This window comes from Chelonia mydas, chromosome 4 (assembly GCF_015237465.2).
Source record: "Chelonia mydas isolate rCheMyd1 chromosome 4, rCheMyd1.pri.v2, whole genome shotgun sequence".
Taxonomy (NCBI): Eukaryota; Metazoa; Chordata; order Testudines; family Cheloniidae; genus Chelonia; species Chelonia mydas.
Window position 1 is genome coordinate 49,372,833 of NC_057852.1, and position 72,089 is coordinate 49,444,921.

Genomic DNA, 72,089 nt, shown 5'->3' on the forward strand with positions numbered 1-72,089 from the left:
AATCCTCCAATAAGCGCAAGACCCACCAAGGTAGAGCAGGAACTTTTTCACAGTAGGTAAAGAACAGTTCGTGTATGTACAGTGTGTGGCTAGAGCATGCTGTACAGGGATTGGTTCTCACAGAGTAACCGCACCAATTCAGAAACATGTGATGCAATGTATAATTAAGAATGTGTGTGTATATATTATATATATAAAAATGTGAAAAGTTTTGCTGTATAACTTTGGATGTGTGGTATACCCACCTCCTATGCCTGATCATTCGATCATGTGATTTAAACAAGGCCAGTATCCATTCATCCATCCATATATCGCTGTTCAATACTCCCCTCCAAATCCCCATCGAGAAAGGTGTGAAACAAGGAGGTATAGTTTCACCAAAATTATTCACAGCCCGTCTTTGAATTGTTTTTTCAATGAGCAGACCCAGCTTGAGAGAATGCTTAAAGAACTGAACGCAAAAAGTAGTCAAGTCAGATTAAAAATGAACCAGTTGAAAACGAAATACATGAGATCAGATGTTCTGCCAAGAACCCAAACAACTCTTGGAGGAGAACAGATCCAAGAGGTTGATAAATACTTTTATTTGGGCCAGGAAGTCAATATGTGCCATGATCAGAAAGGTGAACTGTCACGCAGAGAAAAAGCTGGATGGTGCACATTCAATGACATCAAGGACATCCTCCAAGGAAAGATCAGCAAAACAACTTGTGCAGATCTTTTTAACTCACCTGTGCTTTCAGCAATGTTATATGGCAGCGAAACATGGTCGCTGACAAAGATTGAAGAACACCAACTGTCTGTCACACAGAGGGCGATGGAATGAACATTTCTGGGCATTTCGCTCCGCAATCACATCCCCATTGAAATAATTAGGCAGCAGTCTGGAGTGTGAGACGTTGTTGTTGAAAGCAGGCTCAGCAAAATGTGGTGGGTGGGACATGTGGCCCCTACTCAGTGACATCAGATGGACCGCAGCTATATCCGAGTGGTATCTGTGAGAACAAAAACGGCCACGCGGTCTGCCTCCAAAGAGGTGGGATGATTTCCTAACAAGGAGATATGGACAAACATGGCGAAGGATGGCCAGAGCGAGAGAAGACTGGAGGTAGTGTTGTGATAGGCTCAGTCTCAACTGATGAAGGACCGACAGTCTATGCAGTATCCACGCCCTAGATATAAAATTGATCAGAAAAATATCCAGCTAGTAAGCAAGAAAAAATACTGCAGTGTAATTTTTACAGCATGTGTTCTTTGGGACAATGACCGTTTGCTGTTTTTTCCTTTAGTGTAAGTAGGACATTTCATGGAGCACCTTGACAGAAAACATCTACAGAATACTGAAATAGTCAGAACAGCATAGCTTATCCATGGATATCTGCTTTATATCTGCAGACCATTTTTGCAGATCTCTGATCAGATAAGATACAAAATGTATATCCGTGCAGGACTGTTAATTACATGGCGGTAAAATAAGTAGAGTATTCTTTCTTATGTTGACCTATTATCTCAGTCATATTTTTTAATATAACTGTTACAAACAACATGAGGTGGTCAAGAGACTTTCAAAAGTATAATCAGAGGATGGGAGTTTTGGGTGCTCTCAACCAGTTGGTAACTTTCTTTGTCACAATTTAAGTGGTTCATGAAACTGTTAAAGCAATTAAACTACATATCACAAAATATTTTTGTGATTTGTAAGGTAGTCTGTATAGCCACTTATGTAACTTCGGGGACTGGTAGCTTTTTCAGATTGAAAAAAAAACTACTTATTGGTTGCCATTTAAATAGTTATTTTTCAAGAGTAGAGCTAATCAAAATTTTTCCAATGGAATTGCTCCCCCCCCGAAAATGTTTATTTGATAGAAACAAAACATTCCATAGGAACATATCAGTTCTGTTGAAAATTTCAATGAAAACCAGACAGGCTGGCCTCTCTGCCCGACTGTTTTCCTGCTAGTCGGATTGCCAGCTATCTGGGTACGTTGCCTGCTGGCTATTCAGCCAGCTGCCCAGTGGGTGAACCCTAAAATGGATTTTTCGATTTTGCTCCAAGTTTCATAAAGATGGCAGTTTTGTTCTGATGCTGAACGAAACACAATGTTGATAAATTTCAGAGTGGCAGCTGTGTTAGTCTGTATTCGCAAAAAGAAAAGGAGTACTTGTGGCACCTAGAGACTAACAAATTTATTTGAGCAAAAGCTTTCGTGAGCTACAGCTCACTTCATCGGATGCATTCAGTGGAAAATACAATGCAGAGATGAAATCAAATAAATTGGTTAGTCTCTAAGAAAAGGAGTAATTGTGGCATCTTAATGTTGATAAAGGATTTTGAAATGAAAATTCCCTTCTCTGACAATTTGTAGTCAAGAGTTACAATATCTGAAATGTTTTCCTATAATTAGAATAGTAAATAACTGTTGTATATCAGATATTGTGGTATAACTAACTGTGGGTAAATGTTGACATTTAATGGTAGCCATTATAGTGTGCATATGTAAATTTGTGCCAAATTGTCCACCTCAATCTTGATTATAAATCCAAATCTAAAACATAATATTGGTCCCTAAGCACTGGGCTATTGAGTAGTGGAGGCACTCCTCCTCTCTGGTTTTGTGAATGACATCTAAGTTAAATTTGGAATCTACCCTAAAAATTAAAGTTTCGTTTCAGAAATATTGAAGTGATATTTCAATACTTCCGTTTTTTTCCCTTCCTGACTGAACAATTTGCTAAAATGTTTCAATTGATCCAAACCCACACTTTTCAGTGAAAACACTTTGACCAAAAAAAACTTTGCCCAACTCTGATATGGAGTTTGTTGAATGGATTTTTGCTACTATTGTGTTTCTTTCTAGCCCTTTTGATTACAGTATGAATTCTGTCTTTGCAAACAGGAGAACTGGTTTTGTACTGACTGTGCAGAGATGCTGTATAAAAGGCCCTCACCAACACTGGTAATTTTACCTTGAGATATAATATATGTTAAGGATATAATCCCTCAAGTGGCTGGATCTACCTTCATTCTGACAAAGATGTAATTAAAGCTCAGTTAATTCAATTAAAAATATTGACCTGCTACACTTTTATTTCAATTAGATGGCTACTGTGGGATTTCTTCAATTTCAGTAATGTTTCTTGTCATGCAAGCAAGCCAATGTTAGAGGTGACAGACTAGCTATGTGAAACAAGCCATGAGCAATGATTGGAATCTTCAGATAGTAACCAGAGGCAGAGACTAAGGATATGTCTTCACTAACTGCCGGATCAGCAGGTAGCGATCCATCCAGCAGGGATAGATTTATTGTGTCTAGTCTAGATGTGATAAAATCGACACCTGAGCGCTTGCCCGTCGACTCATGTACTCCAGCGCTGCTCACGGCACAGGCAGAGTCAAAGGGGGAGCGGCAGCAGTTGACTCATCGCGGTGAAGACACCACGGTAAGTTGATCTGAGTACGTAGAGTTCAGCTACGTTATTTATGTAGCTGAAGTTGCGTAACTTAGATCAACCCCCCCCCCCCCAGGGTAGACCAGGGCTAATTAATGTTTTCCTCTATTAATGTCATCAGAGCTAGTCCTCAGTATTCTGCTATCCCTCTTCTGAAGGAAGTTTTGCAGAGAGAGAGAAAGAAGACAAAGATGTGGGAAGAGAGACCACCACAAGAAAGGCTATTATGTTTATATTGGTTAGTACTTGCTAGTAAATATTAACCCTTTTTTCCTGATGTTAAATTCATTTGTACATTAACTATTCTCCCAGAATCTTTTACCATATTAGCAAAGAGTGTGTCTTAATTCTGAGGCCCATATTATTGGCTCTTAACCAGTGAGTGACCTGTATTCAGAACTTCATGTGTTCAAATATTGGGCTGTACTTCATTGCTCTTGGTGCCTTCAAGTATATGGGAATATAAATGTCTAGGGAAAAACCTCTAACTGTTAAAGAAGCTACAAGACTAGGTGATTGATAAGGAGGGCCTATGATTTAATTATGCTCTGTGTACTTTTTAGATATTTTCAGTAATGGATGAAGTAAGGATCTACTGAAAGATATTGAGTCAGTAAGAACTGCTGATTGTCACAGCTTTCAGTAATAATGACTGTATTAGAATTCCCTTTAGCTTATCGATCATGTAATCTAAAGTACCATAAAATTCCTAAGCAATTAGGTAAAATGAAAAAAATAAAAAACAGAACAGTGTGAAATTGTGGGAAAGCAATTTTCTGTCCAATTCTTTTTTAAATCTCATACAGTATGGAAGTTAGGTCAGGGAATACAAACTGCCTGCATCCCATCAGTTATAGGAGAGACACACAGAAGCCAGCTGTTTTTGCCTTCTACCAAAGGTGGTGGTCTATTCTTTCTATAATAGGGATGTCCTCACATCGAATTGTTAATCTTTATTAAATAATAGGCTCAAATAGAATTATTTAATCCATCTTGAATCATTAACTTCAGCATGCAAAAATATACATGAGAGGTAACAGATATGGAAATCTTTGAGTCTGTTTTGAGATTTACAACCCAATTCTGGAGATTATCCTAAACAAACTTCAGACAACCATGCAAATATCTGGATGCTTACCTGAACCAGACTCTAACTGCAAACTTTCTAAGGTTAAGCCATCACTAGTCTACATACTTCCTTAGTATCTGTTATTGCCTGTTAGTTATTTAACAATTGAATGAAAACCTCTTAGGACAAAGAATGAGAGTAGAGAACTATTAATTCTTGTAAACTCTCTCAGCAGTTTTCAAAACAATCTGAAACCAAAGTCTTAAAAGGTCTGGCAGAGTTAGAGGAGTAGATTTCCCCTACCGCTTCCCCCTCACTGTCACCTATGGGATCACATCATGTTTCCAAATAATTTTACACATTTTTGACCAGATGGCTATACCTCAACTATTCAAAAGCATAAACGGAGGACTAGGGGTTGCAAAACTCATCCTTTCTCTCCCATGATCCTTCTGCTCCTGTTTGCTCTTGTCTGAGGGATTGTCTAATTTATAGCTATTAATGGTGTTGAAACTGGTGATCAGTCTGGCCTGGGCTTTTTTTTTTTTTTTTGCCTTCCCCCCCCCCCCCCTTTCCATTCTGACACTTTTCCCTGTTATACCCTTAGCAGGCATGGTGAGTGCTGAAAAAGCCTTCTGTTGGTTCTGTACCACTAAGGGCTCTTTTGGATTAGGCTGAATGCCAGCTTCAGGTCACACTGAGCTGAGGGTGTAGCACAAAATAGTCACAAAGGACAACCTGGTCCTGTTAGTGCAAAATAGTATGTTGTTTGTGACACATTTAAAATAATAAATGCCTGAGATTCAACAGCGTTACAAATTAAGTGCTCAGGTTTTGAAATGACGTACAGTATAATTCAGATGTTGGTTGCTGTAAGCTTCTTGAGCTCTAATTAACCACTTAATTCATAAGAAAAGGATGATTTTTTTTTTATGGAAGAAAACAGTTGAATGTGTTTAGATGAATCATTTAATATGTCAACAAATGATTGAGATCTCAGAGGCAAAAATCATCTAATTGGCCCTTAGCTTGTAGAAACAGCTGAGTGATTGGAAGGATACTGTTACATAAACATTGTCACAAAATTACCTTAACTCAATTATATGGAGTTTGTGACAAATTATATTGAAGGCAACATGCACATCCATTTATTATTCAGAATGGGAAGTTAAGGAGACAATTTCTGTGTGGATTAGTTATTCTTTACATATTAATAATTGGGCTATTTTTTCTTCTTATGCCCGTTTACTCAAGTTCTCATTGGAGTAGTCCTGCTGTAACATAGTAGGGTTTCTTCAGCTACTTTAATTGTGTGTACATGCACTTGGCATGTTTGGTTGCATTTCCATTAACTCAAATGATAGAAAGTGGCAGTGTAAGGTTCTTTGCCTATTGTATAACAACCCTCTCCTCAAGAGCTTTCCATTTTAACAGCATCCATCCCCACTCATTACAGACTGGGACAGATTCTCAGCTGTTGTAAATCCATTGCCAGGCTCCATAAATCAACCAGCTTCCACCTCTACTTTCCAGATTTTGCTTCTGTGGATAGCTGTCTTACCCTTCTATATCCATGACTTCATCCCCCTCCTCTCGTTTACTGTTCTTATCCTGTTTCTCTGGTGTCAGTTCACTGTCTTTAGATTCACTTATAAAGTATTGTGACAAATGTGCATAATAGCAGCTGGTCATCAATATATATCTTTAACCTATCAAATTCTGCTCCATAGTTAGTCTTAAGCAAATTCTCATTCCTACTCCCCCAGTATAGGTACTTAAAGGTTTTCCCCAGAATTAATTTCCCTGTTGAGCCTAATTAACTTGCATCTTTATAACTTGGTGTGCCTTGGCAACACCAATATTAATCCTGCTTGTACTTTTGCTATCAGAGGTATTTCTTTAGGGCACTGAGAGACCATTACTGAACTCAGAAAAGTGCTTAATATTGGAAGTGATGGTCTTAGCCAGAGTCATTGGGCTAGATTTTGACCTCCAGATAAAGTCACTCTCAGTTGCATACATGTATCAGACTCACTAATTTTACATTTACCAGTTCTAGGTTGTCCCTCTTTTGATTCTCCAACAGATCCTGGGCAGATTAACTCCACTGTCAGGGCGAGAGCAGACTCTTCATTTACACCAGAAGCAGGACTGGCTCTATGCACCAGCAAGCACATGCTTGGGGTGGCATTCTGGCCACCACATTTTTTTTGTGGCTTGGGCAGTTGCGCTCTCGGAGATTGGGGCAGCAAAAAACCTAGAGCAGGCCCCAGCCAAAGGAGCATAAGAAAGATCAGAATCAGACCAGTTGCCTAATTTCTGATTTGATCCCTGCTTCTTTAAGATGTTGGATGCATACACAACTCAAGCAAAATCCCCAACTGGCTGGCTGTAGTGCCTGTCTGGCCAGTTGCCACCAAGCCCACTATGACAGACACTACACTGTTTCCTGAAATCCAGAAGAACTATTGTCACTGGGACATTCCCTCCTGAGAGGGGAGCATAGTGCTTGAACTACACACAGTGTGTTTCTTTTTGTGTGTTGTGGCACTTGGTGATTCATTCTTCTCCACTTTGAAGAGTGAACATTCTTTATCATCCCCAAATTTAAAAAGTACTTCTGAAATTTTCATTAAAAAAAAGCAGCAAAAACATGTTTCAAGATATCATTGCTAGTCTTCAAAGTCATGTCTTTTTGAACTCAGATTGTTACCAATGAACATTCTGAAAATTCAGGCCATGGTGAAGTAACACAATCAGAATTTACTCTCAATCTGCTCCTCCATACCCATTTCATGTACTATTAACACCTGGCAGTGTGATTTGTAGGTTCCCATGAAGCAAAGCAAAACTGAATTAATTTTATTTTTACAAATTGTGACAAATGCAGCAGTAATCAGTTTTTCTTTGCTCTTAGAATACTTTGCATCTCTCTCAATGACCTTGCCTTTCAACTAGATGAGTTAAAGGGAAAATTTCAGATACTGAGCCTTGGTCTACACTAGGAGTTGAGATCGAATTTAGCAGCGTTAAATCGATTTAACCCTGCACCCGTCCACACGACTAAGCCCTTTTCTTTGACTTAAAGGGCTCTTGAAATCGATTCCTTACTCCACCCCTGACAAGGGGATTAGCACTGAAATCGGACTTGCTGGGTCAAATGTGGGGTACTGTGGACACAATTAGACGGTATTGGCCTCTGGGAGCTATCCCAGAGTGCTCCATTGTGATCTCTCTGGACAGCACTCTCAACTCAGATGCACTGGCCAGGTAGACAGGAAAAGGCCTGTGAACTTTTGAATTTCAATTTCCTGTTTGGCCAGTGTGGTAAGCTGCAGGTGACCATGATGGAGTTCCAGAATCGCAAAAGAGCTCCAGCATGGACCGAACGGGAGGTACGGGATCTGATTGCTGTATGGGGAGAGGAATCCGTGCTATCAGAACTACGTTCCAGTTTTCAAAATGCCAAAACATTTGACAATCTCCCAGGGCATGAAAGACAGAGGCCATAACAGGGACCCGAAGCAGTGCCACGTGAAACTTAAGGAGCTGAGGCAAGCCTACCAGAAAACCAGAGAAACATAATATTCAAATTGATGTTCTCCATCGCCCTATTGGATAATTGATATGAAGCTCATGTTTCTCCTGAGCTCAGGGGATAAAAATCAAAACTGAAGTGCGTGCTGTATTCCCAAGTCTTGTCTGAAAACTGCACCATTAAAAATGTTATGATTTAATGAATTAGAATTAGCATGAAATATGATTTTATGGTGCAGTTTAACTCTTTATAGTTCCCTTTTTTTGTGATATGGGCACAAATATCCTGAACAGTCACTGACTATCTTCAGCATTTCTTTTAAATACAGTAAAAGCTTTGTTATGTGGCATACTGGGGGAACGGGGCATGCTGGTTAATCAAATATTCTGGTTAACTAAGAGTTATACTTACCAATAGAATACCTATTTTCAAAGAATTAGAATAAAAATAAAGTATAAAATAGTATACAGGGTACTCACTAATCCAGTAGTAGGTCTGCACTGCAGAGTAGTTCGTTTCTTGAAGAACTTAGGTGTATACATGTAAAGTTTTCTATACAGTAGGTTATCTTATGACACTACATATCACTATGGGCAGTGCATGGCATACAGCCAGATCACTAAATACACACAACACAAAAAAACTGATTCAGAAGGCACTTCAGGATCTTGCAGTGCCTCAGAGTCATCATTATCAACATCAACCATTGTAGAAGGTATAGGAGATTGGGCTGAATCTGTAACGACCAGCCCTATGACACAACATGGAAGCTGGGTTTTTTTGTTTGTTTGTTTAAATAAATTCATGATATCAGCTTGCTTACTTGTCTTCTGCCTCTGTTGCATTAAAGTAGAGGGCAGAATGTGCAATTGCATAAACTCCTGGGTAGTATACTAGTTCCAGGTACTAGATTGAAGAGTTGTAGTGGGAGATAACAAAAATGCCGGTTAAGAGAGATTTCCGGTTAGTGAAGTGCTGGATAACAGCTTTTACTGTAGTTTTATTTCAGTTTCTATCAATAAATTCTCCAAATCTCCAATCATGCTGATCTAGGAAAAAATTTTCTTTTGCTAAAAATCTTCATTCTTGTAGGAATGATTAATGAACTGTTGGTGTAAGAGAACAAACCAACCAATCAGCCATGTGATTATGAAATACGTTTTGCCATTCAATCAAACAGTTGTGCAGATTGTTCAAAATTTTAAAGCCTTCATTTACATGCGTCAGACAGAGTGGTACCTAAGAAAGAGACTCTCCTCTGCTAGGTGCCAAAGATTCACTGGCGAGTATGAATACTGTTGTCCAGAAGAAGAACTTAGTATTAGCATCTCTTTGATGCTCTCTTCAATAATAGTTTTGTGTACTAAAGAATAAACCAAGGCTAATGTGAATTTTAATATTATTTAAACACAGAAGATGCAAGGAGATAGAGAAAGCTGGAATATCAAGTGAAAAACTAGCTTTTCTTCTCAGAAGCTGCACTTCTCCATCCTCCAAACAGACAGCCCATATTCAGGAATAGTAAAGCTTTGATTTGGGTCTATTGATTTACTCATTTTTCCAAAGTCATATATTGAAACATATTATTCACCTGTTTGCAAATATTTAAAGCCTTTTTTGCAATGTGTGTACCCTGTATCCATCAGTTCTATCCCACCATCTCACTTTTTCTAAGTTTAATGCGAACATGTTAAATCTCCCTATTAAGTTAGACAAAATTTAAAGTTTGTTGTTCCCCATTCCCTTGGTACTCAGGATATGCAATCAGGAAAAGAACCTTTCCTCTCTGTTATTCCCTGCTTTTCTCCTCAAATACATTTGACTTTTCTTTCAGTCCACTCTATCACTTCCCTCTTCTTGTGTTCCTGTACTGTTTTCAGTCTCTCACCTCTCCTGTCAGTTCTTCTCACTCTTCTTTTCACACCCCAGAAATCATAACCATTCATACTTACTGCCCTGCATATACATACTCAGTCACTTAGAATATGTTTACACTACACAGCTTTTAGCAACATGGCTGTGTCGCTACAACCATCCCACTAAAAGTCATGCTGTGTAGCCGCTGCTTGTCAGCTCTCCCGTCGACAAAAAACGTACACCCCCAACAAGCAGCGTTAGTGTTGTCAGCAGGAGAGCGTGCCTGATGACAACACACTGGTCACAGCACAACTTGTGTTTTGCGGGGAGGGGGAACAAACACCTCTGAAAGACAAAAGTTTTGTTGTTCAATTGCCACTGTAGACATAGCCTTAGAGAGACTCTTCATTGCCCAATTACACTTACAATTGCCTCTTCTTGCCCCGAACATACACATATGCTGTCACTCGCTTCCCCATCTGTGCCTATACAACCAGACATCTAATATTAATGGAGACAGAACCATTCACACTTAGTACCACTCTCAAATATTCACTGAGGATGGGAGGGGTGATTTCTTCTCTCTATACAATATTCACTGAGGATGGGAGGATAGTTTCTGGTAGGCCTTTCATCCCTCTGCTGGTTCTCCAGGCTGAGTACATTGATTTATGTTCAGCTCACTATGCTTGGTCTAGTTTCAGATGAGGCTTAGCCACCTGAGTTCCAGTCCATCACACACTGCAGGAGCTGTTGCAGGTGAAAGTTGAGAGGGTCAAGAATTAATATGAAGGGGTGCCAAAGGCAGCACAGCTCCCCTGACTCTGCTAAAAGCAGAAGGAGAGTTCCCTCTTCCTCCTTGGCTTGGGTAAACAGCACTCACTGTTTCCCCCTTCCCCTTGGCTGGTAGAACAAGAGCTCCATGCCCTCTTTCAATCTGTTGTAACCAATGGAGAGGGTATTAGATCGTGAGTACTCAGGGACAGAATGGGAGCAGAGTGGAGACAACAGGAAGAACACTAGAACCAGCGGAAGAGAGAGAGGGTCACTTCAATAGGGAGAATACTACATCTATATTCCTCCTTTGATCTTTCTTTTTCTTCACCCTTTTTAAAGCTGCAGCCTTATGGTCTACACAGAGAACAGGAAAAGACTTACTGCACTGAGTACTACCCTTAAATAATTGGATATCTGGGAAATATCACCTAGCTGTAAATCTACCACTGATAGTGTTCTAGCATAATTTTTAAAGGTTTTAGCTGTGTTTTCTTTTCTGTCTAGTAGTTTTAAGTATTGTTATTTTATCAATTAAAGTACAGCATCAACCAGCACTAACTTACTAAGTTACACTTTAGCAGAGTAAGTTGAAGTAATAGGAATATGACATATTTTGTACACAGTGAGAACATGTCATATGAAGGGTAAATTGTTAATCAGCAAAAGTACACTTCATACGAAGACCTGTGGGTATCCTCATACAACCACACATAAGGTCATGTGTAACTGCTTCCTTTGAATATACTGCCCTCTATTTTTCATGGTGATTATTTTTTTCCCCTTTTATCTCCAGACTTTATATTAGTTTCCTCTAGCAATTTTCACTTTAGGTTTGTTTACAAGATCTTTACTGCTCTATGCAAAGAAAAAAGGAGAACAGACATTCATAACATAATTGGATAATATGAAAAAGAATAGCTTGGAAGAGTAAAGCCCAAGGAATCAAATCTGAAATACTTATTATAATTAGAGGCAATGACGACTAACTATGATTTGGCTAGCTAAGCAGAAGATAAGGGCCAACTTCCTTGTTGCAGGTACACCAGGGTGCCTTAAAGTTGCTGGAACAATCCCCAAGAAACCAAATAACTACATGTGTAAGATTATTTCAGAACTTTTAATGCTAATATTTAAAATCTCTGATGGAGGCACAGATGGAGACAATGCTGTCACTGCAAAGGTTGCTACTAGAAACAGATTGAGTCCAGTAATCAGACTGGACTACTAAGTGCCCTGTGCCTGACCAACATTGGCAGACTGCTTTCCTCACAGTGATAGGCGTACAGGCTGTGTCTTGCATCTCATTTCCAACATTGGCAAGCTAAAATAATCTGTTTAATGAATAAAGACATTTTTAAGCATGTAGTCAGATGTCAACAGCAGTTGGTAATCTTCCATAACTATCATATTTCATTTCACTTGTAATCAAGCAAATAATAAACTACTGATGTTCGACCAGTAATATACACATGACCCTAAATACTGTTTGAAACTCGCAACTACAAAAAAGGTTTGGATATCACTTATACTGCTTAGAGACTCTCTCTTTAGAGTGCAGACGAGCAAAGCATTTGAAATTGATTTTGTTAGTAGAATACAGCAAACCCAATCAAACCTTTTATTATTAAGCATACCGGGAGGGGGGAGCTTTGGGAGATTTGTTATTAAAAATGACATTCAGCATAGGAGATGTTTCTGCAATTTGTTTGTTTGTTACAGCAGATATCAAACTCAGCCTCAGAGTAGATAAAAAAAAGCAATAACTGAATTTCAATAAGTTCCAGAGATTTACTATATAGCGTTAATGTCATTAGAGACAGAATTTTACAGAAAGCTGTAAAACTTCAATTCTAAATATTAGGCATAAAACTGCTTCTCTTATGTACTGTTAAGGAAAGGAGCCAGACAGATAAAAAGATTATACATATACATACACACACACACACACACACACACACACACACACTCTAAAATTCAGTACTTGTTTAATTTGTACCCATTGGGTACTCTGTGTAGTGTTTTTCTCCTCTCCTTATACATGCTTTTGTAAGTACCATGGATAACAATGGAATTCATGTGGACATAAGTTTACAGCATATGCTTATGGTATTTTAGGTAGGCTTGAATTAGAGGGAGAATGGTCTTGTAGTTAAGTTCTTGGATCGGGTAATCAGGTGACCTGGAATCTATTCCCACCTCTGCTACAGACTTTCTTTGTGACCTAGGACATGTCACTTAACCTCTCATTGCCTCAGGTTTTCCCGACCACTAACCGGGCATTTTAATACTTCACTACCTCACAGCTATGTTGTAAGTTTCAATTAATATTTGCAATGTACTCTAGACTACTGAGATGAAAGCCATAGAAAAGCCTATCAATAAATTCATGGATTCTTTCAACTAGTGCCTGCTAAATAGGGATGATCAGACATCACTGTTTCCACAAACTACATACATTTCTTATAGCAATTGAACAGTTTCAGGTACCTTGTGTCTAGCATATTTTTATTTAATATGTATTGGTTGTAAATTATCTGGCACAGAGTGCATTTGACATAAATCAGATTACTATCCATTTTTCACTGATAGAAGTAAAAAATAGACTTTTGTCCTGTCAAAAGTTAGTTTATTCACAATGGTGCTGTATATTTTCTAAAAATCTGAAACTTTATGTACAGATTGCTCTGTGATTAGATGAAGTTTAATATTGGTAGGTTTAATCTCTAAATCAAATGAGGTATAAATCAGGAGGACACAATGAGCAACTATTTACTGAAACCTTGGTCAAATAAAGCAATTAAATCTGCACCTTCTGGTTGAAAAATATTGTTCCAAAATATTCCCCAAATGTACCGGGTCCAACTCTGCTCCACCTTTAATAAAGGACCACATCCAGCAAGAATTATTTGTATTTAACTGTTAAATGTTGTCAGAGAGCTTGGCAATGCACTACACAAAAGCAAAAAACAATCTTTGCCCTGAAGATTTTTGTAACTCACTTGAGTGGTTTTGTAAGATGGTTTCATTGTTCTTGAGTCAGTCAGTATAAATTAAAATACTGCCAATAGAAATAAATGTGACCGCTACACCACTCTTACTCAAATACCTTGTTTCTTCCTTATTTACATATGTACCACGAGGAGCACATTGTTTTGTTATATTCTATTCCATTGACATTATGTCTTCAATTTCCTCAGGGTGCACTTTTGGCTGCTACACATCAATGCAATGTACTGACACTTTGTGTTCCATTCTGATGCCCTGCTGCTCAGCTGGAGCCACAGACTGAAATTAGCACATTCCCAAACACTTCAGAGCTTGTTAATTTCACTTTCCTGCTCCATTTCACTCCTCCTTCCACCTGTGTAGTCTGCTCCAAGCCAAGCAGTACTGAAATGAAAGGAACGAGACCTTGTTACTTCTACACTTTGGTGCACCATTTGAAGCAGCTGGAGGTGGGGTCCAAGTTAAACAGGAAGAGGGTGATGAATATGAGTGCACTACATCGACAACTAAACCAAATAATTTTAGGCATAATCCTTTAGCTATAACATGAACAAAATCTGGCCTATTTTAAAAGGTTCTCATCGATTTTAACGCAACAAGTACTCTGTACCTTGTGCATATCTTCCAGTAAACTTGCACACGTACACTTCTCACATAACAATAGGTTCCTCTATGATGATTCCTCTTTCCTCCTCACTCACTCTCTCTCCAAAAGACTCAGGACTCCCCCCCCCGCTCCCCCCTCCACGATGACCTTCTGGTAAATTTGTGATACATGCAATCACCAAAAAGGCCTATGACATTTTATTCCCCACCAACTGTAGTTTTCCCTTGCCAGAAAAAATTGTGAAATTTAAAAACTAATGTATTACATATATAGAGATATCACTATGTTCATCAGGTAACACAATTTTGAATCATATAACAATTTGCCCTGACTTGGGTCCAAGCAAGATAGGGATTTCCTCTCTCTCTACAATGTATATATATTTTTCCGTAGTTAAGAAATTTGTCCTGACAGAGCAGTGTTATATCCAAACAAAGCTTTAGGTGAATTGACAGAGCTAGGTGGGAGTTTGCACTATGCCTGGGTCTAGCCAGTATAACTAGTTCCCTGCTTTTTTCATGCTCATAAAAAGTTTTAACAATTAATTTTGAAACCTGTGGTTTCAAAAAAAATAACTTGCATTAATATGGGTTGACAATGAAATCTCAGAGATTAAGAATATGTATTTATGTAATTTTACCACTATGGGCCAAACTCTGCTCTTTTACCCACACATAAATTGGAATAACTCCATTGACTCCAATTTATGTGTAAGAGAAGATTTGGCTAAATATTGGGGTGAGGGGGGGAAATCTTATGAAAAGTGTCAAGTAATTAATGGCTTCAATTTACAGTTAATGTAAATATTAAGAGCCTAATCCAGAGAGGTTTTGAAAAATTATATACCCATTCAAACTGGGTTATTTTAAGATTTATATTTGTTTAAGTTCTGGCTATGTAGATAATTTTCTATTTTGTGGAACAGAAATGTATGGAACTTGTCACTACAAACAGATATATTGCTTGGTGTAATGTATTGACAAAGAGCGGTCCATTAAAGGATCTGCTCAAACAAACAGACAGGTCATCCCTTTGGTGCATCATTAATAACAGAGTAATCATTGCTAGACTACTGGCTATTTTATTTTTGTTTTAGTAAGGATTAGAAAAGAGCAAAGAAGTGGAAGGGAAAGAACAAGTATTAAAATATTTCTTTGCCCTCTTCACCTATCTTGAAAACAATTTTCAAACAAATATTTAATTTCTGGTTCTGTCCCTGACTTGGTTGATCTTAGTCACATAACTTTACCTCTTTGAGCCTCATTTTTTTTCTGTAGGAGGATAATGGTATTTATGTAACCTCAACTTAAGGGTTTTCTTAGGACTTGCATAGAACTTCCTAAATATTATTTAGTTAGGCCTAAGTACAGGGAGAGGCAACAGTGGGAAGAGAAGCAGCGGCCTGTTAGAACCCAAATAGGGTCCTAATTCAGCAATTGGATTCAGACTGTGCACAGGTGCAGGCATACAGCCACAATTTGATTGCAGGCTGAGAGTTTAGGGGTGGATAAATTATTTATTGCTAGTAATTTAACAAAATTTGTCTATTTTCCTAAAGTAATTGATATACAAATACATTTTCGTTAGCTAGCCAGCTCTATAGATGTTTAACAAAGCATTTATTTTAAAAATTAATTCAGTTGTTGAATAATTTGTGATCCCAGTCCCTTCCCCATTATTCAACTAAATCCACACCCTCCCATGTGCTCAGTCCATGGAGAGGATGTGTTTCCACCACTAGAATTGTCCTTGCCCTTGGCCTTCACCTGCCTGCTCCTCTACTACCTATCCCATTCCCCTACATATCTCCAGACTAACTAACTAACTGACTTCCACAGAATAAGAAGGGGCCGATGACAATGCCATAGAGACATTTGTGTCCTCCTTCCAAAGGGATAGGAGATTCACATGCAGATATAGGGGACATTATTCATGCTGCAGATTTTATTCTCAAAGGAGGTACCAAAGTAATTTAGGAAGTCCAGGAGACCTGCCCACACTCTTCAACAAGAGATCCCGGTAGAGGTCAGAGTTCAACTTAAGTTTAAAAAAGCAGGTCCTCATAAGACAGGACAGCTTCAATGACAGCATGAGAATTATAAAATTCCCATAAGGAAAAAAAAAAAGCCTATTGATGCTGTTTTGAAAGATTTTAAAAAAAATATTTGTATGTTACATCACTAACATTTGGAGCTGCCAAGGTGATTCTCAGGTGATTCTATTCCATTTTGGATTCTTGTTGAACAAATAGTGGGTTCCCACAATCTTTTTGCTGGCTAAATACAAAATAGGCTGAGTGGAAATAATAACCAGGGAGATGTGCTGCAAATTTGAGACAATTTCTACGTAATTCAATTTACTTCAGATTTCATTTTTACAGAAAAAAGTGAAGTGAAATGGACTCCTGAGCAAATACTTAGCAAGCAGATACCCAGCCATCTCTCAAGGTGGGGTTTAGAGGAAAATCGGAATTCACCAAGACATGGTTTGTGATGGCTATTTACTTTCAATCCTGGACTATTAAGTATTACACGAAGAGGCCTCCTCATATAGTTTTTCAGCTGAGATGCAAAGCCGTTTGGAGTAAAAATGAAGATATTTCATAAAGGCTAGTGAAAAATATATTGAAACAAAAAACAAACTTTTGCAGAGGTCTGGTCTTTCAAATTCTCACTCACAATGCCTAAGTCATGCATAATTTTCCAAGATAGAGTTCACTTTCCCTAGTCTTCCTCTGGCAGTGTTATAATTCTGTATCTGTCAGAATATAGCATCATTAAGAGAGCCAAAAATCTAGGATTCCACCTAACTTCCATTAGGCCTTAATTCAGCAAAGTACTTAATTCAACTCACATCCTTGAAGTTATGCATATACTTAAATACCTTGATGAACTGGGTCCATAGTCAGCAGACAATTGGAGTCCTAGATTCTTGGTTTCATTAGTGGCACTATGTCCTGGTAGATACAGGTTCAAAACCTTAAGGGTTTGCAGAGAACAATTTACTTTGGAAAACATGCAATTTTTATTCTGTAGTGTTAATGATATAGTGATAATAATTAACCTAGAGGTGTGCCTCTCTTTATAACCATAAAGGAGTGAAGTGATTTGTTAACTGATTAAGTGTAGTGATGAATAATAATACATAAAGCAACCCATACTTCCTACCCAAAGGTAGGTGTGTCTGTACCTCTTGCTTGTTTAGAATTGACCTTTAGATTACTCATTTTAATTAATTAGTGGAGACAGACATTCTTATGAAACATGCATTACATTAAAAAAATCACTATGCTGCAGGAGAATATTTTATACAGTATATATTAGCATTTTTATTTTCTCTATAACAAGGTAACTGTTAGAAAACAAGGCAGCCAGATTATTTTCCTGTGTAATTAGTGGCAGATTGCAATATGTAATGATCTCAGGGACACGAAGTTTCACAGCATTCTGTTAGCCACTGACAGCCATAAGGTGTATTTAAATACTACTCCGTGTCCATTACTATCCATGTTTTTTCAAGTGGATCAGCAAATCACACCTGACTTAAGAAATCAATTGTCATATGCAGTGTACAATTTAGAGATGAAGGACTAGATCCACAAAGGGATTTAGGTGCCACTTCAGGCACCTAAGTAGAAAATGTTGTTCCTCAAAATCCCTTCTCAGCTACTATCTCACCATGTGTGACAACATTTCTAGATTTCGTCTAGTGGGGATACTCACAGCTGTGTGAATCTTAACAGTGCTGAGCAGCTCAGAGTTTGCATCTTGCCGGGAGTCTCAGACTAGGTGTTTCCCCAACCTCTCTCACCTCTGGGGCATGATCAAGAAGGCATGATTAGAGACCACCTTAAAAACATGCCGACCAGATCCGGCCTCAGAAACAGCCACCATAAAATGATGTGGTTGTGATGCTCCCTTTGAGGGCCAGGCCTCAGGCCTCCCCCCTTACTTGACATTTATTGCTGGCTAGTTTAGAGGTCACCCCACTCAGCTTGCTGGCCTTTACTAATCACATTTTTAGGCACCCAACTCTCCCCATCCATTATATAGGGATCCTGAGTTTCTAAGTAAAGGCTGAGGAGTCCACAGGCGTCCTACCACCCAAAGTCACATTTGTGATCTAGACCCAAATTGGTAAATTTAGGTTTGGTAAAGATACTGCTAACCAGGCTTTGCTCCTTTCATGTTCTTTTACCCTTGTGCTTTCAGCTGTAAATTGATGGCATTTCTTCCTCTGTTTTTTCTGCCCTTTGAATCTCTGCTTTTTGGATGTCCTTGTAACATCTGCAGTAAAGCCTACGAGTTTAGGATTCCATTTTAGTAATCTGTATCTGAAATAAAAGCTGCATAAGGGAATGTTTCTGAAAGTGAAAGACCATTTTTTCTATATTGAGATGGCTACTAAATTCTATTGTGAAGAGATGTAACAATATTCTCCCCACCCCCCTTAGCAAAATTAATGACTCAATAGCTTAAGTTGTGATCAACTATAATAAATTTTATCTAGGATTTATATAGTACTTTTCAGCCACAGATCTCTAGCAGCTTTACAAAGGTGGACAAGTACCATTGCTTATGAGTCTCTGACCAATGTTGATAAAGTTGTTTCCTCTTAAATTTCAGTGACCAAATTAAAAATCATGGTTCAGAACATTAAGGCCCCAATTTAGGAAACCTCTTAAGCAAGTGTTCATACCCACTGATTTTCCTTTTCTATTAGACATTCACCTCTATGATGTCTTCTCTTCAAACTAAGCAATCCTAACCTTTTTAGTATCTCCTCATATGGAAATCTTTCCGAGCTTCTAATAAGTTTGTCATCTCTCTTTAGAGTCCTTTATTTTTGCTATTCCTTTTATGAGATAGGGTGACCAGAACTGAACTCAGTATTTCAGGTGAAGCATACCACTGACTTTTATAAAAAACATATTTTCAATATTGTTTTTACCCTGTTTTTAATACATCGCAACATGTTGCTTGACCCCTGATACCCATTGAACAGATATTCTGGATGAGCAGTCTACAGTGATGCCCAGTTCTTTGCCAAATAGTTAGTTAATTTAGAACCCCATAATGTATAAGTAGTTCAGCTTCCTCCTTCAAGTGTCTATTAACAATGAATTGCAACTGCCATTGTGTTGTGCTACTCATTCCCTAATTTCTAAGGTTTACCTGGAATTCCTTATTGTCTTCTCTAGCCAGTTCAGGGAAATCTATGGTAAAGTCCCTTGCCTTAAGTGTTTTTCTTTATCTAAATTTAGTTTCCAGGACCTCCATGTTACACTTGTGTGTCATTGGTACCATTGTATACAAATGCATGTTAGTAAAACCAAGGTTAGTTTTTGGTTCTTTCAATCAGAAAAATGCAATGCCTATGTCTTCTGAAAGCTATCATCTTACAGCAGGTAGGCAAATCAAAAGGCTCTTAGTCTCTATATTCACAGATAACTATCTTGAGTCTTAACTAATACTTTATACACAGCTATTACAGTGAATGGAATGCATGGTTTTAAGAATGTTGCTGAAGGATAAGCTCAAAATTTCTTGACTTCTGCAGTTATAACAGATCCCTATTTCATTTTGCAATTTAAAATTATTAGTCTTGTGTTTGGTTATGTCATCCTGCTGCTCACTGTTAAAAAACTGCAATGTAGCACTTTGTGGATGTAATTAGGAACACACGACACTCAATTTTAAATGATTTGATCATTTAAGGTTTAATCAGCAAGGGGCTGAATGTTGTCAACCTTATCCAACAAAGTATGTGCAGGATATTAAACATATTAGTCCCATTGCTCACATGATTAAAGTTCCACATATGCTTAAGTACTTAGCTGAATCATTTAAGCAAACCCGGGGGAAAAAAAAGGAACAGCAGCCACTCCCACAGAAAAAAAATAGAAAAAAAAAATCTGTTTTTAATTGATATTAATCTTCAGGAATTTCAATAGTTAATCTCTACTAATTCATCTGTAAAATAACTCCACCTGCCCCATATAGGATTTATATACTTGCCTCTTTTTCCATAAATCAACTATCTAAACTGATTTGATTTTTCTTGTCAATCTAAAGTGTCAAAATACATTTTTAGATTGTGTAGTCCTCCAGTGGCAGGGTTTTTCATTTTTATTTTTAAATAAATAAATTTCCTGGATTGTTTTTAAATGAAGTATCAACATACTTTAATGGAACAGGTTTAAAATATTAAAGTGTTTTTTTCCCAAAGGGTTGACTAATGAACTATGGAGTGATTTAGAGTTTACTTGATAAGAATTCAACCTTAAGAATAAGTTATGCATAAATAAGAACTGTATCTAATTAAATATGCATAATTTCGTTCTTTCATTTTCTTTGGCAAAGCTTTGCAAACCTTAATATTACTTTAATCAGTATATTCAAAATGAAGCAATAAAAATTGAAATTAGCTTTGAAAAATGGAAATTAAGCAAACACTTGCAAAGAATTCTGTTCTTTTGTCAGGGTGCCAAAGTAGAATTAGAAGTCAACTTTATGAAATTTATTAGAGAATTAGTACAATTACATGAAAGAGAAAATATGATTTTTAGCTGTTTTAATTATATGCCCAATTTTGGTGCTATTACAGTAGTTTTTCTTGATTAAAATGTTTAATGGGTACACTACACACAAATATCTGGCATATTGACAACTTGAAAAGTTGACTAAGCCAGCAACTGAGGCCACTAAAGAACACTGTCATGTTAATCCTGACTATTGATTTTTCCTAGTTGTACTGTATGTGAGAGAGCTGGCCATTTTTTTTTTCCCCACACATACACACACACACACACCCCCGAAGGCACGTGATCACAAATCATATAGACAGTAAGAAGGATTTATTATAGATATTAAACAATGAGGACCTTCATTTTATTTTATTTTTTAAGAGTTATTTGTTGGCTATTTTTGGACTCATGAACTATTTTTGGACTCATTTAGGCAGATTAGATTTTAAAAACTGAGGTTTTGCAGTTTGACATAATGCACCTGCAAAGACACACACAGTTGCCAAGATTGCATGTGAAATCATGATACATTCTCACACAAATTAGGCGGGCAATTGCAAGAACACTTTTGACCATGGGTTGTTCTGAAACAATGAAATGCCAAAGATTCCTTTTCAGCTTTTTGTACAAGTAGAACTTTGCCACTGTGTTTTTTTGGCCAGAATTCACTCTCTCCCCCATTCCTCCATCTTTCTAGCTATTGGGCAGAAGTCCATTTAGTTGTCACCCTCTGATCCAGAAGTAGATGGGTTTTACTGAAATCTGTTCTGCTTCAGTGGTTGACTTACTTTTTAGGTCCTGCTGTTACCTATACAATATACCCATGCACACCAATGAAATATTGCATGTTGTCAAAACTTTACAGTTGGATATAGTACTCTTATTTAATGTGGACTGCTAAAGGCAAGCTAATAAGAAACTCTGCCCAGTGAACCCTGAGACATATCTCAGGTGTCAGGAGTGTTCTGGGCAACCCACTTCCCTTCTAATTCACAATATGAGGTCTTTAGGGAAGTGAACCTAAAAAGCCTCTCACTATAATTGTAAAAAAGACAAGCCTACCCTATTCTTGGGGAAAAAACCCCTCACATTTTCAAAACTATTCAGAATAATATCTAGGTTAAAGTCATCAGTTAAAATGTGTAACCAGACCTCTCACAGTGAGTTTATTGTATTATAATTTGAAATATATCTGACAGTTATCCAGTCCCACAACCACCAACCAAGATATAGTAATGGTCCATCACAGTGGTGGGATATTGCCTTGCGGATGAGAGCTGAGGGGTGTTACACCAGGATAAAAAGTTATTAAAAATTGTTGTCAAGATAATACAAGGGGGGGGAGGGGATTTTATTTAAACCGGAACAAACCAAACTGGATTCCACCTGCCTACAACATTAATTAAATGAAGCATATAATTTTTAAAAATTATAATAGTTTGAATATACACACACGTTACTTGACTTCTTAGTATGTTACATATAACCCTCTACATAAACAAATTATCTGTATGCACAGGAAATAATCTTATAGATTATTGAATTTTGGCAGCCCTCCTCCCCCAGTTCAAGGTTCCTCTTTCCCCAACATATTTCAGTGGGTACTGTCTAATGCCCAAATAAGTCTTGAGACTCAAGTGCTTCTCCAGTCATGCTTCCTCTAACGGGAACACATTAGACCATTTCCACAGGATCTTGGATAATCCTGTTCCAGATCTCTTGAACAACATGAATCAATGACAGGAGATGACTGCTCCGATGATAAGGAACAAACAGGCACCGATGCACAGAAACACACCAAATATGGACTGACTTGATGAGCCAGTCTTAAACCGCAGGGACCCTCTTTTGCATGTCTGTCTGTTCTATCTCAGTCTTGTCACTTAATCTTGGTTCCTCTCAATCCCGGATTCCCTCCATCCCTCTGGATGCCCTCTCTCTCTTTACTCACACAGAGTTGTTTTCTCTCCATCTCTCTCTCTCTGGCTTCACACACCTATCTTTGTTTCCCAACCTTCCCTCTCTTTTCATCCAACTAAGATCTTCTCACTTTCTCAGAAAGAAGGACTACATCCTCGCCACACAAAAATGGCAGTGCTTTCACTCTGAAGACACCCTAAATCATATCTCCATGCAAGGTCAAATCTCTTTATCATATTTACATTTGTACCACTATGACATGTTTCATAGTTAAGAAGTGGATAAGACAAGAAAATGTATTACCTGAAGCTGCTTTCAGCTGTTGCCAACCCCTTCTCCCCCACTTAGTTAATCTGTGTTATGAGGAGTCCATCTCAGTTGTCCCATTGTCTGGCCAATCAGTTTACTCTAGCATCTGGTAGTTCTTGGCTATGACTCCAGCTGTATTTTCTCCCCTCTTAAGGAGGTAAAGAATGCTAGTGACGCCAGAGGCTAGTAGCTCTGGCAAAAGGTTGACATGCTGTAGCCTCTTGGGGTTCAGACTTCTTCGCTCTACAGGGTTCTGTAACCTCTCTCCTGGAGTTGGTAGGGGGAACTCATGCCCACCCACTCTTCTAGGCAGGCACCCTATATATAGTAGTGGGAACCAGTTTCTCCGCACCACCCACTACTTTCCCGGACTGTTGCCTACCACACTTTTCTGTAGGCTATTTCCTAGACTCACACTATGTTTCTCTTCTTCTGTAGGTCTAGCTACCAGAGCAGCATCTCACCAGACTGTTGCTGAAGAACTCTATTAGTGGTTCCTCTTCCTTTCTGGCATCCACCCTTTTCACCTGCAGCCTTTTTTATCTCCCCAGCTACTACAGGGCCAAAAATCAGCCACAGCTGAAGAGGTAGCTAGTCTCCCTGTTAACTGTTTGACAACTGGGACAGCATGGGTCTGTATACCCTGTGATATATACAGACATCTAACATTATACAATGAAGGGGTATTCAAAGTCTAATGTTGGGGCTTGTTGTGGGAGCATAGCTAGGGCCACGTAGAGAAAGAAGGCCTCTCAAGGGAGGAACAGAGTTTTGATGAGTCACTTAGTGGGAAGAGCAGTGTGATGGCTGGCCAGGTTGGAATTTCCTCAGCTATGTAGGGGATTGGTTCCCAAGCAAGGATCTTTTCCCTACCAGGGTCCCTTTCTGTGCCTTCTTGCTTGGGTTATGAGAGAAAATGCCAGAGTGCTAGTCCAGTGATGTTGGTGCTAAACTTGTGGTTGTTACCCTCCGAAATGGATTCAGTGGAAAGATGCCTGAGAAGTCTTGTTTCCCCTCTATCACTTTCTCATTCCATGATGAGATAACTCAGCACATACAAGGTTTGTATTGTTATTTTGGCTGTTTTAGTGCTTTGCAAATGCCTTTCCAAATTGTTCTCTACCACAGAATCATAGAATATTAGGGTTGGAAGGGACCTCAGGAAGTCATCTAGTCCAACCCCCTGCTCAAAGCAAGGCCAATCCCCAGCTAAATCATCCCAGCCAGGGCTTTGTCAAGCCTGACCTTAGAAACTTCTAAGGAAGGAGATTCTACCACCTCCCTAGGTAATGCATTCCAGTGTTTCACCACCCTCCTAGTGAAGAAGTTTTTCCTAATATCCAACCTAAACCTCCCCCACTGCAACTTGAGACCATTACTCCTTGTTCTGTCATCTGCTACCACTGAGAACAGCCTAGATCCACCCTCTTTGGAACCCCCTCTCAGGTAGTTGAAAGCAGCTATCAAATCCCCCCTCGTTCTCCTCTTCTGCAGACTAAACAATCCCAGTTCCCTCAGCCTCTCCTCATAGGTCATGTGTTCCAGACCCCTAATCATTTTTGTTGCCCTCCGCTGGACGTTATCCAACTTTTCCACATCCTTCCTGTAGTGTGGGGCCCAAAACTGGACACAGTACTCCAGATGAGGCCTCACCAATATCGAATAGAGGGGAAATGATCACGTCCCTCGATCTGCTGGCAATGCCCCTACTTATACATCCCAAAATGCCATTGGCCTTCTTGGCAACAATGGCAGACTGTTGACTCATATCCAGCTTCTTGTCCACTGTAACCCTTAGGTCCTTTTCTGCAGAACTGCTGCCTAGCCATTCGGTCCCTAGTCTTTTGCGGTGCGTGGGATTCTTCTGTCCTAAGTGCAGGACTCTGCACTTGTCCTTGTTGAACCTCATCAGATTTCTTTTGGCCCAATCCTCCAATTTGTCTAAGTCCCTCTGTATCCTATCACTATCCTCCAGCGTATCTACGACTCATCCCAGTTTAGTGTTATCTGCAAACTTGCTGAGGGTGCAATCCACACCATCCTCCAGATTATTGAAGATGTTGAACAAAACCGGCCCCAGGACCGACCCTTGGGGCACTCCACTTGATACTGGCTGACAACTAGACATTGAGCCATTGATCACTACTCATTGAGCCCGACAATCTAGCCAGCTTTCTACCCCTCTTATAGTCCATTCATCCAGCCCATACTTCTTTAACTTGCTGGCAAGAACACTGTGGGAGACCGTGTCAAAAGCTTTGCTAAAGTCAAGGAACAACACATCCACTGCTTTCCCCTCATCCACAGAGCCAGTTATTTTGTCATAGAAGGCAATTAGATTAGTCAGGCATGACTTGCCCTTGGTGAATCCATGCTGACTGTTCCTGATCACTTTCCTCTCCTCTAAGTGCTTCAGAATTGATTCCTTGAGGACCTGCTCCATGATTTTTCCAGAGACTGAGGTGAGGCTGATCCTCCTCCTTCCCTTTTTTAAAGATGTGCCGTACATTAGCCTTTTTCCAGTTGTCTGGGAACTCCCCCGATCGCCATGAGTTTTCAAAGGTAATGGCCAATGGCTCCACAATCACATCCGCCAACTCCTTTAGCACTCTTGGATGCAGCGCATCCATTCTGCTCATCCAGCTCTTCTAAATAGTCCTGAACCACTTTTCTCCACAGAGGGCTGGTCACCTCCTCCCCATGCTGTGCTGCCCAGTGAGGTAGTCTGGGAGCTGACCTTGTTCGTGAAGACAGAGGCAAAAAAAGCATTGACTACATTTCCTTTTTCCACATCCTCCGTCATTAGATTGCCTCCCTCATTCAGTAAAGGGCCCACACTTTCCTTCGCTTTCTTCTTGTTGCTAACATACCTGAAGAAACCCTTCTTGTTACTCTTAACATCTCTTGCTAGCTGCAACTTCAGGTGTGATTTGGCCTTCCTGATTTGACCATCACCCCTGTGACCATGTCCACAGATTTCTTCCAAAAGAGCTATGTCAGGCAAGGGCATGAACAGGTGATCTCTGGCTGACATCTCTGTGCTAGCAATGTTCCTTAGGCTAGACACAGTTAAGCCTGCAAATCTGCTCTTTTACTGGTGTGGCTTGTTTCACTTGTGTGGGATAGTTTTATTTTACCTATAGAAAGAGCAGCTTTGCAGACGTTAGTATCTATTAGTAAACATTAACCCTTATAGTCCTTTTCTTTCTGTATATTTCATTCATAGATAATTATTTAGAAGCTTTTTGATATTAACAAGGATTATGTTGAATTCTAAGGCCCAGAACACTGGTCCTTGACCACTAAGTAACCCTAGTCAGGAATTCTAGGCATTAGACTTTTTAATAATCTTTGGCGTCTTCAGGTCTATAAAACTCCAGCTATTATTGGAAAACATCCCCTTAATATATATAGGCAAATATAAACCTGGGAAACTGACGAGGGATGACTGTTAGAGCAGATGTTTCCTGTTAGTGAATCAATGGGGAAAGACGCATGCACTGAAAGATCTTCTCTTGAAGAATTGTTAGTCTTCACAGCTGTAAATAATTGTCTTCACACATAAATCAGGTAAACAGAATATATAAAAACAACATCAGAACATGTTTCTTTTCGCAAAGAGGTTTCTTTGTTTAAAAACCCTATATAATGACACAGGTGTTGCAACTTAGTTAGGGACTGAAAGTGCTCCATTACACCTGATAAAGTGAAGAGACACAAAGCCAGCTTTTATCACATTAAGGGGTTAATGTATCTATTCCTTCTGCATAGTTCTGTACTAATCTCTGATAATTTTGATTAAATAATTCCAATTGAGTCCGTTATGACAATCTCAAATCATTAACTTCAGACATGCAACACACCGTATAGTTGCCACCGTGCTATGAGTGTTTTGCCAGTATAGTAAGCATTTCTAGTGTAGCCATAGTCTTAGTGTTGCTCTTTTCCAGGTTTCTCTATTTATTATCTTTGTTTCAGTTATTTTTCCCACATGTACTGACCTGCAGTTCTTCCAGCTGAATCTCATTTGGGTATTCCCTTCCTATATTTCTAATCTCTGTGTCCCTTTCTATTCATCTGTCTTCTCTGGTGTCTGCAACTTTCCTAGATGTTAAGTAAGACTGGACTTAACAGTGATTCCTACAGCCCTCAACTAGATACCATGTATTGCTATCATCATCCTTTGTGTGCTGTAGCCTTTAGCCAGTTTTCATTCCACATACAAGTTCTTACATCCAAGCTAATATTCGAATTATTTCTGCAGCTAAGAAACCGTGCATCAAATAGCTTATAAAAAAAATCCACATATTACATTCACCACATTCTCTTCAGCAACTACTGTTATAATGCTTTTTTCTATATATGCATTTATTCTAGCCACATTTGGATCTGAATAGATTTTTGCTATGTTACCATCAGGAAGGTAATACAGGTCACTGACATTGTAATGTGGAGCAGCAGTGAAGTGAACTGAGCTGATGCGAAAGCCACACCATTCAGATATTTTAGGCCTTTTCCAGTGCTCTGACCCAAATAACCTGATCTGCAAATAGCAAATAACTTCTCCTGTGTTCTGAATCAAAAGGGGAAAATAAGCTATTTGGGTCAGAGCATGCAAAAAGGCCTACCCAAGTGATTAGTCTCTTCCAGACACTGGGGTTTGCATATCTTGTGGCTCCATTTAATTTGCAATTTTCCCATGGCTCCAGCCCAATGTGTCAGATAGATAGAGCTGAACATTAAAAACATTACCTAAAGCCCCATTTTTAATATCCTCCATTAATTTAAAAAATATAAAATATATAGTGTTCTGTAAATCTAGCACACTCTTCTTTTAAGGGTCTAATGCATTGGGATAAAAGATAAAAATAAAATCAAGGGAGACTCAGTTTTCTGCTGTAATTTCCACCCCCTGGATTTCTTGAATGTGCACTTGATTTAGGTTAATGATATTATCTGCTTTCCCTTCCAAAGTTATCAAAAACAAACTGACTTTTCACTAAGTCTACAAAGTTTCTATTCTCTCTGGTGTGTTACTCATCCCCCCTAAATAGAGGATTTTTGAGGATATGCATAAGGGATCGTATTTAGAATAAAGATTGCATGGGCATACTGCTCCATTAGAATATAATCATTTAGGAGTTTCCTATTCATTAAGTTTCACACCCAGTGCCAAATATACAACTAGATTTGTGCTACAATGTACAATGCCACAGTCAGGGGAATCAAAGTTGGGCCTTCAGAATGAATTAGGGGTGTATATTCTGGTTCCACAGAAACTCACATACAACTGAATACAGTAGTAAACTAAGTATATAAACAACCCTATTTGTATCCATTGGTTTTAAATTGGAACTATTTACAGGACAAAAATGAGGGTTGATCTTCTCAAAGCAGGTCAGTTCCTGAATGATGGAAACAACATGAAATTTGACCTTTATATAATATTTTAGTTCTATAAAGGACTGTTATTAGAAAAACAATGACATATGTAAGTACACATGCCTAATCTGAACATGGCAAAGGATGTGAATTCAAGCACCTTGTATAGGTTTTGATTTTTTTTAATTGTAATTCCGAGTTTGTAAAATTTATTCATGGTCCACCATGCAAGGACGTCCACGGTACTTAACTACTGCATTGGAGCTGCATGCAGGCTGTGTAGGACCCTCCTTGCACAGTTGAGGAAAAGTATTTAAATAAACTAACTTTGGTCTAGGTAAAGAGGAACAATCCTCTTGGAGCAGGTCATTGAAAGAAGGGTCAAATAATCCGTATATTATTGTACGCACATGGGGTTGAGAGGAGAAACAGCTTCAGGTTTGCATAGGGGAGAAATGTGCTATTCCATGTTGGTTTATGCACTGGAGCCATCCCGAATAAATCAATTGCACCCCTTACATCCAACCACACTTTGCGGTCATTACTATGGTCTTATGCAGATGAGGTTTATATCCTATGAATGATTAGATCTTGATCCCCATCAACACAGAATGTCATTTTCAAGCACAGAACGGTTTCCTGGGTTTTGAAGGGCTCACATTTGTGCATCTGATGGTTCCAAATAATTCAGTAGGGCAAGGGCAGGCTAGGGCCAAAACCCTTCTCATTCAAAGGTGCTATTGGATCAAGAGGACTGGGATTCACATGCATTGCTGAGATAATACATGTGGGGACTCAGTATTCAGGACCAACAGATCTGACTGGATCTGAAGAATCTTGTTTGATTCCAGATCTGTTTGCTTTACAACAAAAGGTCAGCAATCCAAGAAATCTTCCTGCAAGAGGGTAACAGTAATCTCCTCCTACATTAAGCCAGTGTAGACTTTTGGCATCAACTGAATGGATCTGTATGGAATGCCTTTGTCCTAAATATTTCAAGCAACTAACCTGTTGATCACTGGCAGGTGTTTTGTTATCAAAAGATATGGAATATTTGAATGGGATTTTTTTCTCTGGATCTGCCATCTCGAGACACAACCCCCCCCCCCCCCCACCCCCAAGAAGGGTGTCAGGAGGCAATTTTACCCCAGGTCAGATTGGCAAAGATGCTTGAGGTCACTTGCTGGTTAGAACTAGAGTAAATGGTACATTCTCTGTAACTGGAAGCATTTAAATCAAGATTTGAGGACTTTGATAAATCAGCTAGATGTTATGGGTCTATTAAAGGAGTGGGTAGGTGAGTTCTGGGGCCTATGATGTCAGGAGGTCAGACTAGGTCCTTTCTGTCCTTAAAGTCTGAGTCATGTAAGGAAATTATGTCCATCTGAAAATGACTGCTGGAAATAAACCCACATGATGCTTGTATCAGCAGGCAAATGTGGATCTAGCAATAGATTTCTGAGGACAGTGACTAGAGAACAGATCTCTACAGCTATAGAAGTTAATCAATACTTATTATCAGACAAAAGTTACCACTAAATGTGACAGATACTGCAATCTTATGCAATACCTTTTGGGGACCATATTGGGAACACAATTTCATGGTTTATGTAGGATTGTGTTTTACTCCATGAGAAGGAGTATCACTGCTCTTACAGGAACTCAAAACAGTGGGAGCTGATTAAATCTCTTAGGTTATGAACACCTCCAGAGAAGTACCACTCCTTAGGGAAGCTAACATATACAGGTTTAAAATTGCCCTCCCCCAGAAACCAAACAGAACACTTTTTATATAAATAGGCAATATTTAAACTGAGTCAGGGTCTTCTTTCTGATCCAGGAAATGGACAGGAGCTTCTGTCTATTGGGATGGTGGATAAACGCTGTTGCAGAGGGGTTGGAATGACTCTGACCCACTAGAGCCCCATAAAACAGATGGGTGACCTCTGGTAAGCTTTTAGCATGCATATAGCAACTTTTTAAATATATGTTTTCCTCTGTAATGTTTTTACCTTAAGAATAAATGTACTTGCTTAGAAAGAGATATGTGGTAACTTCCAGCTGCTGCAAATACATAATTCATAGTCCTCAGACAGAAAGTATACTGGCTTGCAAGGGATATAATAGTGTAAGGCAGGTAGATGAGCAGCCTTAATTTCTACCCCAGGTCAGAAAAGGAGTGTGACAAGGGTTCCTACCCAGAGACAGGTGACAGCATGACACCTGATGGGGAACATCTGGAATGGACCTTGAAGGGGAGGAGGATACAGGTACAGTTAACCTAACACTAAATGTATTTTTCATTTACATTGAAAAAAGGCAATATTTAAAAATTAAATACTAATTAGGCAGTTAAGCTTCACCATACAATTTTTCAGTATGTGCTATGTGAGTGAGTTAACATTGGTATGATCACCACATTTGGGTTTCAATTTGCATCTTCAGCATTATATTACCTTATAAATGAAAATAACTATGTGTGTATAGTGCCAGGGTAGCCGTGTTAGTCTGTATCCACAAAAACAACAAGGAGTCTGGTGGCACCTTAATGACTAATAGATTTATTTGGGCACAAGCTTTTGTGGATAACCCACCACTTCTTCAGATGCATGGAGTGAAAATTACAGATGCAGGCATTATATAATGACACATGAAGGGAAGGGAGTTAGTTACCTTACAAGTGGAGAACCAGTGTTGACAGGACCAATTCGATCAGGGTGGATGTAGTCCACTTCCAATAAAGATGAGGAGGTGTCAATTCAAGGAGAGGCAAAGCTGCTTTTGTAGTAAGCCAGCCACTCCCAGTCCCTATTCAAGCCCAAATTAATGGTGTTAAATTTTCAAATTAATTTTAGTTCTGCTGTTCCTTTCTGAAGTCTGTTTCTGAAGGTTTTTTGTTCAAGTATAGCTACTTTTAAATCTGTTACAGAATGTCCAGGAAGTTCGAAGTGTTCTCCTACTGGCTTTTGTATGTTACCATTCCCAATGTCCGATTTGTATCCATTTATTCTTTTACGTAGGGACTGTCCAGTTTGGCCAATGTACATGACAGAGGAGCATTGCTGGCACATGAGGGCATATATAACATTAGTAGACGTGCAGGTGAATGAGCCTCTGATGGTGTGGCTGATGTGGTTGGGTCCTCTGATGGTATCGCTAGAGTAGATATGGGGAAAGTGGTGTTTTACCCACAAAAGCTTATGCCCAAATAAATCTGTTAGTCTTTAAGGTGCCACCAGACTCCTTGTTGTATGGGTGTACACATATGTACACACCTGTATTGAACAGAAGAGGAGGTAATTATAGAAATGTAGGGCTGGAAGGGATGTTGAGAGATCGAGTCAGGACCTAGTAAACAGATGAGCCTTGACAGGTGTTTGTCCAACCTCTTCTTAAAAACCTCTAATGATGGGGATTTCAACAGCCTCCCTTGGAAGCCTATTCCAAAAGTTAAACTGACCTTCTAGTTAGAAATCTAAAATAAATCTTTCTTGTTGCAGATTAAGCAGATTACTCCTTGCCACACTTGCAATGGACAACCGATTACCACCCTCTTTATAACAGTCTTAACATATTTGAATACTTATCTGGTGCCCCCCATGCTTCTTTTCTCAAGACTAAAGATGTCCAGTTTTTTAAATCTTTCCTCAGAGATCAGTTTTTCTAAACCTTTTATTATTTTTATTGCAGTACCTCTGGACTCACTCCAATTTACCTACACCTTTCCTGAAGCATGACACTCAGAAGTGGACACAAGACCCCAACTGAGGCCTCATCAGTGTCAAGTAAAATGGGACAGTTACCTCCTGTATCTTACTTATGATACACCTGTTAATACACCCTAGAATTATATTAACTTCTTTCCACAAATGAATTACACAGACTACTCAATTTGTGATCTTCTATAACCCTCAGATTCTTTTCAGCAATACTATGACGTGGCCAGTTATTCCCCATTTTGTAGTAGTGCATTTCCAAACATAGTTCTTAATACACTTTAGTCAATTTCATCTTTTTGATTTCAGACCAATTCTCTGAATTGTCAAGGTGACTTTTAATTCTAATCCTGTCCTCTAAAGTGTTTATAGTCCCTCCCAGCTTGTCGTCATCCACAAATTTTATAAGCATATGCTTCACTTCATTATCCAAATCATTAATGAAAATGTTGACTAGTACCGGACCCAGGACAGACCCTGCAGAATCCCACTCAGTTTGAGAGCAAATCATTGATAACTGAGTACAGTCCTAACCAGTTCCCCACACAGTAATTTCATCTAGACCACATTTCCCTAGATTGTTTACGAGAATGTCATGTGGGACTGTATCAAAAGCCTCACTAAAAATTGATATATATCACATCTACTGCCTCCCCAATCCACTAGATCAGTAAGCTTGTCAAAGTAGTAAATTAGAAGATAATAGGGTTATAAGGGCATACCCAGCATGGATTTGCCAAGCAAACCTAAGTGCTTACAAATTGATTGTTTAATAATTTGTTCCAATATCTTTTCAGGCTGACTGTTCTACAATTCCCCAAGTCCTCATTGTTCCCCTTTGTAAAGATAGGTACTTTCTTTGTCCTTCTCCAATTCTCTAGGACCTCACACATCATCCATGAGTTATCAAAGAGAGTTGCTAACAATTTCAAGATTAATTCTTTAAAGTACCCTGTGATGAATTTCATCGGGTCCTGCCAACCTGAATACATTGAATTTATCTAAATATTCTTCAACCTGTTCTTTCCCTATGTTGGTTTGCATTACTTCCCTTTTTTATTAATATTATGTTGTATCTGGTCACAATTAACTTTTTTAGTGAAGATTGAAGCAAAATAGGCCTCAATGCAGGGCTTGGACTAGATGACCTAGTGAGGTCCATTAAATCATAGAAATGTAGGACTGGAAACACGCCATCTTTTTGATGTTGTTTGCTCCTCTGCTTAGGGGAGGAAGGAGAGCGACACTTTTCTTAATATATTTAAAGAGCCTCTTTTTGTCTTTTATGTCCCTTTCTAGGTGTAGCTCATTGTGTGGCTTAGCCTTTCTGAGGCTGTCCCTCTTAGTTGTCCCTATATGCTTGTGCTATTCTTTTGTATTTCTCCTGAACTATTTGTCTGTATTTCAACTTTTTGAATTTTCAGGTCATTAATGAGTTCCTGATGGAGCCATATTCACCTCTTTCTGTTCTTCCTATCTTTCCTTTTCTTTGGGATAAAGGCAAAATTGCAAACTAATATTGTCTCCATGAGAAACTGCCAACTCTCCTGAACTCCTTTACCCCTTAGATTCTCTTCACATGGGACCTTACCTACTAGTTCTGTTTGTTAAAGTCTGCTTTTTTGAAATATATGTTCCTTATTCTACTGCTTTCACTTCTTCCTTCCCTTAGAATCATGAATTATTTCATAAACACTTTAACCCAAATTGCCTTTCATGTTCAGATTCACAACAAAGTCCTCCCTGTTGACCAGAATCCCGTCTATTGGCTATTCCCCTGGTTGCTTCGTCCACTTTATGAAACAAAAAAATCATCCCCATGACTGCTGAAGTTAAGACTGTATCATAGCTTTCACAGTAACCCCTTGTTTTCAGTTATGTACAATGTGCTGAAGTGTTCACTTTAAGATCTTGCTTCAGGAAAGCATTACTATTCAAAACCACATCTAAGTAAAGTTAACATTAAGAAAATATTGAAGTACCGTTAAAGTCAGTAGGTTTTTAGTTCATGCTTAAGTGCTGTCCCGAACAGGAATGGACTTAAACACATGCTTAGTGTTTTCATGACTAGAAGCCTTAAAAACATGCTTAACTCCCTCCCTGTTCAGCAACACCTTTATGTGCAGGCTTAAATTTGGGCACATGCTTAAGTGCTTTGCTGAACTGGGGCTGAAAGCTCTCTGCTCTGCCATCTAAGACCTTCCCCATTTCTGTGCCTCAGATTAACCTGCTCAGCAAAATAGGAGTCTTGATCTGTAGTATTTGTAGTATGGCAGCATCCTGTGGCCGCAACCAATACTGAGACACCATTTTAGATACTGTGCTAAGAGGGAGTAAGAGAGAGACTCTTCCCTGAAGAATTTTGGGCTGATTACACAAACGTATTTAGGTAGCTAAGTCCACTATTAGTGCTAATGACAGTCTCAAAGCCATCACTCATTTTTTGCCTAAATCTTTAGGTACCTAAGTTGCCTCCAGAGGGCACATGCAAAGCTATCTAAGAGTGAGGCCTCAACAAGTCAAATCCCCAGTGGAATTCCCATACTAGGTATTCTGTCACCAGCCTCCCATAAAGAGAGAGCCAGGCACCATAAATAGCCACAGGGCTATTGGCTATAATAGGTTACAAGTCTGGGTTTAGAACCTAACTCCAAGAGATAATTCACACCTGAGAATCTCAAGCAGAAATAGGTACCTCTCTGGCCCATCAGTCAGGTGGCTAAAGCCCAGATCAATAGGAGTTAGGCACAAAAGTAAGTACCTTTGTGAATCTTGGCTTTAAGAACTAGCCCTGGATATCAACTCTGGGGTTGGCAGCTTCCTGATCAGCTTGCTGGCTTCTGTGCATCCCATTCTAAGCCTGCTCCATTGCCTTAATAACAAAATGATCCTTCCTCCCATCTTTATGCATCTCCAAGGAGTGGCTACATTAAATAAGGTTGATAAAATACTGAAAATATTAAGGAAGCAGTAGGAACAGAATTCAGGATCTTCTTGCTATGCTTTTTGTAAACAATTCAGCAGCTGGGGGGGAAGGATCATCCAATGTCAACCTTTGGGCTATTCAGAAAAAGGTGAACTACAATTATTTAATAAAAAGAGAAGTGTGTATGCATTCATTTTCCTGTCACTCACACATGGCACAATTGTTTTTGTTTAAGCTTTCCATTAAAATGCATCTCAAGGCAAAAACAAAGCATAGAAATTTTTCAGCCTGAATGGTGAAGGTTTCAAAAACCCATGAGCATCAGACAGAGGATTGTAATAGAAACTGTTCTGGAACCTTAACTATAACAGATCATGACCACTACATGGGTCTAATAAAGTTTTATTTAAATGCATCTCCAAAGGTAAGACAAAAACCTGCAGGAAACCTATGTATTCCAAGGCCAAAGATCCTTTGACTAGTTCAGTTACCTAGACAAAGAAATTTTTGGCTTTGAAAACTATAGGTTTCCTGGTTGTTGCCTTACACTTAGAGATACCAGATGGATATATATTTAAAAAGTATTTGATGCTTTTAATATTTTAAATAAGAAAAATAATAAATAGATAGAGCACTTGTGCACTCCCAAAGGGGTTACCATTAAACCTATATTACTATGATCCTCTCTCTCACATAGGAAAGAAGAGCTAAGGAAGGAACTGTGTGGAGGAAAGTGGGGTACATGATTAAACAATAGGAAAAATGCACAGGAGAAACTAAACATAAAATAGCTTCAAAACAACTTTGAGCATACTCTGCCTTCTGTTCAAAATTATCAGCAGGTATGTGAATGGAAATTTAATAAAAGTCAGAGACTGAGGATATTGTTTCTGCTTTTCTTAATTAGTGCATTTATAAGCAAGACTCACTTGCCTTGTCCTCCTATTGTGTGTTATGCATGTATTTAATACTATGATGTTCAGACAAATGTTAAGTGTTTTCTCCTCTATATTAGGTGTCTGTAATTCAGCAAATCAGTGTTCACCCCCATCCCCTCAAAAATATACACATTCTGCTAAATTTAAAAACAAAATATTTTCCCCAATTTCATTCAATTTCAGAATTTTATCATTTGGTTTGGGACTTTTGCCTAAGTAAAAAGCAGCATAGGGATTGCAAGTTTTGGCCTCACATCTATTACCATGTTTTCCAGTTTTTCTGGTCATGCAGAACATTTGCACAGATCTGATAATTATTGTCTTTCATGTAATAATTTGCTGAAATTACTTAATAGGCAAAATGGAAATGTACAAAAGTTAGATGAAGACTTAATTATCTGAGCAAATCTTCAAATTGTGGGAAGACATAAATTAGCATTCTGTTTCAATAACCATTTAAGAGCTAAAATATTTGTGAAGTGCTTGCTCACTCATTGTAATTGCTAGATGTACAACTACTATTAATTAGTTCTCCTTGTAGAGCTAATGAAACCCCCAAATCAGTCACCTTTGTCTAGGCTGAGACAGACTAACTAGAGAAGGAAAGAATATCAGTTTTGTTGTAAAACAAGTTAGTTTCAAAGACAGACTTAGCATTTTTAGATGGGTCTGCAAAGTTTTTCTTCCTTCCCTGAAGGAAAGTGACTTATCACACTATTGTGAGAGTCAACTTGAGGATACTGTGGAGGATTAGCTGAACAGATACTGTTTGGATTACAAAACAAGTTTACATAAGAAGTTACATAAAATTAATAGGGTTGGTCAAAAATTTTCCAACTTCTTTTTTCAAATCTATTTTTCCGTTTAAAAAAAAAAAGTCTGATTTCAATAGAAAAGTTCAATTTTCCAAATTGAACACTAAAATAATTCAGTTTTTGGCTGAAGTATTTTGACTCTAAAATGCCACCCTCGTGGAAATTTAGTTCAGGCACCTCCTGTACCCATTTCCTTCCATGGGCTAGGCTCCCTGAACTATGGGTACTTGACTTCCATGACTCACCCCAAGATGAAAGATAATGCATCATAGGAGATGTAGTCTAACCAAAATTTTAGATGCGAGGATGAATGGCAACCCACCCGATCTACTGAACCTTCTGATTCACAGTTCAGATTAAAAACTTATTGTGTGAATTTAGTTCTGCTGTATGGCACAACAGTTATAGCCCTGACAAATAAAGTTCTCTGATCACAGAACGGATTCAGCACAGCCAGTTACAGGTGGCAAGGCTTCCTGACTCCCTATCCATATATCTGCAGCGGCCATCACAGAGTGAGGGGTAAGTCTCCATGGACATACACTCTTGACTGCTAACAAAGTTGTCAATTAGTAATTATTTTCAGATAAGCATTTGGGTTAGCAACACCCTTCGCTGTTGCACCTAGGCATGTACTGTGGTGGGTTTTTTGGGATTTGGAAACCGGCCCATTGGAAGATTGATTGAGAATATCAAAGAGCTAGTTGATAGCAACGGCTCTACTGGTTCTCATGGGTGACTTTAATTTCCCTGATATCTGCTGGGAGAGCAATACAGCGGTGCATAGACAATCCAGGAAGTTTTTGGAAAGCGTAGGGGACAAGTGCTAGTGCAAGTGCTAGACTAGCCAACTAGGGGGGGGGGAGCTTTTCTTGACCTGCTGCTCACAAACCGGGAAGAATTAGTGGGGGAAGCAAAAGTGGATGGGAATCTGGGGGGCAGTGACCATGAGTTGGTTGAGTTCAGGATCCTGACGCAGGGAAGAAAGGTAAGCAGCAGGATACGGACCCTGGACTTCAGGAAAGCAGACTTCGACTCCCTCAGGGAACGGATGGGTAGGATCCCCTGGGGGACTAACATGAAGGGGAAAGGAGTCCAGGAGAGCTGGCTGTATTTCAAGGAATCCCTGTTGAGGTTACAGGGACAAACCATCCCGATGAGTCGAAAGAATAGTAAATATGGCAGGCGACCAGCTTGGCTTTACGGTGAAATCCTAGCAGATCTTAAACATAAAAAAGAAGCTTACAAGAAGTGGAAGGTTGGACATATGACCAGGGATGAGTATAAAAATATTGCTTGGGCATGTAGGAATGAAATCAGGAGGGCCAGATCGCACCTGGAGCTGCAGCTAGCAAGAGATGTCAAGAGTAACAAGAAGGGTTTCTTCAGGTATGTTGGCAACAAGAAGAAAGCGAAGGAAAGTGTGGGCCCCTTACTGAATGAGGGAGGCAACCTAGCGACAGAGGATGTGGAAAAAGCTAATGTACTCAATGCTTTTTTTTGCCTCTGTCTTCACAAGGTCAGCTCCCAGACTGCTGCGCTGGGCATCACAGCATGGGGAGTAGATGGCCAGCCCTCAGTGGACAAAGAGGTGGTTAGGGACTATTTAGAAAAGCTGGACATGCACAAGTCCATGGGGCCGGATGAGTTGCATCCGAGAGTGCTAAGGAATTGGCGGCTGTGATTGCAGGGCCATTGGCCATTATCTTTGAAAACTTGTGGCGAACGGGGGAAGTCCCAGATGACTGGAAAAAGGCTAATGTAGTGCCAATCTTTAAAAAAGGGAAGAAGGAGGATCCTGGGAACTACAGGCCAGTCAGCCTCACCTCAGTCCCTGGAAAAATCATGGAGCAGGTCCTCAAAGAATCAATCCTGAAGCACTTACATGAGAGGAAAGTGATCAGGAACAGTCAGCATGGATTCACCAAGGGAAGGTCATGCCTGACTAATCTAATCGCCTTCTATGAGGAGATTACTGGTTCTGTGGATGAAGGGAAAGCAGTGGATGTATTGTTTCTTGACTTTAGCAAAGCTTTTGACACGGTCTCCCACAGTATTCTTGTCAGCAAGTTAAAGAAGTATGGGCTGGATGAATGCACTATAAGGTGGGTAGAAAGTTGGCTAGATTGTCGGGCTCAACAGGTAGTGATCAATGGCTCCATGTCTAGTTGGCAGCCGGTGTCAAGTGGAGTGCCCCAAGGGTCGGTCCTGGGGCCGGTTTTGTTCAATATCTTCATAAATGATCTGGAGGATGGTGTGGATTGCACCCTCAGAAAATTTGCGTATGATACTAAACTAGGAGGAGTGGTAGATACGCTGGAGGGCAGGGATAGGATACAGAGGGACCTAGACAAATTGGAGGATTGGGCCAAAAGAAATCTGATGAGGTTCAAGAAGGATAAGTGCAGGGTCCTGCACTTAGGATGGAAGAACCCAATGCACCGCTACAGACTAGGGACCGAATGGCTAGGCAGCAGTTCTGCGGAAAAGGACCTAGGGGTGACAGTGGACGAGAAGCTGGATATGAGTCAGCAGTGTGCCCTTGTTGCCAAGAAGGCCAATGGCATTTTGGGATGTATAAGTAGGGGCATAGCGAGCAGATCAAGGGACGTGATCGTTCCCCTCTATTCGACATTGGTGAGGCCTCATCTGGAGTACTGTGTCCAGTTTTGGGCCCCACAATACAAAAAGGGATGTGGATAAATTGGAGAGAGTCCAGCGAAGGGCAACAAAAATGATTAGGGGTCTGGAACACATGACCTATGAGGAGAGGCTGAGGGAACTGGGATTGTTTAGTCTGCAGAAGAGAAGAATGAGGGGGGATTTGATAGCTACTTTCAACTGCCTGAGAGGTGGTTCTAGACTATTCTCAGTGGTAGAAGAGGACAGGACAAGGAGTAATGGTCTCAAGTTGCAGTGGGGGAGGCTTAGGTTGGATATTAGGAAAAACTTTCACCAAGAGGGTGGTGAAACACTGGAATGTGTTACCTAGGCAGGTGGTAGAATCTCCTTCCTTAGAAGTTTTTAAGGTCAGGCTTGACAAAGCCCTGGCTGGGATGATTTAATTGGGGATTGGTCCTGCTTTGAGCAGGGGGTTGGACTAGATGACCTCCTGACACCCCTTCCAACCCTGATATTCTATGATTCTATACCAGGTTGAATTTAGCTTCTTTTGGGAATGACAAACAACAAATGAACAAATCTGTTAATCTCATTAGAAATATCTCCAGCTGTCCACTCCCCTAGATAGTTAGACTTCTGACAAATGTATCAAATAAATACAGTATGAGACCAGCATTTTACAATATCTGAATTACTTTCTTCTGATGTTACAATTAAATGCTATTGGGCAATGAGGTGAGGTCTATTTGAAGAGGTCTTCATTATATTAAAATGTAAAGGCCTAATTCCACCTGCAGTAACACCAGTGTAAATCAATTGTGACTGATTAAATTAATTTAGAACAGCACAAGATAAAAATTAAGCGCAAACTATTTTTAAAGGGAGACTGATATACCAATGCATGAATTATGCATAATCTAGATGTTTATTTCAAGAAATGGCTCCTAAATCCGACTGTTCCGCTTAGCCACTTTTGTAAATTATGTATTCATTGCATATATTCTTTAAACGTTTATAATATATATGTTTCACTGTGGAGATTCATACTGCATGCTGTCTGATATTAAGGTGGTGCATTAGAATCTGTCAGAGGTGCGGAGATGCATTTGGGGATAAGTCAGAGATGCATATTACATTCCTTGTTTTTCAAAAGATGCAAATATACAGTTACTGTAGGCAAACTCAAAATACATTATATAGATAGATATAGATTAACCACACTTCTATTCATTTAATTGGTGCTTATGAATATTATTTTTAATGAAGAAGCCTGAAATGATTGAAATTAAATGTGAACTACTGGGACATTAGCAAATTTACATACTGTTTAGTACACACTGTATAGATTTCACTTTAAGCTACAGAAGCTATTGCGTACTACTGACTCACTGTGTCTCATTTATGAAAGTGATATTTTATTTTGATGTGTGGGAGTGTGTATATTCTACACAATTTGTCTTTTCCTGGACATATTACTGGTTTATGAAATTGGCTATAGACTAGGGAATGAAATTAGTGAATTAAACTAAAAGAAATCTTACAGCTTCAAAACACCACTGGGGGGGGGGGGGGGGGGCTAGACTGGGAAAATCAGTTTTCCAGCATTTTTGCCAAAAGCATGGCACGCTGTTTACAGCAGGAAGACAGTCAGAAAGATATAAATAGAAAAAGCATTGAAGGTAAGAACCATTCTAATATCAGAAGTGTGACACTCCCCTCCAATAATATGACCAGAGAGAAGCCCAATCAGTCGGATCTGTGCCCTGGGACACTGGAAGGGGTGGGAGGGAAGCATATTGATCTTGAGACAACAAAAGCCTAGTCTTCCTGTTAGACATGAAGGGACATGTCTGGGACAGGAACTGGAAGAGCAACTGCACTCTGCCACCCATCAAGGCTCAATAGATATCCTAGCAGATATCCACTAGGAAGTTCAGATTGCAGCACACAGCCATAACTGCTAAAAGCCATTCAATGAGACTTTGGCTTCACAAATTCTCTATAGATCTAAAAAGATACTTGGAGACACTTTTTTTGGGGGAGGGGGGGGCGTGGAGGTGGGAATTGAATATGAGTTCTTGTCGTATCCTTTTTTCTGGGGATTTTGATCTTGTGCTGGGCATTTATGTGTTTCATGAATATAGGACACAACTATGTCTTAAAAGAGGATGAGATAAGCATGCTAGTTTATCTATCAGGCCGAGTTCACATAAAAGGTTCATCTAAAACTCAAATCATACTGCCTGCTATCCAGAATAAAATGGAAATATCTACCTAGATCAGAAAAAGAAAATATGATTTGGATAATACAGTAGCATTAATTCAGATTTAAAAAACAACAATTTAGAAAGATCCTTCAAGTTCCTAGAGCAGCATAGTTTGTAATAATAAATTTAATGTAATGAGGTTTGATGCTCGGTTTTCAATTAAAGAATCACGATCTGTTCATAGGTTAGTTTATACTTGATCTGTAGCTCATTTGCCACTTTTGTATTATTTCCCTCCTTTAGAACTATTTTGAAGTTAAGCAAAAACTGGGTCAAAATAGTTCATAAAAAGTTTTTTTTTTTTAATATGAGAAACAAGGTTTATCAAACCAACTGCCACATATCCCCCTAAAAGGTCATATTTCTAATTGTCTGGAAAGGCATTTGAGACTGTATATGTGCATATATATTTCAAAATTACCATTGAAAACTATACCCACTAATTACAATTTTGTTCACAGTTTGTGATGTGTACTACTTTAATTTTTAAAGAAAGTATTAAAATTTCATATATAGAATATAAAATGTAACTAACAGGCATTGAAGCCAAGGAAGCGGGGTTGAGGGAGAGTAGAACTTAGTACCATTGGATATGTTCTTCTCTAGACTCATTTGTGTAACCTCAATTAATTCCCATGCTAACTACACTCATAAATGAAGAGAATACTGCTGTATATCTCTTGTAAAATTGTTCATCATAACTGAAAACAACTTTCATATTGCTAAAGAATTTATGAAAATAATAAAGGAATAGTCAAAGTAATACGTCTAATGATCTCAAGTATTCATTTTATATAATATATTATTAATTAGAATTTCCATCAGGAATCTTGACTTCATAGATTTTAAAGGCCAGAAGACACCTTTATGATTATGTAGTCTGACCTCCTGAATGAGTTAATCAAATATATATAAAATTTAACCAATTACTACCAACCATTGGCATCTGGTTCCAAAAAAAACTGGATGGATGTAAACAGTCATATCTGTTTTCTTCCTCCCATTCATCCTGGTTAGTAATTTTTTCCAAAACTAGCACACAGGAAAAGGTTTTCTTTGGGACTAGGCATGTTGGTGGGAAGAGGAAAGAAAAGGGAGTGACCTCTTCTCTTCTTCATTTTCAGAATTGAAAGAAAATGTGGGACATTTTACAGCAAAGGGCAGGGTAGAAGCAAATATTACTCCTCTTTGTTTTCTCCTAGGACTAGCTTCTCCCCGTTCAGTTTGGCAATACCTACTATCTCCCTATTCTGTTTTACACATCTGACTTAATTCCACCCTCCCACGCATACCCTTGATCAATTCACATGCATTATATTCACCAGCTGATTCAGTTTCCCCTTAGCCTGAAGCCTGTCAATACAACCCATCCTTCTGCTGCACCAGAACATCCTCAAGTCTCTTCAGCTCCCCTCAACCCAACCCATTCCCCAGAAACAAATACACAGGACACCTATCCCTCCTATCCAGATGGAGGATACTCCTCTCTCTCAGCCTCCACACAACTTAGAATGCTCTTCCATCTGATGCTTCCTGAATTATCCTTGGATTCACTAACAGACACTCTTACTTTCTCCCTATTCAAAAGAAACTGACCTGGAGGTTCAGAATTGTTCCTTTTTCTACCTAGAACCCACCAACACTAGGAGGAAACACACCCCTCAGTCAGAAAACTCCTTAAAAAAAAAGTAGGCAACATGTACTTGTAATCTGAACTGTGCCCACAATAACTTGTGTACCTGCTCAGCACCTTCTCCCTCTGCTTCCTACAATCTGTGTGCTGCAGGGCCAGAAGTCTCCCTGTACAGTCAGATACTGTAGCCTTAAAGGCTGGAGCGGCTTCAGTCCCATCAAGAGTAACCCACTTGCAACAGGTGATATTACACCCTGCAATATATCAGTCATTCTACAAAGATGTGGTGTTATTGATGGGGACTAGCCCCTAGTGAATCTTTTCCCCTGGTGTCAACCAGATGGCACACTGGAAAAGGATATGTATATTTGGTATCTAAGTAATCAGCTCATTCCACTAACACTCATCAAAAAGAAATTGCACCCATGACAGAAAGAGAGATGGCCCTGCATGTGTTTTAAAGTAAAAATGAGCATATCATTGTACTCCACTCTCAGAGCAAAATGAAAAGTTACAGCCAAGATGGTAAACAAAACAGGCACATACCAATCGGCTGTCCCGTTAAAGCATCATAAATGGGGGCGGGAAGAGTCAAACATAGTAAGGGTTTGGGAGATCACTTGGAACATTTATTTATCTACAGATCTAGAAAAAAGAAAAGCCAGACTTCCAGAATATATTCCAAAACCAAAGCAAGATTTATTTTCACATTGGACAAGACCATTTATTCATAGTGACTTATCTAGTAAGCACAAGAAAATTAAAATTACCAAACCGGGGCCGGCCCACAACATTTTGTCACCTGAGGCGGGGAGCTTAAATGACCCCTCCCCCCCACCCCCATTCCCCTTCGCTTGGGCCAAAACTTTGAAAGGTCTCAATTCTGCCTTCTTCCTGTTCTACTCCTCTCATGGTACTGGTCTGCTACCTACCCCAATAAAGAAGAACTAACAACTTAAAATGCCTTGTTCAAAAATGTTAACACTTAACTTTCAAATGCCTGAACAGCAAATGTAACTTTTCTTGTTTGCATAGTAAAAACTGACATTATCGGTTTGATTATTCAAAGTGGTGCTTTTTGTGCCTTCTTGGTTACAAAGATTTGAACTGCTTCCTGAAGGTCCACAGTCTGGGTCAGCTCATGCTCTATTGAGATGGTTGCAAGGCCAACCAGCCTCTCCTGTGTCATTGTGGAGAGTAGATGTGTTTTTATTAACTTCAGCTTGGAGAAGCTGTGTTCTCCAGCTGGCAACTGTTACAGGAAGTGTTAGAAGTATGTGCAGAGCAACAAAAGCATTTGGCAAGACGGTGGTCATCTTATTTGTGAACATATATTCCAGAGGAGCCTTTGGAGTTGATCCTGCTGAAATGTATCTTGAAAGGGCTTTCAGTTCATCACCTAAATCACTTGCATCAATATCATGCATGTCATCATGTGTCACTGTCTCTAGTGCCCTGCATTGCTGGTGTAGGTCTTCTTCAGGTATAGTGAAGAGTTTTGGAATATCATACAACATCCCAAATATAGTGTTGTGTTCCTTGAGCTGCATGAAACATTCAACTGACTGTATTGCACAAATCTAGCACCTGGTTAAAGAATTCAACTTTGAATTGTTGTTTGGGGTCTCTTATGGGATTATCCCGTGCCTCATAATCAATGTGTCATCTTCTTTGGTGACTCTTGTATTCTAGAATGGGTGGAAAAATATCTTCAGTGTGAAGTTCCCCTGCCAACTTCTGTGCACTCTTCAGAAAGTTTTGAAATCCCTCATCTGACCGGTAAGACTGTAAGTATGACTTTGCTTTGTCCAGTTGTTCCAAGGCTCTAGATATATCAAAAAGTCAACACCTTGAAGTCTATTGCTTACAACATTTATTTAAAACAGTATGTAATGCCACAACACTGAGCCACACAGAAATTTGAAGTTATGTATGTTTCTGGTGATTCCATTTCCATCTGCCACTGTTCTTCCACGAACAGTTCCTGTCATAGCATTATCCTCCATAATGGCAACTATGGCATCATCTATTTTCCTAATTTGGTGTTTGATAGGCTTTATTGCCTCCACTTGACATTCCCATCATGTGATACTCAGTGGTTTTGGTGTCAGAGAGGATGTTCCCAGATGTTGCTTCAAAATGTGCCATCAATGAGTTGATGCAGAGAAGAATACATAGATGCTTTGAATTACATTAAAAAATTCAGCAGCCTCACTAGAAGCTGATGCTGCATCACTGACCACCAAGTTCAATGAATGAGAACTGCATGGGACAAAAAAAAAATCGAGGGTTTAACTCTTGGATCCATGTCTGCACTGCTCTGTTCTTCCTCTCATGTTGGCACCATTATCGTAGCCCTGACCTCTCATGTCAGCTATCACAATTCCCATATCTTCCAGCTTTTTAAGAAACACATTTGTCGTACCAGCTCCTGTAGTATCATTAATGTCAATAAATTCTGGAAAATGCTCTCTGACAGTCACCATTGTAGGGACATTTTCACTAGGTTCTGTCGTTGTTACAAAATGCACCATTAAAGTCTTTGTTCCATATGGCTGATGTCAGGTGTGCAGTCCAGAATAACAGAGTAATATCTTGCAGACTTCAGATCTGCCACAATCTTCTGTTTGATTTTTGTTCCCAGTAACTGTATGATCTCATTTTGAATTGTTTTTCCAAGGTAGTGGTGTGTGTACATTTCTTGGGTGGTGACTCTTCTTAGATGCTCCTGGAATACAGCATCAAACTCAGCCATCAGCTCCACAATTTTAAGGAAGTTTCCATTGTTTGGCACATACAGCTGATCTGAAGTGCCACGTAGTGCTAGGTTTTGGGTAGCAAGCAATGAGCCTTTTCAGAACATTTTGCCAGTAAAGAGACTCTGATGCAATCTTCTCTTGATGCTGATCATCTTTGGTGGTCTTTAACCTTAATCTCAAGCTCTTTCCGCCTGTGGAATGCTCTCTGGTGATTTGCTGCCTTCTCATGGCATGCCTGATTTCTAGCAAGATGTTTCCAGTCCTTTGTTCCTGTAGAACCCAATGTGGCTGGAACATTAGACTGGAAGAGTCTGCAACAAAAAACAGTGTGCGGCATTCTGGGATTTTGAGTACAAAAGCCATGGCCTCTCCACTTTGTCACCATTGGGGACTTCACACCAGTAATGTGCTGGATGGAAACTTCTATTTTCATTGTCTTTGGGGAACATGAAGTTTTTCACTTGCTGTGGCCCACGCAGTACAAGGAAGTCCCTCAGGTTACTGCTCAAGTGGCTCCACAGTCCTGGATCATCTAGATTTAAGGAACTAAGTTCAGCAGCAGCTGTTTCTTGCACCTCCACCACGCTCTTCTCTGATCTACACTTTTCTTCAGGAATGTGCATGGTTACATTCATTTGAGATGGAAATATGGATGCTGCAGTAGCTGCCAGGTCATCTGCACTCTGACTAACTGGAAGATCAGGCATCTCCTCACCACTCCCATCCTCCCTGGGGCCAGAAGGCTCACCATGAACATTTGTGTCTATGTATCTCAGGAGAGCTCCTTCCTGCTTAGATAGAAAAGCTTCCTTTCTTTTTCTGAATGTTGCCCCAGAGGGGCGTTTTCTTCTTTCACTCATGACTGCTGTTCTGTGCCAGCTATAGTGACTCTAAACACACAGTTGAAGGGGGGACAAATAAGCAGTCTGGTAGCAGGGCCTGAGTGAGGAAAGATATCAGTGTCTTAAGGGCCTAACTGGCTCTTACTACTTCAGTTGACTGCCTGTTCTCCTCAAGTGCGTTCAGGGAAGCAGCAGGAAACAGGAAGCTCCCTGAGAAGCTGGCGTTAATCAGCCCAGAATCCTGGGGGTGCTAGAGAAGTACATAAGAGCTCCTCCGCCTCTCTCCCACTTGCAGCTCCTGCTGCTTTCTGTTATTCCCTCTCACCTTTTCTCCTGCCTGCCATGTCTCTTGTGCCCTCCTTCCTCCAGCACAGCACTCCACCATCTCTGTGCATCTAGAGCAGAGAGAATACATATGCACCAGAAGCAGACACAATTTTCTACATGCTGGGCTCTAGGGGCACGCCCCCCCACACCCAGTCTGGCACCTGAGGTGGCTGCCTCAGTTCGCCTCATGGTAAGGCCAGCCCTGTTCCAGACCAGACCACAGCTCTATCAAGTCAGGTATCCAGCCTCTGGCAATAGCCAGTACCTGCTATATGATCAGAATTTAGAAAAATGCAATTAGAATGATTTTGACCATTTCATACTTAACTAAAATTATCTCACTAATTACTTGCTTTAACAAGAGAAGACTAGAAACAGCTCTTTCCCTCACAAAGCGATGGGACATTATGTCATATCAAATCAGTCATCATTGAGAAGAAACACTCCTATAATGCTAGAAGTAGACTCCCATGTTTCCAGCAAGACTATTTTGACAAGAGACTTTTAGTGTTACACATGGTGACAATCTATCCATCCAAACTATTACTAGCACAATTTAAGACAATGCTGTATAGATAGGTATCCTCAAATGTGTGTCACTGAAAAGGAAATGAGAATACCTGTTTTGCTTTACAGAAAATGGTACATGTTTGATCAGAATAAACTGTGCCTCTATCCTCAAGAGGTTGTCAGCAGCCCAGATATTGCCCTGAGGATAAGCTATAACAACCTCAACACTGCTACGTACATATGTAAAAACCAATGGCTGGCCAGCTGCTCCATAGCTCACATGGATAGGTCTGGATATTAAGAATAATATGAGCCAGTCAGAACATATGATACAACATGCTTCCTAATGGGAATAATTTGAAAGTCTGAACCCTGACGAGGAGAAGTACAAAGCACTTCTCACAGATGAATGTGTGTATAAAACTAGCTTATATTTACTCTAAAATTATTTCACGGACAATATTTAAAAGTCAACTGCAAGTTGTCTTTGCCATACACAGATTTTAAAAATTGGGTATAGAATGAAGGTATGTATTTATAAGGATCTATATTGCACATAACACTTATCACCCTAAATTTTCCATGTCTACTTTATGTATTTGCCTAAATAATAAGAACTAGCTCAGGAAAAATATTTAAACTCAATAATTCAAGCATCTCTCTCCAGGGATCTCTTCCTCAGTGTTCATATTTACTGTTTCAAAATACATGGTGATATGAGAGTTATTGTATATAGCCAGATGCACAGACAAAAAACTTACACCTACACCTGCCATATATCATGACTGATGAAAACATGCCATATTCTCTCCCACCTTACCTCTCTCAAAAAATATATCTGGCTGAAAACTAGAGAGAAACAAGGTGGATAAGGTAATAACTTGTACAGGACCAACTTCTCTTGGTAAGAGAGACAAGCTTTGTATCTTACATGCTTGTCTCTCTCACCAAAAGAAGCTGGTCCTGTAAAAGCCACAGCCTGCCCAAGAGCTCAGTCTTCACACTTTCTCCCACCATATTTTCAAGGTGAAAGTCTGGATCAAGACAATATATGGGGCTTGAGATTCTTTTGTTGCTGACCCCATTCCAAACTAGTGCAACTCCATTCATATCAGTGGAATCACTCCCAATGTACATTACTGTAAGGGAGAAGAGAATAAGAGCTGAATATGGAACATGATGCTTAAAGGTACAGGGCAGAATTTGATTTCTATGAAATGGCTTCATATGGCAAATTAAAATGAAAGAGCACAGTGCACAGCATCAATGTAGTGTGAGAGACTTATCCAATTTAATCCTAGAAGATGATATTGTTTCCATTATACTTGTTACCTGGCATAAAGGGGGTAAATTTAGATACAACATGTTACTTTACTTGGTATTGCCAACCTCAAGAGATCAAAAAAATAATATGGCTTCTGCAGCCATACGTACACTATGTACCATTGGCAGGGGTGCCAAGTTGCCACCTCACTGCCCACTCCTATTTGACCCAACAACCTGTCTATGATGGCAGGTGGTCAGTGGGGCCAAAACTAAATGAGTGGCATTGCGACCTGGTGTGCAGGGGTGTCACAGAGCCACTTCATAATGGGGTCACAGCACCACTCTGATTTGGCCCTGCTGTGATCCCCACCCCCATCATGATGCAGGGTTAAAACTGAGAGGCACCGTGACTTCCGTGTCCCAGGCTGTAATGCCACTCACTCAATTTTGTCTCCCCCACTTCATGACAGAGGGGCCACAGGACCAAACCTGAGGAGTTGTTGAGGTGGACAGAGCTGCTTCACCTTACTGCTCTCATGGGGCTGGCTTTTGGACTAGGGCTCTGCCTAACCTCACTCTGCTCCCAGAAGCCTGTGTTCCCACTGGTATGCCTGTACAACTTGCTCAGCAACAGCCTCAAGACTTGCTACAAGTACAGAGAAATGTGGTGAGTCAGCGGGGGCGGGGCGGGGGGGAGGGCAGTAGATATGAGAGAGTTGTGTGTGTACCCTGTGAAAAATTTCTGTGGGTGCCCTGCTGAAATCAGACCACTCAAAAATCACAAGGCTTTTTTTATTTTAAATAAGAAAAGAGGTCTCATTACTTTCCACTAGACTGTATGGTGAGGTTGGGACTTGATACCAGTCAGCTCTGTGTTTTTAGGGAACCAGGGTGCAGTAACTAGCCTGTCTGACTCATGAAAGACCCCCCCCGTCTCTGCTTGAACCAAAGTCAGTCAGAGAAAAGGCTTGCAGAGAGCAGTGAAGGGTGTTGGGAGACACACCTAGACCCCTCCTGACAAGGGTGACAAGATTAAGACATCTCCATTAGCATACAGAATGAAGAACAGAGACAACTCCCCTAGCCTCATCTGTATGAAAGATGGGACAGGGATTAGCATAAAGAATGAAGAACAGAGAACCGCACTGAACTCTGGGACCAGAAAAACAGGGAAGCATTGCATCATGGAAATTGCTGCTCCAGATGTTAATGAACCTACACCTGCACACGCCCAGCTCAGCAATTATCAGACCAATTCTAGTAATGAATCCTTGATTGATATCCAAAATACTGAAGTAGCCTAGTTGCACTGTGAGCTCCCTGGAAGAAAACACCACCCATAGCCAAGAGTAATCAGCTCCTATTGTCTAGCCTAAAGAAAACCTTGAGTCATCAGTTTACCTATAAACAAATCTAGTGTTTGCCCTTGAACCATTGTATTTTCTCAACAAAAATCCCTACTCCTCACCCTCCAGTCAGTGTTCTGATGTTTAGACCCAAACTCTGCATCAGTTCCACTAGGACTCCATCTCCTGACTGATCGTGCTGGAGCCTCTGCCTGTCTCCTGCACTCAGGACCCTGAGCTACCACCATCACCTGGGAACCCCAACCAGTTCATGCTTCAGGGAGCGGTGAGATCCTTTCCCCCTCTGTTTTCCTTTCTACCTCAGGTATTAACCTTTAATAATGTATGTTATGTTGGTTTAGGCTCTCTTTGTGTAGTTATCAGTATTATTCAATAAATAACTTTTATAGTTAGGCTGGTTGCTTCTCGCTCGCTCTGAACTTTACTCTTTTGTGTTTTAGCTTCCCCCATTTACTCTGCAGCAACGCTTCTTTTATCTAAGCTAGAGATCCCTGTAGTGCCACAAAATACTGTGGGGTTTGCTCATCAAGTGGGTTACTACCAGTACAATAGTGACATGAAAGTGGGGACAGGGACGTGTTAAACCTGTAGCACAAGGGGGCGGGGGGACAGCTTAAAGTGCTGCTTAACCCAGCCCATTGAGTACAGGGACATATAAAGGGATCAGCTTGAGAGTGCTGATTGAACTGGTCCACTCAGACTTTCTCTGTTAGTGTGTTAGTGTGTGTGTGCATGCGCGCACACGTGTTCTCTAGTTCTAGGGCAGGAGGAACCTAGTCCTGGGGAACCTAGATCCTGCAGAATAGCTCCATTGGGAGGGGACTTGCAGAAGGAAGGAGTAGAGTTCCATATGAACACACAAGTGACATAAGCAGTACATTAATAGAATTACAGAAACCCCCCCTCCCCCCAGAAGAGTAACCCTAATAAATGAGCATACCCCAAAGTAACGCGCATATCTGGTAACAGGGTTTTGTCTTTGATTTTCAATTCCCTCCATAATCCCCTGTATTACTATTATGTGAGTGGGACAGAAATGCATCAGGTAAGATGATTTTGGCCCCTGCTGCAGAAGGTCTAACTCATCTCCACATCTGCCCATGGCCAGCCCTGAAATTATTCCTGTCCTCCAGCAGCCCTGTCAGTTCTGTCCATACCCTAGCTTCGCACCACTGATACTCCTAGGCCTTCAACCCTCTCACAGGTCTGGGGGACTGCAATGGGGTCCTCTTTCTATCCCTAAGCCAGGACATGCAGAGGGGTGCAGAAAAAGCACCATCCTGTCCTTTCTGGGAGAAGTATGGGGGGAGGAATCAGAGTTGCACTGAGCTACCGGATCTTTGCTCCCTCTTTCCCCCCCGCCCACCCTCCTGTAAGAATGGCGAGTAGAGGGAGACACTCTGCAGGCTTCCAGCATGGATGGAATTTCAAAGGAGTCTAGGTCTTCTTGCATCATTGAGAGACAAGCTCCAAAATCCTGCCACTTGCAAACCAATTGCAGGAGTTGGCAATACTGGTTACCAGCTGATTCAGCTGAGGACGGAATATTTAATGTTGTTAATTGGGAAAGGGAAACATCTGGACAGTTATATTTTAAGAGTATGATACTCCTGTGTGGTGGTGGTTGTTTATTTAAAAAAAAAAAAAAAAACACGTCAAACAAATCATCTCGCTGTGGTGAATGAGGGTTAGGGATGTATAGGAAAATGGGACTGAGTTAAGAATCTGGGGTAATCACTGCTAGCAAATATTAGCTTCTAGGTTACTAAATATGCCAATATATATTGCCACAGAAGGAAGATAATATTGAATGAGTGAAGTGACAACACCACAGAAGATTGAGATTTAATGTAATTTATGTTGGTGGGCTAACTACAATTAATGATCATAAAAAAACATAGAATAGCCATCCCCTTTAAAAACAGATCTATAACCTTTGGTCTTTTCAGAGACAAGGCTTAATTTATGTTTGAATAGTAATGTGCAAATACAAACAACAGCTCAGAAATAAAAGCCACGATAAGCACTAACCCCAGGCCTGCCTCAGGTACAAAGTGAAATCAGGGCATCAGGCTCTCAGCCTCTTTTGAAGTGAGGAGCTAAATGCCTACATAAAAGTGAGACATCCAGCATTAAAATGAGATGCAAGATGGAATTGGGGGGTCAGAGAAGAGAAGGTCAACAGAATAGTCTACTAATAATACATGAACTTGCATCACTTAATGTTACCCTGGTAATCTGTCAAACAAAGAATTTAAGGAGTTGGTGAGAGAAAGGGAGACAGAATGAAAAGTAAACTCTGGAACCCTAGCAATATTTAAAAAAACAAAACAAAACAAAAAAAACACACACACACAGAACTGGAGATGAATACTTTCTGGAGAGGGGTCTGAAGGAGAGTAGGTATTGATATGAAAGGATTTTGAGTTGTTCTATTTTGTTTCCAAGCCCAGCACTGGAAAATATTGCTCTGCCACCATTAACTGAAAAGAGGGAAAAAACTTAAATAAAGTTAAATTGGTAAGAAATGGGGTAGAAAGGGAAATGTGAGAGTAAAAAAAAAAAAAGAAAGAAAAGAGAAAAAAAAAACTTACCAAGCTTTAAACACAATTAAATAACTAATTAAAGATATTTTTATAGAACTCCGCTTTGGAGTAAGTGCTAAGGTTGTCCATCAATGTACAATGCACTTTTCCCTCCACTGCTTACTTTAAAATAAAATAAATAAATGTAATGGTATTTGAATATTCTCTTCAATATTCACATTTAAGAAAATAACAGCATATTGAATTAAAATAATTGGAAAATAAAGAAAAAGACAACATGTATTGGATTAATGTGGTAATTTTAGGATACTTTACAGACAGACCATTGTAAAGAATAGGAATGTATATTATTGATCATATATATATAGCGATCTAGAAGAGGTGAACTGTTTGCAGAATAGAAGCCCTCGTCCAAAATGTTTTCATTCTAACTGCCCAAGCAAGAACAACGGAGTAGGATACAGGCAGCACAAGTACAGACCACAGTGTCATTATAGACAGAATGCTCATGGTATTCGATACAATAAATCCAAGATAAGAAAACACTGATGTGCCATTCCACTTTGAGAAGGGACTGTAAAAATGCTATCATAGAGTTTCATGTTGATTGTCCTTCAATGATTTCCAGATCAAGTGTGCTCAGTTTACAAAATATACAAATGCCTATTGGAACTTTCAAAAGTGTTAATCACTGGCCTAACTCTGCTCCCACTGAAGTCAATGCTAAAACTCCCATGGACTTCAGTGGGAACAAAATCATACCATGTTGTTTCTGAAAAATCCCACCTATATTTTCTAACTGCACACTAAATCCTGCAAACTAAGATTAGGATTTTAAAGCAAACCAGGTTTTTTTTTTTTAAATCTGGTGCATTAGTAGAAGCAATAGAAGTTCTGCAGGCCAAATTAGTTCCTTTGTTACATCTGTGCACCACCATTGTCTTCAACTGCTTACCCCAGAATTATCTGCTTGCACAGGTGTAAACAATTGGAATTCAGTGAATTATTTGACCTAGAAAATGAAATGGAATGAAATCCATAGCTCACTATCTCTTAGCTAGGCAGAAGAGAACAACAGATGTTGCCAGCTGGATGCTCAGGCAACATCTACGTTTAGAGCTATGGGTGTAATTCCCAGTTCATGCAGACACTTGTGCTTGCTTTTATTGGGCTAGCACACTAAAAATAGTAGTGTAGCTGTAGTAGCATGGGTGGTGGGCAGTGGGGCGGCATGAACTAGAAGTGATGAGTACAGAACAATCTGAACCCCGTGGCTACATATGTGGCACAGGCAGCCTGTGTTGCCATTTGCTGCTGCCCGTACCATCCCAGCTACTCTACTATGCAAGACAGGAATCACGCCCCCAGCTTACAATATAGACGTAGCCTCAAGGGCAACTCTCACGAATGGATCCGCCCGCCAACACCCAGCAGCTCTTCTGTGGTAGGAAAGGAGTGGCAATGGCACATTTGTGGTGTGATCTAGCCATAAAGAGACATTTTTCTGTAAAGGTAAGGGAGCAGCAGGAACTGTTACAGGATAATCAGACTGGGTATGGATATGAGGCTTTTAGACACTTTGGGCTAGATCCACAGAGATTTAGGTCCCTGACTGCTACTTTAGGTGCTTAGATCCAAAACTTAGATCTGTAAAAACACCCACCCATCTGATGACTAACCTGTAGGCTCCTGAAGTCCCCAGGCACCGAAGTTTCCGCTGGTAAAGTCTCCTAGATGCCTACATTTATGCCACTTGCATGCACAAAGCTGATTAAGTCCTAATTCCTTGGTGCCTTCCTCACACCCAGAATCCTCCTCAAATTATTCCTTGCCCCACTTATCTTGCCTGAAATGCCCAATTTCCTAGGTGTGCTCATTGCTACTAGCTACTGGCTAGCATTGGCAGTTTTCTGCTCAGTGTTCTGGCTTTTGTAAGCAACTCATTCTTCAGTGCCTAACTCCCCCCATACAGGATCCCAGGCACCTAACAGAAGGTTGTTGATTCCACCTGGTGGAAGCCACCTAAAGTTCAGACACTGCTATGTCCCCTTTGTGGGCCTAGCCCTTTGACTCACTTACAGAGACACCCTCTGTTGACTAAAAGAAAAGGAGGACTCGTGGCACCTTTGAGAGTAACAAATTTGAGCATAAGCTTTCATGAGCTACAGCTGAGATGTAGCTCATGAAAGTTTATGTTCAAATAAATTTGTTAGTCTCTAAGATGCCACAGGTTCTCCTTTTCTTTTTGTGAATACAGACTAACACGGCTGCCACTCTGAAACCTCTGTTGACCGTTTCCTTCTCACCTTATGTTGTGACTTGTGGAGTAGGGTGGCAAGAAGATACATTAGGGAATGATTGACAGACCAGTGACTGGGACATATGGACAAAGGGAGGGTAGGAGAGTGGAAAGAGGCAAAGTAACTAAAATGATTTCTAACTAGGGAGCAGAAGTGAGGAAGGAGCTGAAGGATGAGGGGGTCAGCGTTCTCAAAATGAGCATATATTGATAATCTGTCCCTTAGTGCAGATAAGGATGACTATTTTTTATTCCAGTTAACTGTTCCAAGAGAGTTAATTGCTTCCAAATACAAATGAGAATATTCAAAACCTGAAGACTGTCACTCATTATTTCTAGTACATGCATGCTAGTAAGCACTTAGCCTGCTTTCAACATAATCAGGCAATCTACAGCATGAAAGACAGGTTTGCAGATCGTATTTCTTTTTACAAAATGAAGATGGCAGCAATTTCATAAAGGAAAGGCTGCAGGGGAAGCATTGGGTCTGAGAGGGAGAAAGGTGGGGGGGAAATAATTACAAATCCAACAATTTCACAGGGAATAATAGAAAATCCACAACGAAACTGGTCATCCTCAGATAATATTTTGTGCAAAATCCAGAGATTTAAGGGGGATCAAGAAACCCCATGCTGTGTCAAGGAAAATTGGGGGATTTATGTCCAAAACATAAATACCTATCCACCCATGTTGTAATTCAGGAGTCATCTCCATCTCAGTGGTATGTGAGACTCATAATGACTCTCAGTAAAGAGGATTTTATTTTGAATTAGTACACCGTCCCTTAAAAGAAAATGCTTCCTCTTAGAGAGGTTATAAAATGCTGAGAGTGCACCTTCTAACTAGTGATTCAGTCCAATCTGAGCATCCTTTGATACCAGACATAAGGAGAGAAAGAGGACCTTGTAGTTTTATAACTGTATCCTTATACCTTTATAACTAAATTCCTTTATCCTAAACTAACGTGTTCTCTGTATAAAACTTGACTGACTGTTACTCTTGTTGACAAAGCTGTAGTCTTGAGATATGTGTTTTTAAGTTAAGGTATAATTTTTCCTTAAATATATTGCTGTCTCCAGACAATCTCATGTTTTTATAGATGGACATAGATCATCTGGATAATTAAAGGCCAAGTTTTCCAACTAATTCAATCACAAAGGCTACACAGAGAATCCTTTCACCTTTATCACTATGAAAAGCTCAATCAAGATTAGCACAGAAGTCCATGTACCATGCCCCTTTCTCACCCTTTCCTCAGCACCCACTGAAAAGAGGAAGGGGGGCATAGAAAGATACTTAAAACAAAAATGGGAGAAAAAAAGTGGGGAAAAATGGGTTTAGATTGCATTAAAACACTGGAAAACTTTGGAAACAATTATTTTTTCATGAAAAAGTTTCCATTGTTTTTAAAGGCCACTGTTGACCAAAAAAACCCACAACCTTTTGATTGAAAAATTTCAACCAGCATTGGTAACAATATTTATAGACTATATGATATACCCTAATTAGTAGAATTAAAAATTTGACCACTATTCATGGTAATAGTTTCCAGATTACCCTTAAAATGCAATACAGGAAGTGAGTCAAGAATGGATTTCTGTACTGAATGGCCCCAGCCAGCGGGCTATGGGAGGAAGTTAATACAGAAATAAGTTTTAAACTATTTTTAGGTTATTTTCTCCCTCTTTGAAATACACTTGCTGCTACCTGGTACACTGGCAAGATCCCCAAATGTGATTTACAAGTGCTGATACAATGCAATGAGTGATGTACAACAATGAGAGAAACCTATGCTTTGAGAGCATACATAAGAGGCTGGATTTACAACATTACAGGAACAAGAAGGTCCTGGAAAACAGTGACCAGCATGACATAGGTGTGTATCAAAATTTCAGATTCAAAGTCACCCTCTGGGGCAAAGGCATGCACCTCAATTACCTTGTTCATGGTTTCCTGGGGCATGGGTGTAGCTCTCAAGCAGTACCTTTCATGAAGTCTTCTCTCTTCCAGCAGGGAATATAAATCAGTTCAACCCCCCCCCAATAAATAGTTCCACAGCCTTTGAGTCTCCAGGCTCCCTCCCCAATGCAAATAAGGGCAAGCTTTCTTAAAGACCCCCACAGGAAGTCTCCACTCCCACATGGCTGTGCAGTTAAAGGCCAAAATTTAGGCCTGGGAGCTTCAACAAAAGAAAAACCCTAACTCATCTTCTCTTTTCCAAGAGTACAGATTAACAAACTGCTTCTCAGCATGTAACCCTGAGCTCCAGCTCTTCTTGTTTCAAAGTATTGCCCAAACTGGGGCTGCCCCCTCCCCCGCCTGAATAGTCACACAGGTTCAGTGGATTGGGGCTGATTGTGACCACAGGAGCTCTTCAGCTCATGCTTAATTGTCCATATGGAGCAGTCCCTTTGAACCCAACAGAAATAATCATGTCCCTAAAGTTAAATATTTGCATAAGTGCTTTCAGAATCAAGGCCTTATTGAGAAAATTGCAATGAGACATTGGAACAGCTAGTAACAAGATGGGACTCTTAGAAAGGGACATGTGGATGGAGAACTGGAGAGCCATTCTTCAGGAAAAATCTTGTAGAATGTATTATATTGTTCATTATTATTATTTTATTATATAGGAATATTTTTTCTATTATATTCAATAGTATGATGCAAAAAAACTAGCAGAACTTTTCTATTTTTCCTGTTAAATTCTATAAGACTTTTCTGTGAGGGTAAAAGGAGTTGATTAAATGCCCTAAAAGAGACAGCCATTTATTAAGTAAGATGCAGTGATGTTTTCTGGAAATACTAGCGTGATAGGGCTACAAATTAAAGGGCAAAGTTACATTTAAATTGGACTTTTATATAACTATGTCTTATCTGTAAAAATGCACTGTTGGGTAATTGCTTAAGAGCAATTATTAAAAATTAATATTAAAAATTAAAAATTTCTGAGACTCAAGGGAAATGGATTTTGGGACAATATTAACAATGTGAGAAGAGTTACAATTAAACCTTAAACAGCTGATCCTAGTTTACATGAAATGCTCAGTTATCTGAAATTTAAACATAATCCACAAGATGCAGCTTGGGTGCATAAAAACACTGGGCCCATAGATGTGGAAACCACTTCAAGCCACCCCTAGTTCCAGCAATATACAGGGCTTACAGTTCGGTTTGATGGCTCTCAGCACTGCCATTGTACAAATTGTTCCAGCACCCCTGACTGGGCCAATTTCAGTTCCATTCTAAGATAGTGCCACATTAGTGCAGTACTTTGCTGAATCAGGGTCTAAGCACATACCCCGTTTTAAATATGTGAATAGTCAAATTGGCGTCAATAGACTACTCACAACTTAAAAATTAGACAGGTGCCTAATTTCCTGGGGTCAAAATGGACATTGCACCTGCTTATGTCAGGGCTGAATTTGGTCCAAAGTCTTCTGTGATCAAAAATATTTGCCCCAAGTAATCAAAACCTGTATTTTCTCAATGTTGGCATCCCTGGCCCTTCACTCAAGACTTTAAAGACCAAAATATGACTATATTTGAATTAAAAACCTGAATAATTAATCTGAGATGCATTTGAGAATGCTAATATTTTTGGTATAATCATGTAACTGGGCCAGGTTCATTGATTAGTTGCATGACAGGCTACTCTACTGAAAGCTTTGGAGGGAGTGGAATAGAAAGAGACTTTTTTCAAAGCATGTTTGACTTATCCCTAGTGGCTTCTCTTATTCAGTATTTCCCTAATTGGTTAACACAAACCACATTAAATACTTATCATAGGCCCTAAAATTAGATATTCTACACACCTCTATAAATTTAATGTTCCAGTAATATATGAAGTTTAAATATGTTGAAAATAAATATTGATTGATAAAATGCAACAGTAGATAAAAATCTGCAGAACTGAGCAATATAGTAATTAAAAAAAATAGACAGGTTGAATTTGATTTTCAGAAAAACAGAACCTAGACCACCTCAAATCAAAAGCAAATGAATTGGAGTCCCTGTCACTGAAAGCCATATCAAATCTCAAAACCAGTTTTAAAAGAAATCCCTTGGCCTATTTCAGAGAGAGCATTTGAAAGCATGTCCTAGTCTTCAGGATATTCATTTGATTTTTCTAAACAGAGGCAAACTTCCTGAAGTTTACACTTGAATTCAGACCACCCGAAGTTTAAGTTATAAATTAACTTCTGATTTTGTACAATTCTTTAGGAGCCAGTATGCTGGATCACTGTTCCCCCCCCCTCCCCACATGCCGGAGGCTTTGTAAAATGTTTGATATGGTTCACATTGATCTGTAACATGGCCAGACAGACACAGTCACCAAACCTAGTAATTTGTACTAGTAGCCAGAGGGGAGAAATCTCAGATTTAATTTCTTACTTATTCAGCAGTGTGTGCTGCTTCCACACACTACAGAAATACTGCAAACTTCAGAGTAAATCTTGTCCCTGAGTCCACAGATGCATGCTGTTCTACAGACAACAAAAATGGTATAATTCTATCTTGGGGTAAGGACTGCAGGAAGCCTGCATAGAAAGACTTCATACTTTGGATCTATTTCCTAGCACGTGTGCTATTTGTTTCCTTGGTTTGGCAGATTCTTTGGGTGATGGCAAGCAGAGGAAGGAGAAGGCGCATGAGAGCAGAAAGTTATTCAAGCCTGAGATTGCAGGAGAAATTCCACTGATATTATATGTCCTGCTGAGCATATTCCCTCTCTGAATTCCCTTTCCACTATCTGCCCTTAGGGATCAATCCTGCTCCACTGAAGTCAATGTGATTTTCACTACTAATTTCAGTGGGAGCAGGATCAACCTTAACAGAACAACTTTCATGTGAGAATTTCAGAGAATGTTACAAACAATATCTACACCTCACAGCACCCTGTGACACACTGTAGGCATGAGTATACCCTTTTAGAGATCAACAAGAACCCATCTCCCTTTTGAAAAACTGACAAAATTGGGAGAATTGTTGTCCACCATCCTTGTGACCAAGAAAGTATGTTTCAGTCAGCTGCAGGTCATCATCAACCATCTGAATTTTATTTACAGAGGTCTGGTTCCCATGTGTGTTTTTAGTGAACAGTTAACAGTAGCTAATACCATTCCTCAGCTGGTTGTTTTCATTCCTCACAGGTGATCATTATTCTCGGGAGGAGGAGGAGGATTTAGAAACAGCAAAAAGAGTTACTTTGATCATTAGAATAAAGAGGAATATTGATCACAATAAGGCCCCTTTTCCCTCGAGTGGTCTTGCTTCTGAGGCAAGTTTGGCAAGCAATCACTAGTCCTCCCAAGATCAACCAGAGCAGGAAAGTAGTAAACTGGAAAACTTGTATTTACATTAAAGTGGCAGGAGTTACAGTCCCATAAGGGGACTAAGTATGCCTCCCCAGAACTGTATCCAAAAGCATGGAGTATGTCTGACTAGGGGTCAGATATTTTGTTGAAGGATCTCAAACTGTCAATCAATTCCTTTCTACTTGCCCAACTGGGTGGACATCCAAACTGATTGTAGCCTACAAACTTCACTGATACCCACAATAGGAGATGACAGCAAAGGGTCCTATTTATGTCCTATAACTCAGTGGGTTGCCTGGACATCGGTCCTCGGCACAGAACTGCAAGGTGAGGAAATGTGCCTCTGTATCTCATGCTTCTCTCTCTACTCTCTGATGTAGAGGAGGCAAGTGGGTGGGAGTGTGGCTTACAGTCAGGGTCCTTTAGAAAGTCTGAAGATATAGAGGGGGCATGGCCTTCACACTCACCCTCAGGTTAGGTTTATATATTCATGGGTGCCAGCTGAGATCTGCAATGGAGTAACCTTACCAGATGGTTTCTCTGGACAGATAATAGTTTTTATACAAAGTTGCAGCCTCCACATTTAATTATGTGTTCTGTTTCTCATCTCATACAACATATATTATCCTGTAGCATCATGGAGTGCACTGGCTGTACATAGGAAGCTGAACAAATAAGGTAGTTAGGAATACTGGTTTTATCTTTAGAAAAGAGACAATTGAGCAATATATTTACATTCTAATATCTTTTACAAGACTTGTATGTCATTTACTCTGCAATTAACATCCACAGGTCCCAGGTGCTTTTAATCAGGAATCAAAAGAATTTTCTTATGCAGTATTTATAAGTAATTGATTTTCATGCTTCCTGCACTTATGCACAGTAAATTCAAAGACCTTATCTTTATGGTATTCAAAGAGGGAGCCTAAACAGTTTTTAAATTCAGAAGTCCGCAATCTACTCTACTTTGAATCCACTTTTCTGAAAGTTCTAAAGGAAACCTTGTGATTGGTATTAATTTTCAATACTGATGTATCGAAATGCAACTTTGAGACTCTGGTGCCTAAAATAAATGGGTGGTAGAAAATGTTTATTTCAGGCAATGAAGGTTTTATAAAAATCAAGATTTTATTTTCATTACTTTGCTGATAAATGAATATGTGGATATGAAAGACTGCACAATAATGAGGAGCTTATTGATAAAATAATTTGCCTATTTTATTATTTTAGTAATTTCATGCCAGTAATATAACCTATTGTCTTCTGTCTAAAGTGCACTAATAATGTGTCTGATTCAGGAAAATGTCTTATTAAGGAAAGTACTCAGCATGTGCTTAAAGAAACAAATGCAGAAGTGTCATTGAAGCTCATTGGATTTAACTATATGCTCAACTGTAAGCACTTAGCCCTGGTCTACACTATGAATTTAGGTTGAATTTAGCAGCGTTAGATTGATTTAACCCTGCACCCGTCCACATGACGAAGCCATTTTTATCAACTTAAAGGGCTCTTAAAATCAATTTCTGTACTCCTCCCCGATGAGGGGATTAGCGCTGAAATCGACATCGCCATCGCCAGGTTGAATTTGGGGTAGTGTGAATTCAATTTGATGGTATTGGCCTCCGGGAGCTATCCCAGAGTGCTCCATTGTGACCGCTCTGGACAGCACTCTCAACTCAGATGTACTACCCAGGTAGACAGGAAAAGCCCTGGGGACTTTTGAATTTCATTTCCTGTTTGGCTAGCATGGCACAGGTGACCATGAAGACCTCATCAGCAGAGGTGACCATGGAGTCCCAGAATCGCAAAAGAGCTCCAGCATGGATCAAACGGGAGGTACTGGATCTGATCGCTGTATGGGGAGACAAATCCATGCTATCAGAACTCCATTCCAAAAGACGAAAATCCAAAATATTGAAAAAATCTCCAAGGCCATGAAGGACAGAGGCTATAACAGGGACCCACATCAGTGCTGCATGAAAATTAAGGAGCTCAGGCAAGCCTATCAAAAAACCAAAGAGGCAAACAGCCACTCTGGATCAGAGCCCCAGACATGCCGCTTCTATGATGACCTGCATGCAGTTCTAGGGGTGCCCCTACCACTGCCCCACCCCTGTACGTGGACTCCTGCAAGGGGGGACTCTCATGCAACAGGGATGAGGATCTAGGGGATGAGGAAGATGAGGAGGAGGATGAAACCATTCTCCCTGACAGCCAGGAAGTGTTTATCACCCTGGATCCAATACCCTCCCAACCCTCCCAAGGCGGGCTCTCGGACCTTGGGGGTGGAGAAGGCACCTCCAGTGAGTGTACCTTTGTAAATATAATACATGGTTTAAAAGAAAGAGTGTTTAATGATTAATTTGCCCTGAAGACCTGGGATGCATTTGTGGCCAGTATAGCTACTGGAAAAGTCTGTTAACATGTCTGGGGTTGGAGCAGAAATCCTCCAGGGACATCTCACTGAAGCTCTCCTGGAGGTACTCCCAAAGCCTTTGCAAAAGGATTCTGGGGAGGGCAGCCTTATTCTGTCCTCCATGGTAGGACACTTTACCATGCCAGGCCAGTAGCACATAGTCTGGAATCATTGCATAACAAAGCATGGCAGCATATGGTCCTGGTGTTTGCTGGCATTCAAGCAACATCCATTCTTTATCTCTCTGTGTTAACCTCAGGAGAGTGATATCATTCATGGTTACCTGGTTGAAAGAGGGGAATTTTATTAAGGGGACATTCACAGGTGGCCATTCTGCTGGGCTCTGCTGTTTGCCTGTGGCTGAAAAGAAATCATCCCCGCCGTTAGCCACACGATGGGAGGAGGGGTGAAGCGATCATCCCAGAGAATTGGGTGTGGGCAGGGGGGTTAGTTGGGTTTGTGCTGCATGTTAACCCAACCACTCCATCCCAGAGGACTGCCCAAGCAACAGAAGGCTGGCATTCAATAAGTTTTGAAGTGCAGAGTGGCCTTGTCCTTCCTTCCTCCCCTCCTCCACCACCCCACCCAGTGCTTCCCTCCTCCCCGATCCCTCCCGGGCTACCTTGGCAGTAAACTCCCTATTTGTGTGATGAATTAATAAAGAATGCATGAATTTGAAACAACAATGACTTTATTGCGTCTGCAAGCCGTGATTCAAGTGAGGAGGTTGGTTGGCTTACAGGGAAGTAGAGTGAACCAAGGGGGTGGGTTTTCATCAAGGAGAAACAAATAGAACTGTCACACCGTAGCCTGGCCTGTCATGAAACTGGTTTTCAAAGCTTCTCTGATATGCAGCACACCCTGATGTGCTCTTCTAATCGCCCTGGTGTCTGGCTGCGCATAATCAGCAGCGAGGCGATTTGCTTCAACCTCCCACCCCGCCATAAATGTCTCCCCCTTACTCTCACAGATATTGTGGCGTGCACAGCAAGCAGTAATAACAATGGGAATATTGGTTTCGCTGAGGTCTAACCGAGTCAGTAAACTGTGCCAGCGCACGTTTAAACATCCAAATGCACATTCTATCACCATTCTGCACTTGCTCAGCCTATAGTTGAACAGCTCCTGACTACTGTCCATGACATTAAGGGGTAGGCTAGGTCCCCAAGAATAACTACAGGTATTTCAACATCCCCAACCATTATTTTCTGGTCTGGAAAGTAAGTCCCTTGCTGCAGCTGTTCTGACAGACCAGAGTTCCTGAAGAAGCGAGCATCATGTACCTTTCCTGGCCATCCCACGTTGATGTTGGTGAAACATCCCTTGTGATCCACCAGTGCTTGCAGCACCATTGAAAAGTACCCCTTGCGGTTTATGTACTGGCTGCCAAGTTGGTCCGGTCCCAAGACAGGGATATGCGTTCCGTCTATCGCCCCACCACAGTTAGGGAATCCCACTGGAGCAAAGCCATCCACTATGACCTGCACATTTCCCAGAGTCACTACCTTTGCTAGCAGCAGCTCAGTGATTGTGTTGGCTACTTGCATCACAGCAGCCCCTACAGTAAATTTGCCCACTCCAAATTGATTCCCGACTGACCGGTAGCTGTCTGGTGTTGCAAGCTTCCAAAGGGCTATCACCACTCGTGAACTGTGAGGGCTGCTCTCATCTTAGTATTCTTGTGCTTCAGGGCAGGGGAAAGCAAGTCACAAAGTTCCATGAAAGTGCCCTTACGCATGCAAAAGTTTCACAGCCACTGGGAATCATTCCAGACCTGCAACACTATGCGATCCCACCAGTCTGTGCTTGGTTCCCGGGCCCAGAATCAGCATTCCACAGCATGAACCTGCCCCATTGCCACCAGGATGTCCAAATTGCCAGGGCCTGTACTTTGAGAGACATCTGTGTCCATGTCCTCATCGCTCTCGTCACCGCACTGCCATCGCCTCCTCGCCTGCTTTTGCAGGTTCTGGTTCTGCACATACTGCAGATAATGTGCGAGGTGTTTACAATGCTCATAACTGCCGCAGTGATCTGAGAGGGCACCATGCTTGCCGTTGTATGGCGTCTGCAGGAGAGCAGAGTTGCAGCAGAAGCGGTGGCTGACGATGGATGCCACGAGAATAGATATTTATAAAGAATGACAAGAGGACCTGCAAGGTGGATTCATGAGAGCAAGAGAGCAGAGTTGTAGTGGAAGCAGGAGCCCATGAGAGCCAACATGGAGAAATTCGCTATCAAAACAAGAGCAGGAGAGCAGAGTTGCAGTGGTAGCGGTGGTTGGATGACCAGTTTTGCAGACCTACTGCACCATTTGTTGCCAGCAGCATCAGGACACAACAGCAGCTGTGTCAGTGAGCTGAGCTGAGCGGGCTGCACGCTTGCCATGTTATGGAGAGACAAGAGCAGGAGAGCAGAGTTGCAGTGGAAGCGGTGAATGACAATGGTCATATAGAGGACCTGTGAGGTGGATTCATGGCACCAGGAGAACAGGAGAGCAGAGTTGCAGCGGAAGCGGTGGTTCAATGATGACAGTTAGCAGTCCTACTGCACCGTCTGCTGAAAGCAGTATGGTGTCCGAATGGAAAAAAGGCGCAAAACCATTGTCTGCCATTGCTTTTACGGAAGGAGGGGCGACTGACGACATGTACCCTAAACCACCCGTGATAACGTTTTTGCCCCTCAGGCATGGGAGCTTAACCCAGAATTCCAATGGGCGGTGGAGACGGCGGGAATTGTGGGATAGCTACCCACAGTGCAACGCTCCGAAAGTCGAAGCTAGCCACGGTACTGTGGACACACTCTGCCGATTTAATGCACTTAGTGGGGACACACACAATCAACTGTATAAAATCGCTTCCTAAAAAATTGACTTCTATAAATTCGACCTAATTCCGTAGTGTAGACATACCATTACATGCTTTCCTAAACAAGGATGATTTTAGGACATGCATTTATAGCTTTTTTATACTGGAGCTCAAGAGAAATGCAGAAGACGGTTGCAGAAGAGAGTAGCAGAAGAAAATGTGTACTTTGGTGCCATATTACAATAGACTCATGATTTTTATGACAATGAAGTGAAGATGCAGCCTGATAACTGGTAGTGTAACTAGACAAAACTTTGGCACAATCAAGAGATGTAATGGATACTACAGGGTTCCATACTTTACATTTAGTAATTGAAGAATGTATCAGATAAAACTTCTTTTCTGGAATTAAGTGAAGCAAATTGTTTATATTTGTTTCTGCATGTTTAGAAATCAAAGGCTCATTCATAAAATTCAGTGAGATGCTTATATCTTCTTATGAGATTCATATCTGATTATAACAATGTTTAAGCAGATGGGTAAGGTATCAAGAAAAGATGGAAAGAGAAAGAAGTAGAAAGAAAACACAGGAGGGCAAATTCACAGACTTCCATCTAGAATTCTCTTCTATGAATATTCCAGTTTACAATGTCCTTTTTTTGTATTTTCTTAAAATATTTAGTAAAGAATGTCATATGGTATAAAACATGTATGCCTGGTACATGGCAAATCTAACTGTACAGAGTTTTACACAGTTCTAAGCCTCTTGAGATCATTCAGATAAGGAGGGTCTGCTTTTTCATCTCATTCAAATAACTGACAGAACAACCAGGTGCAAAAGTTAAATTAGCAGCTAGTTATCTGTTGGATTCTTCACAAAAAACAAATACCCTAAAATACAAGATTCTGGAGTGTTCAGTACTGAAGAGCCAGTGATTTTAAATATTATTTCGCTTGTAGTGATTGAGGCACTAGAAAGGTAAGAAACACCAGGTGTTAGTTTCTTTTAGCTTTTAAAAAAAATCTGAAATTAACATCCTTGGTGGATATTAACAGGAAGACTAGCGATGACACTAATGTGGGAAATAACCATGTTTATTAACCAACCAAAAAATAGGCCCTGGTTGAACTGAATGTAGAGGTATGGGAGGAAGGAAGGCTGACCCTGTCCCAACCAGAGGCCTAAAGTCTGTTCTGACTGATGCCAGCTTCAGCAGTTCTGCAGGACTGCTGTGCCAGCAGGAGATCAGATGGATCAGAGAATCAGATCCCCCACTCCCGAGCGAGTATTGACAGATCATGGGGATCCTCAAGTGGTATAGCTACCATATCATTGGTCCTCCTATGTCAGATAACTCCTTGGCTGCCCCTGTAGGACAGCTTCACAGCTTCTTTACACTGCTGAGCGGAATTCTATTTTTAGCGAAGAATAAATGCCTCAGCTTGATTCAAAGTATCAGAATTTGCGATTCTGATTATAATATGTGTCATGCAGGTGTTGTGGGGGAATAAATTATTTCACTGTATTTGTAAAATTAGGCTTCTCAATAGATGAAAGCAAAACAAAAGCTGTAGTAGTAGTAGTGTGTGTTTGTGTGTATATAGATCGTGCCTACAGTGAACTGGGTTCTTCATAGACAAGTATGTTGGATAGCACTTGGAACAAGTAATTCCCAATAATGGAGGATCCACCATATAGACAGAAATATGTGTTAGTAATTTAAAGTTGTCATCTTGGTGACTATTCATATGTGATATGTATTTATAGGGGGAAGCTCTACTACTCTCAACTATTTAAGATGCTTCTTTTTACAAGTAGTGTCAACACAAAAGCTTTACCTATCCAAATTTGTCATTTTTTAGAAAACAGCTTTCAGCATTGTATTAAATGAGCTAACACAGAAATAAATGTAGTTATGTTTCTTTTTTGTATTTTCTTCCATGTAGCTCTGTAGGCCACAAACCCACCCTTGTGACAATGCCTTCACTCTCTCCTGACATACTCTTCAGAGAGGCTCATACTAACTCTCTTCAGAGAAGATGGATATAGCAAAAACAAATAAAGCAAAACTATTAAGATACAAGTATTACTGTTAAATCCAAAGCTAGCAAAGAATTTTATCCCTAACCCTTGTTCTCCCCTCCCATTAAGTACCCCCTCCAGGCAGGGTCTTATCTTTTCCCAGTGTTACATGGTGGATTATGAACACTTTGTGAGAGGGGTCATGGATGATCTCTTTATACAGTATCGTGGATATTTATAGAGCTGTATTCACGCCAAAACCCAGCATTCCCCCATCAGTACCACCACTTAGGAGAATACTGGTTGAGTTTAGGAGCACTTGGGAGTGGATAGAATTGTCACCCTAATGAGGACTTTGCTTGTTTCTGTCTGAGTTCCAGGAAAGAGTATGTGCCCTTATTCCCCTCCCCCCCCCCACAGCTTTTATCATATTATATTACCCCACCACTGCCATCCATGTTCAGAGGTTGGAAATTAAATAAAAGTTGTCCTTAATGCCGTTCCCATAACTGTCAGTCAACTTGGGCAAATTATGTGCAACTCCTAGGAAGGTAACAGTCTGATGAGCATGGACATACTATATTGTCATACCCCAAAGAACAGGAAAAAGCTGAAGATGCTATTTTGGAATAGATAGGGTCATACCTACCATGCCAGTACATATGATTAAGCTCTTTCTCCCTCTAAGTGAGTAACCAAACTATAGGGGTGTACCCTTTTATCCCTTTGCTCTCATTGATATTAATAGGAATTATGTGTGCATAAATAGAGAACAGAACCAAAAGAATACAAGTTTTTAAATGCATTTTTCCATTTCAAATTTATCAGAAAATTGTTTAGTGGATTTCAATTCACATGTAATTAGAATGTCTAAATTGTAGATGTTCATTGCTAAGAAAAATAATAGATAGATCCAGAATCCTTCCAAATCCTATTTTACTCTTTTGTAACTTCCTACACGAATGCCAGCTGGATTCTCAAAGGGAAGATTTTAAAGTTTACTATGCCATGGGGGGGGGGGGGGGGAGAGGGAGGGAAGAGGGCTGTATAGTATTTCAACTCCTTTATCTGAATCAATGTTAAAATATTTTATAACTATTAAGAAATTACAACACCTTAATCGATCAGCATGTTAGTACTTTGTGGTCACAATTCATATATTTTTCTTCTGGTTTTTTGTTTGGTTGGTTTTTCCTCAGTTGATTTGAAATATCATTTTAAATTGACGATTCAAAGATTTATTTTCAAGAAAGACTCTTATCCCTCTAAACTGTGTTTGCAGAAAGGTTTTTAACTTTTTAAATAATATTTAAATAATTTTTCAAATTGTAATCCTAGTCTCAAATACCCATAGCAGAACCAAGGAGGACTCCAAAAAGGTAACATCACACCTCCTGAAAAAACAAAGTGCAGTGATAAAACCAACTCTTAATTCAAAATGTAATTTATAATTTTGGGTGTTTTCCATTCACTAAGGGGAAGCTCTACCACTCTCAACTATTTAAGATGCTTCTATTTACAAATAGTGTCAACATCAAAAGCTTCACTTATCCAAACCTGTCATTTTTTTAGACAACAGGTTTTTAGCATTGTAGTAAATGAACTAGAAAATTTAATTTACACAGGACACAGCTGCTAACACAGCAATAAATGGCATAGTAAAGTTCTTTGGCATTTTCCTAACTTATTTCATCATTTGGTCAGACAGCACCCTCGGTCAGTAATATACAGAAATGTATGAGACAAATATTTGTACCAGCAATAATATTACAAAGCATGGTTTCATTATTTATTTATAATTCTTTATTTGACTTCCTAAATCGTGTTCATTTTCACTTCTCTATCTACACTTGGGGAGCAGAAATCTTAATAATTACAAGTGAGTTATGGTGGAGAAAAACCTATCATATATACTTTTGTTGGAGGTGTCCTCTTTGCACCACATTACTGTCAACACTTTATGTATTGAGTGTCATTTCCTGGCAAGAAAGAAGGTGACTGTCAATCACAAATATATAATGAAACAACTTCATAGATTCATAGAATATTAGAGTTGGAAGGGACCTCAGGAGGTCATCTAGTCCAACCCCCTGCTCAAAGCAGGACCAATCCCCAATTTTTGCTCCATTTCCCTAAATGGCCCCCTCAAGGATTGAACTCACAACCCTGGGTTTAGCAGGCCAATGCTCAAACCACTGAGCTCTCCCTCCCCCCAAATACCTGTCTATTTTGTCTCCTTGCACTTGAAGTATTGAGCCAATGCCTGAACATGCGTCTACTATCCTTCCAGTTCCTAACCTTGAGAAGCAAAAGAATAAAAGAAAAAGGAAAAAAAAAAAGACAGTAAACAAAACTTTCCTTTTAGTTTTCAGCATCCTTTATCTATTCTCATTTCTCAGCCAAAACAGCACCCTTTCTGAGGGTCTATTTTTAGAGCTGCAAATGCACATGCCTTCTCAGATGGAAGAGTGGTGATTGTGGAGGTGACAGATTGAGCAATAGAGAGGAGGCAGAGGGGAGGAGGATTGTGGGAAGAGAGGAAAGAGTTAAAATATGGAAAGGTTGAGAGAGAGAGTGGGTCCTTAGATTGTATTTTTCTATATCTGTGAAGTGTATTCAAGCCACAATGCTGTTCTGGGGCCTCACGGCCTGGGGTATCAAAATCCCTCAAGTTTTAGGCAAACATTATTCTACTGAGTTTAAGCTTGAATATATTCTCTATCATAATCACAACAATACAGTATTAGTCTGGCAGCACCATTATACTAAAATTCTGTCGCCATTCCTAGTGTAGTTTTTGAGTGGTTTATAATTCAGCTATTTTAAATCACATTAGGATGAGATTTGACAGTGCTTCCCATCCTAGATGCATTTGTTCTTACAAAATTGCATTTAAATTATTTCATTCACTTTTGAAGTTAGAAAATAGCACGAAATGAGTGCTTAGGAATTCTGGATGCTGCCCTGCGCCTCTCTCACTGAAACCTGCTTATTTTATAACTCTGAATTTTTGCAGACTATTATTAAATAAACTTTAAGGGCTAGATTTACAATGAGAACTTAGGCTTTTCAATGCTGAGCGATGCAAGGGCTTAACTTTGGGTGCCTTGTCACCTAGGGGAATTCACAGCCCCGTGCTTATACTGCTATTAAAAACCTGGGGCTGGCCCATGCCAGCTAACTCAGGCTTATGGGGCCTGAGCTATGGGGTTGTAAAACTTCAGTGTAGACATTAGGCTTCAGCCTGGAACCCAAGCCCTGGTACTCTCCCCATTCTAGAATTAGGTGTCTAAAAATGGGATTTAGAAAAGCAGCAAACAAGTAATCCTGTTGGATCATATTAAAGAAGTTCTGTATTAAAATCACAAATGAGTTTGATTCCTCCTAGTTTAAATTCCAGGGTATTACTAATTAAAAGGGAGGTCTCTTGGTTTTTGGCTGCTAATTGTGCTAGTACATCCTAAGACAGAGTCTGTTCTCAAAGCAGTACTTTGTTACAACTACTCACAGAGAAGACTCAAAGCAATACTTCGTAACAACAGAAACAGCACACAGAGACTCCCGGCCCTTTTGTTGTATTTATCTCGCTTTGTTAACAATTGTGATTAAAATAGAGATAGAGGATGTATGTGGATGGATGCTTGGTATGGATAATAAATGAATGATCAGGGAGGTGCCAGCCTAAGAATCCAGTGTCGATTGGCCGAAGAAGGCGTCAAGTGGAAACAACCAGAGGACCCCCGGAGGACAGACTGGAAACCACCCAACAGCCTCAAGGATGGGAGAACCGAAGAACAAGATAACATCTGGCAGCACGGAGCTGTCAGGAATGTGCCATCTGCTGATTGATTCAGCAATAGCATGATGAAGCAATTCCCATAGACTGGCATAGGAATAAATTCCTATAAAAATGGACTCTAGAAACTGAGAACTTTGAGGTCTGATTCTGCAAACCAACTTCCAGGATTCAGAGTAGCAGCTGTGTTAGTCTGTCTTCGCAAAAAGAAAAGGAGTACTTGTGGCACCTTAGAGACTAACAAATGTATTTGAGCATAAGCTTTCGTGAGCTACAGCTCACTTCATCGGATGCATTCAGTGGAAAATACAGTGGGGAGATTTATATACATAGAGAACATGAAACAATGGGTGTTACCATACACACTGTAACCAAAGTGATCCCTTAAGGTGAGCTATTACCAGCAGGAGAGCGGGGGAGGGGAGAATCTTTTGTACTGATAATCAAGGTGGACC

The 72,089-nt window shown here is 40.1% G+C and overlaps 1 long non-coding RNA gene across 1 annotated transcript; it reads right to left on the reverse strand.

Annotated features, from left to right (window-relative positions):
* Window positions 1–12,751: 12,751 nt before the first annotated feature.
* Window positions 12,752–57,504, reverse strand: LOC122465573. The gene is made up of 3 exons (XR_006290511.1): window positions 57,213–57,504; window positions 17,188–17,282; window positions 12,752–14,081 (listed from the first exon to the last, which is right to left on the reverse strand). It is a non-coding gene; the product is annotated as an uncharacterized LOC122465573 (long non-coding RNA).
* Window positions 57,505–72,089: the final 14,585 nt, after the last annotated feature.